General features: G+C 40.4%; 1 protein-coding gene across 5 annotated transcripts; it reads left to right on the forward strand.

The window, feature by feature from the left end:
• Nucleotides 1-6,446: 6,446 nt before the first annotated feature.
• On the forward strand, nt 6,447-38,964 carry TPM1 (tropomyosin 1). 5 transcript variants are annotated; one of them, XM_043981476.1, is made up of 10 exons: nt 6,447-6,796; nt 7,804-7,933; nt 8,143-8,264; nt 23,377-23,510; nt 24,983-25,100; nt 26,532-26,602; nt 27,418-27,493; nt 27,935-27,997; nt 28,309-28,378; nt 38,737-38,964. In XM_043981476.1, exons 1-10 carry the CDS (start codon nt 6,683-6,685, stop codon nt 38,817-38,819), a joined length of 981 nt encoding a protein of 326 aa, XP_043837411.1. In that variant the 5' UTR covers nt 6,447-6,682; the 3' UTR covers nt 38,820-38,964. The 5 variants fall into 5 exon arrangements, with proteins under 5 accessions (XP_043837411.1, XP_043837412.1, XP_043837409.1 ...); XM_043981477.1 differs by lacking the exons at nt 7,804-7,933; nt 38,737-38,964 and adding an exon at nt 29,594-29,676 and having other exon boundaries at nt 6,453-6,803; nt 8,146-8,264; XM_043981473.1 differs by lacking the exons at nt 6,447-6,796; nt 7,804-7,933; nt 8,143-8,264; nt 38,737-38,964 and adding exons at nt 12,532-12,844; nt 29,594-29,672; nt 31,902-32,126.
• The last annotated feature ends 33,125 nt before the right edge of the window (nt 38,965-72,089 follow it).

The raw sequence follows: 72,089 nt of genomic DNA on the forward strand, positions 1-72,089 counted from the left end.
CAAAAAATGCAAGAAAAATAAAGAAAGATGAAAAAATATACTTTAATCTGCATTCAGAGTTCATCAGTTCTCTCTCTTGAAGTGGATATCATTTTCATCATGAGTCCTTCATTGTCTTAGACAATTATATTGATCAGAGTAGCTAAGTATTTCACAATTGATCATCATTACAATATTGCTGTTCCTATGTACAATGTTCTCCTGGTTCTGCTCACTTCACTTTTTATCAGTTCATATATGTATTCCCAGGTTTTTCTGAAACCATCCTGCTCATCATTTCTTATAGCAAAATAGTATTCCATCACAATCATATACCACAACTTATGCAACCATTCCCCAGTGGATGGGCAACTCCTCAATTTCCAATTCCTTGCTACTACAAAAGAACTGCTACAAATATTTTTGTACATATAGGTCCTTTTCCTTTTTCTTTTATCTCTTTGGGATACAGACCTAGTGGTGGTTGCTGAGTCAAAGGGTAGGTACAGTTTTATGCTATTTTGAGCATAGTTCCAAATTGTTGTCCAGAATGGTTGGAACAGTTCACAACTCCACCAATGGTGTGTGTTCCTATTTTTCCATGACTGAGAGGGGAAAGACTTTAATCAAGGAGACCACTTATGAGATTATTGCAAAGAACAAGGCAAGAGCTGAGGAGAGCCTAGCTTGGTGGGGTAATATGTATGTGGGTAGAAAAAATAAGAATAGAATGAATATTGTAAAGGTAAAATTGGCCTTACTTGTCAGCTGATAGGATATGGAGGAGGGGGTACTAAGGGAAGCAAGGGAGAGTGAAGAGTTGAGGATGACTCTGAAGTTGTAAACCTGATTAACTCTAAGCATGGTGGTGTCCTTAACAGAAATGGAGATGGATGGGAGGAAGACAATGAATTTTGTTTTGAATATGATAAGTTTATAAAGTCTATTAGAAATAGGCATTACAAATTTGCCATATAGTGCTAGGTTGAAATGTCCAATTATAACCAACTGAGCTGACTAGCTTCTTAATATGAAGATAGTATGGAAAAGGCAATTGGTCACCCACTGGTCTTTGAACCTCACCTGTTACTGTGGATAATTTTTTTTTCTAGTGAGGCAATTGGGGTTAAGTGACTTGCCCAGGGTCACACAGCTACTAAGTGTTAAGTGTCTGAGGCCAGATTTGAACTCAGGTACTCCTGATTCCAGGGCCGCTGCTTTATCCACTGTGCCACCTAGCTGCCCCTACTGTGGATAACTTTATAGTCAGTAATGTCACTTTTACATGTGCAGGAAAATGTGACTTAATTATGTGCATATTTGCTGCCACTTGACCTCTCGATCAACAAGTATGTATTAATTGCCTACTGTGTGCCAGGCATTGTTCAAGGACCTGAGGATACAAAGAAAGGCAGAAAATGGTTCCTGCTCTCAAGGAGTTCACAATCTAATGGGAGAGACAATATTCAAACAACTGTGTACAGATAAAATATACGCAGGACAAATTGGAGATAATCCACAAAGGGAAGGTACCTGAATTTAAGGGGAATCAGGAAAGGCTCTTGTAGAAGGTAGGATTTACACAAGAATTGAAATGCTTTTTTTGACTCAGAGAAACAATTTGAGATTCATATCATAAGGACAGTCATAAATGGTATTGTGAAAATGTCTGAATGGCTTTGACAAGCTTTAGAGACAATCATAAAGTTCAAAACAACTATATATATTTCTCCCACTATCCTGGAGTCTAAAGTTCATTCTCCAGATCCCCCTTCAGAGACAGAAACTAATTTCCATCAGCTCCAGTTCACAGATTTGTAAAGCACAGGAGAAAGAAGACTCCATTGTTGTTGCCAGATCGTGTTTTAGCTTGTCCTGAGAAACAATGAACCATAAGTATTGTTTTATTTCACATTCCAAAGAAACAGTGGACGATCAACTGTGTCTCAGTTTAATTATATATCCATCCCTGTTCCTTATTTACTTAAATCTCAGGACTGTTTACTCCAAAGGGTCATTCACTACAGGGCTACTGAGACGTTTCAGATCCTAATTTAAATGAACTCAAGAAAAGGCAGTTTTGGAGAGCACACACTGATACACTCATATCTACTCTTCCAGAGTAGTTACTTATCAGGGTAAAAACTTCCACATATTGGAATCAAAACAAGATCTCTTGGACCCTTTTTCACTCACCAGCTCTCCCTTACCTGGCTGTACCTCTTCCCACCTATTTACATTACCAAAGAAATCGTGGAGACATTCCTAGAAAGTTAGTGGTTTTCACACAGAAAATCCAAACCGTCTACAGAGCCAAGGAAGGGCACCAGAGCATTTGGGATTGTACCTTGTAGTTTGAGCTCCTTGACTAATGGTTTTTTATCGACAGAGAATTCGTTGTTTGATTCCACAGATCTTTGTCGCTCTCCTTATAGCCTAGGATGTAAATGAGAGAGAACCTCACCGGTGTTAAGAAAGAAAATGACTGACTCTGGGAACCCTGCTCGGGGTACTGTTAACTCATCTGTCTGATGATCAATGATTTATGACTATGTGATCCTGAGACTGTATTCCCTTCCCCCTCCCCATTACCTCCATTTCCAGCTTTGGATATAACAGACCTCAGATCCTAAATGTGCTGTATGCAAGACATTCCAAAAGTTCCAATAGCTTAAAACCAAGACTTTGAGAATACTTTGTATAAATCCTTCATTTGTTTGGAGGGAGCAAGGGGATAGGCTAGAAAGAAAAGTATGCCTGCCAACTTCAAGATAAAATCCAAACTCCTTAATATGGCTTTCAAAGTCATCATAAATTGAGCTAATTCTATCTTTCCAGCCTCATCTCCCATCACCCCCTCAAAGAACCCCCTCTGCAGAAGGCAAGGCAAGTCCACAGGCATTTATTAAGCACCTACTATGTGCCAGGAGCAGGTAGGTGGTGCAGTAGAGTGCCAGTCTGAAGTCATCTTCCTGAGTTCAAATCTAGCTTCAGGTGCTAGTTGTGTGACTCTGGGCAAGTCATTTAACCCAGTTTGCCTCAATTTCCTCATCTGTAAAATGAGCTGGAGAAGGAAATAGCAAACCATTCCAGTATCTCTGCCAAGAAAACCCCAAATGGGGTCACAAAGAGTAAAGCACAACTGAAAAAAGACTTTAGAACAACAATAATATGCCAGGGACTCTGCCAAGTGCTGGAAATACAAAGAGGACAAACCCAGTCCCTGCTCTTAAAGATCTCACAGTCTAAAGGGAAACATGCAAAAATATTTTCTTTATATATAGGATAAATTGAAAGTAATCTCAGAGGAAAGGTACTAGAATTAAGGCTGAAAGAAAAAAGCTTCTTTGAGAATGGGGACTTTTATCTGAGACTTGAAGGAAGCTGGGAGGCAGACATAAGGGAGAGAATTCCAGGCTGGTGAAAATGTGCAGAGATGGAAGATAGGGTGTCCTGTGTAAAAAAAATTAAAAGACCTATTCATTGTTTTTTCAATGTTTCTTGTTCGTTTCCACTTCTGGCATTTGTTTTTCCCATTCCCCCTGCTCAGAATTCTCCTCACCCATCATCTCCACCTAATTTTTCCTTTTCCTTCAAGGCAAGTTCAAACATATCACCTCTGGGAAGTTTTTTTCTTCTTTTTTGTTTGCTCCCCAGGCCATAACGATAACAGCTAGCATTGATAGATCTCTTTGGCATAGAGGTTTTTTTTTTTTATTTTACATTGATATATCTCATTAAAAAATTGCAAGCAGTTCTATATGAAACTCTACTACTGTCTACTTATTCAGTCATTGTTTTATTCACCAAACATGTGTTGGTTTGTCTGTGTATTTACTGTATACAACGATTATGTGCAAAGTGTAGAAAAAAATAGAAAACTGTTTCCCTGCCTTCAAGAAGGTTATAGTCTGGTAGGGAGGAACTTATACTTTGTATTGTTAAATATTTTTCAGATATGCACTTTTTACATGAAATTCTGTAACATCAAGCATTCCTCATCTTGTACATGTGCACTGATTTTTAAAAATTTTGAATGTAGGGCTTTGCATTTGTGTCTGTTATGTTTTGTTTTATTAATTTTGTTCTGTTTTATGCACTTATGATCTATTCTTATTATAATTTTTATGTAAATGGTATATCTTCCTATAAGGTTATAAATCTTACAAAAGTAGGATGAGGGGAGGGTGTCTTATTTTTTATATCCCCCAGATCTTAGAAAAGTGCTCTGCACAAAGTAAGCATTCATTGCAAGTTTGTTTGAATAAATTAGATTGAACCAAATTTTCCAAATAAACTGTAAATTCTTTCAGGACAGGAACCATATTTTTATTTCTTTGTATCTCTAACAGGTCAGAGTTTCTTGTACATAGTAGATACTCAAAAAAGAGTTTATTGGTTGACTGATGGCAGTAAGAAGGCATTCCTAGATTCAGTGTTAGAAGGGGTCTTAGGGATCATTTAATTCAACCCTCTAATTTTATAAGTAAGAAAATTAAGATCCAGAGATTTGTTCAAGGTCCCCTTGATCACACATTTCAAAATTAATTTGAGATCATCTAAGTCCAACAGAGCCAGCTAGGTGGCTAAGTGGATAGTACACTGGGCCTGGAGTCAGAAAGACCTGAGTTCAAATCCTGCCTCAAGCACTTTTAGCTCTGTGACCTTGGGCAAGTCACTTAACCTTTGTTTGACTCAATCCACTGTGGAAAAAAATGGCAGACCACTCCAGTATCTTTGCCAAGATAATCCCAATGTGGTCAAGAGTTCCACTAGATTGAACAATAATCCAACACCTTAATTTTATAGATAAGGAAACTGAGTCCCAATGAAGTGAAGGGATTTGCCCAAGGCCACACAAATAGTAAATGGCAGAGTTGGTATTCAAACATGATAGTAATGTATAACCTACATCTGGCCTTGGGAGAGGGGAAGCAAGGGAGAGGGGGGGAATAATTTGGAACTCAAAAATATCTTTACGTGTAATTGAGAAAAATTAAAACAAACCAAAGTCCCCTGGTGCCAAACTCAACACTTTTTGCTATACCAGCACAGCATCATCTGGTAAATATTTCCCATAAAGCCCCCATTAAAGTATAGTATAATGTTTTGGTCATTGGCAGTTTTCTATTGGGCAGTCAGGTTAATGAAAAGAAACCTGATAAAATCCTGGCCAGGGAACCTGATCATACTCTAAAGGACTTACAAGTTGTTTGGCATTCCTGATCTACTCAGATACTGTCCAGGGAATATTCAGTATCTCGTGTAGTACAGGTTGTGAATTATTCTATAGGGACTTCTAAACAAGACCCTTCTCTAATTTAGCTACAACCACTTCCAGACTCTCAGCCAGGGCCTCCAGGGCAACCCCCATTTCCTCCTCTTACACTGAAGCTTAAGAAAGAACTGGACTCTTGCCCCTTGGGGGAAATAGAGTTAAGAATAATGAATGAAGATGGGGAAATACCCATGCTTACTAACAATATTGCTCTGCTTTGACACAGATCTCACTATATTTATCTTCTCCACGTTATACCTTGTGGACAAAATGAGTTATCTTGGATTACATTTATCTCATCTTTTAAGACAAGAGGCTCCTGAATGCTTATACCCCTATAGTCATACCCTACTTCCTTCCCCTTGCTTTGCTGGTAAAATTAGGCAAATCTAACCATAGTCTCCTAATCCTATAGGTTTCCAAATATCATTTGAATTTGAAGCTCAGCAAAAAGACAGGCTGCAATCCATCCTAGCTTCGGTTAACCATTTTCCTCCGAGGACATAAATCGGGAGAAAATAAGTATTTAGGGACTCAAAGATCCTCAACGCTCAGAGTTGGGGTGTGGGTAGACAGCAAATTTGGTTTCCAGAAAGTGACATTTCCCTGTGCAAAGCAGACAGACCAAAGAGCCCCAGTCCTGAGGCTAATATGGGTGTGGAGAGAAAGTAATGCCAGGAGCCCCAGCTAAACAAAGTCAGGACTGGAAAAGTGTGTACGCCTAATGCCTAAACTTCAGCAATTCCTAACTTCTTTTCTCACCCCGAACCCCATTCGCCCCAGTTTCTTCAGCCAGAGAAAAACTGCTTGGGAAAAGGTTAGGGAGGATGAGTTAGATCCGATAGGACTCATCCGGATTCCCACTCAAGCTCCCCCCGGGGCCGGGATCAGAGAAGCCCAGGATCCTCTCTCCTGGGTCCCTTCTTCCTTAGCCCGGGAGAGCGCAGGTTTGGAAATAGGCACACCAACCAAAGCCCCGCCGCCTCCGCTCCTCCGGGCCCCATATATAGTCATATCCACAGTCAAATGGCATGCGGCAGCGAATGGGCGAGCAGCCCCTGAGGGCGGAGAGGGGAGGGGGAAGGGGAAGGGATCAGGCGGAGGGAGGGGAAGGGGAAAGGGGGAAGGGGAAAAGAAAACTTTTCCAAAAAAGTATTGGCTGTCTTGAGGAATGCGGTCGCCCCCTTGGGAAAGTACATATCTGAGAGCAGCTGCCGGCTCAGCGCTCCCACTCTAGCTCGGCTGCCTGTCCCAGCACAGACCTACCTCCTCCTCCTCCTCGTCCTCCTCCTCCTCCTTCAGCCCCGGCCCCCTTGGTGCTGCCGCACCTCCTCCTTCTCCGCTGCTCCCCAGCTCCGACTCAGTTCTCGGCTCCGGTTCCTTCCGTGCACTGTCCCTGCCCCAGGCCCTCACTCCACCGCCACCATGGATGCCATCAAGAAGAAGATGCAGATGCTGAAGCTGGACAAGGAGAATGCCTTGGACCGGGCTGAGCAGGCGGAGGCCGATAAGAAGGCGGCGGAGGACCGCAGCAAACAGGTCTGCAGTTATCCTCCTTCGTTCCCCCTCCTCCCCATCATCGCCTCGTCCCCTCCCCTCTGCCCGGGCCCTCGGTGGCATCGGTGCCCACCTATGCCGGGACCCGAGTGCTACTGGCCCCTCTACCCCTCCCTCCTCCCCCCCCCCGCCCGCGCCCCAATCTCAGGGAGGCATCCCAGGACAGTTAGACTTCGAATGGGGAGACAAAAAGCGAGCCCGGCTCATTGGAGTGTGAACTCTTTGGTTCCCTACTTGAACCTTTCCCTCCTGGCCTTCAACTCTCGTGGTCAAGCGAGAACAGTCCAAGTGCTGAAGGAAATTGATGTTCGGTCTTGGAAACACCTTTTCATTTTAAACTGAGGCACTAGGGATGGTGTAGGGGTGAACCAACCCTAGGGAAAGGGGGTGTCAAGACGAGAAAAAACTAGGGGTCTGGACTTTTTAAAAGTTCTACTGAACTTAGGATGTAGATGTTAAGCTGGAATGAGGTAGTTGCATTTTGTTTACTCCTATAGTTTATTTTTTACTCCAGCAGTGAGAAGTGGCGGAGAGGGGGGGGGCGAAATTGTTTCTAAAGGTAAAAAACTGGATAGAATGGCGGAGAGCGTCTAATGCCTAGCGAGAAGGGAGTATTGGGACTGCGAGAGAATTCTCTAGCCATTGCGGGGGGGGGGGGGGCAGTCCCAGTGCCTGGAATGTGATTCTTGAGAACACATGTGTGACCCTACTCCCTCAGACCAGAGACCCCTCTAAGCCGGGAAAGAATAGAAAATAAGAGAAAACTACCTCCCCTCACTTTGTCCCGTCTCACACATTCACACTCTCACACACACGTTCTCATCCGTCTGACCTCAAAATACTCAGTCTCCCAGCCCATCCCCATCTCGGGCAGTGGCAACTTCAGCCTAGGAGCTGAAGCCAATCCTGTCGCCTGTGTGTGTGTCTTTGTGTATTTCTACACCACCACCACCACCCCCAACTGCGCTCCCCGCGCCCGGCGCCCCCAGCTCGAGGAAGACATTTCGGCTAAAGAGAAGCTGCTGCGCGTGGCGGAGGATGAGCGGGACCGGGTGCTGGAGGAGCTGCATAAGGCAGAGGACAGCCTCCTCACCGCAGATGAAACCGCCGCCAAGGTACCGGAGGCCGGGCACCCAGAGCAGAAGTGTCTAACTCTCTCTCTCTTTCTCTCTCCCCTTCCCTGTCCCTCTTCCTCTCTTTCTGTCTTTGGCCTTCCTCTGTTTCTGTGCACCCACACCCCTCCCGTGCGCGATCACGCTGCCTGCTGCACTCCCCCCCCTCCGTCCCCCGGCCCTCTCCCCCTCCCCCGCGGGCCCATCTCCCAGCTGGAGACGAGCTGGTCTCCCTGCAAAAGAAGCTGAAGGGCACTGAGGATGAGCTGGACAAGTATTCTGAGGCCCTCAAAGACGCCCAAGAGAAATTGGAGCTGGCGGAGAAAAAGGCGACAGATGTAAGTGTCACACACATACCACCACCACCCCTCCAGCTGCTGTCCCCTTCTCTCAGAGCTCCAGGTCACACCCCTGTGCCCAGCTGTCCAGCACCCCCAGGGTGCCACTGGGGTTTGGGGGGAAATGAAAAACACTTTACCTACTCTTGGCTGGGTATCTTCACACCCACCTCACCACTGGCAAAGCTCACTGGATGCTGCCTCCTACTTGCTAGTGCACATGTTCATTTTATTTCATCATTCTTATCTCTGTCTCTGTTTCTGCCTTTTGGGGGGAAGGGGAAAAAACGAGTGGAAAACAGGACAGCTGGAGGCTGATTCTGAGACATATACAGCCCTACTGGTGGTAATTACCATGGTGTACAAACTCAGAAAGGTTTGTGTATAGAAGGTTGTGCTTTCCTGGACTTTCTGCCCTTTTATTTTGAGGGTCACGGGCACAGATCTTTGAATGTAGGCTGAGAAAGCCTAAGGCCAGTGCTTTACTTTGAAAAGACCAAATGACTGCAATTTTGGATTAGGAAGTCCTCCTTCTAGACTTTCCAGCCCAGAGACACTTGATGCCAATGAATCCAGCCTTGGGAAAGCTATAGCCTTCCACCCAAGGAGGCAGCTAGGAAGATGATATTTGCTTGGGTCTGCAGTCTGTAGGAGTTAGATCCAGAAAGTAAGCTGGAGGTTATATATAGCTCAGTGCTTTATATGGTATAGTGTGTGATCTGCACCCTTGCTCCCCTCCTTACCCCAACCCCCCCCCAGCCCCACCTGTCAGCCTTCTGACAAGCATCACATAGTTTTATATGTGTAATGAACAGTTAGCATCTCTACAGCTCAGACAAATTTGCATTCAGATCCCTCCAGACATTACTGTCCATCACAATTCCACATACGTGATGCCTCTTCTTCCTTGTGAAATCAAGTTCAGCACTGGACTTTCGAAAGATTGATTTTTTTTTTTGCTTTCATTTAGCTCATTCCCAAGAGAGATACCCAATTAGGAAAATACTTTTTAGGTTGTTAATTAAGAAAGTACTTAGAATGTTAATAATTTCATATTTTCATGATTGAGGAAAAAGGCTATTCTAAGTTGACTATTGACTACAAAAGCAGATTTTTGTGTCCCAGAGAACGCAAATATGAGATGATAAATCAGAGTTAAAGACCACTCTAAAATGAAAAGCCTATATATATTTTTTTTAATTTCAGGACTATGCTTTTGTAAATGGGAAATCTTTCTTGGACAAAAGTAAAGTTCTCAACTATGAAATTGAGGTTCTTGTGGGAGGACAGGACTGACTGTCCCAGCTGGATCATAGAATTAAGTTCTATACTAGCCAGTTTTAGAAAGAGAACCTGAAAAAAGTATGTCTCTGTGACTGTATGTATGTAATGCAGATCAGATGTCTTTCTCTGTATATGGCTAAAGGGATGGAGGCATGTCTACCCCCAAATTCTCCAGCAGGACGTTTATTTAGCTTGTTCAAAAGAGCCGCTGATAGATCATGGGGAGATATTCCTTATAAGGAAAAGAATGTGGAGTATTTGGAAACTGCTCAGTGAGAGTGAAGGCAGGAGAGGGAGAAAAATGCTACTTGAGTTCTTAAGAGGAAAAAAGATAATTGTTGTAACTGCAGTGTGCTGACTGTTATGGCCCTTTATTAAAAAGCCTCATTTAAAGGAACTGTGGAATGGGGTGGGGCAGGAGAGGAGCAGATGATATTTGAAGTCATCTGGGGAGTGGGGGAAGGAGACAAGAGGGGAAAAGACACAGGGATGGATCCTGAGACCCCTTATTTTATCCCAGGAGAAACTACTGTTAAAATGCATTGATTTATATCCCGAAATCTTTTAGTGTTGTTTGTAAACTAAAATAGAGGAGAGGGGAAAGAGATTAAAATAGTTTTTCAATAAATGATAGAATTTTAGAACTGGAAAGGACCTTGGAAAATCACCCAGCTGAACACCTCAAACTCCCCTCCCCCATTTTCAGATGAGATTGAGGTCCATATAATGCTTTTGCAAATCCTACATATATTATCTCAATTTTTCCTCTCAACCCTAAGAGTTAGGTGCCATTGTTCCAATTTACAGATGGGTGTACTAAGGGTGAGAGGTTAAGTGATTTGAAACAATGTTACAGAGCTAATTAGTGGTAGTGTTCAATTTAATGGGATTTACCCACTAGAGAAAAATCATTCTTAAGATTCAGAAGGAAGAGACAAATGTCCTTAGAGAAATGACTATTTAAGTGACATATAGCACTTAGAAATCTTCAAAGGGTTCCTTCTTTTCTGTATTAACTAGACTCCCCTTCCATCCCCCAATCTCCCAAAGAATTCACAATGAAGGAGGTCAGAGAACTCTGTGTGAGTTTAGGGGAGGAGCTGGAGTCTTTACAAACAGAGCTGATGAATGGTATGGAACAAAGTGAGAAATGAGGCCTACATGGTGTGAAATTCCACAGCCCTGTTTCCTTTGTCAGGTCTGCAGAATCTCTCAGAAGCTTTGCTGAAAATGATTTAGGAAAGCAGTGGAGTTGTCTTTCCACCTCCATCATGTTTTTTGGTCGTTGGTTTTTTTCCCAAAAAATTTTTCTTTCCCTTCCATTACCACACTGCACTCCCCCAAAATAGGATTTAATTTTTTTTGTGTGGGGGGCAATGAGAGCTAAGTGACTTGTCCCGGGTCACACACTAGTAAGTGTCCAGTGTCTGAGTCTGGATTGAACTCAGGTCCTCCTGAGTCCAAGGCTGGTGCGTTTATCCACTGCGCCACCTAGCTGCCCCTAAAACAGAGTGTTTTAAAGGGCATCCTAGGAGAGAAGCTTGGAATAAAATGTGGTTCACCCCCCCCACCCAGACGTTGGTGGGGTATTTCGACCCCCAAAATGGGGAAGACTGTAATGTATTATTATGTAACCTGAAATGTATTCACGTTCAGCCCTTTTTTCCTGTCAGGGTCCCTGGGGTGTAGTGTCCGCTAGTGCTATTCATCGTACAGATAGGGTAGGATTGGGACTGAATGTGTGATTTAATTGAATGAGGAAGTCTACCGATGAGGAGCAACACTTTTCCTACAATGTATAGTGTAAAAGAGTTGTCCAGGGTCAGACAGCCAGTGTATGCCACAGAAGGAACTCGAATTAGTGTTCTTGTGAGAAGGATTTGAACCAGGATCTCAGATCCAGTGTTTTTTGCTTTCAGTGGTATTTCTGTAGAATTAGGTAACGAGAAGTCCTGGAAAGTTCCACCCTTATACCTTCGGCTTCCGTGTTTAAAGTAGTTACTATTATCAGCTCTGGGAGCAATCACTTGCTGGCAAATGCCCGCAGATTAAGGTCTGGCAAGACAGTGGGATCAAGGGCAGCCTCGGACCCTTACTAGTTGTATACTCCTCTCTCTGAGCCTCAGTTTCCTCATCTGTAAAACGAAAAGGATTGAATTAGATGGTCTCTAAGGTCTCTTTCAACTGTAATCCTCTATTTCTCATCATGGTAGGTGAAGTTACCAAAAGCCTAGTCGACCTGGAGGACCGGAGCGAGGGGAGAGGGGAGAGGGACGCTAGACCTGACTTGGCTTAGATTCTCCCTCCCCCCCCCTTTTTTTTTTAAGGAGAGCTCTTTACCTAATTTCCCGACTAAACATTTCACCTTTACCTTCAAACCGAATGCCTTATAGCTAGCCCATCCCCTTGGACGATGCGCTTAAAGTGGCTCTTCTACCCATGACCACGAGGGGGCACCCCAGCTCTTCGCAGCCAGGTCCCGTTATCCTTCCCACTCCCCCCTCCTCCCAGCTTTGACGGGGGTGGGGAGGAAAGGTTAGGCTGCAACAAAACTTAATTACGGGGGAGGGGGGAGCGGGGGAGAGAAAGGTGTGTTTTTGGAAGGGGAGGCGATCACCCCCCACCCCCACCCCGCCCCCGCCATGTGTAGCCACTGGCCGCACCCGAGCTAAGCTGGGCAGTCCAGGTATCCTTTCCCACCCCACCCCAGCGTTTTAGGAAGCGCCCCCCGCCCACGCCCCCCGGACTTTGAGTAGCCCTGAAAAGATCTGCATTGTATTCCAGTGCATCGCGCCCTCCCGGGGCTCAGCCCTTGCCTCCAGGCTCCACCCGCCCCCAGCCCCGCATCCTGCTGCGCTCCGCGCACCCTCCTGCGGTTGGTTTGTTTGCTCTACGAACCGCGGCTACTCAGCCTAGCCTGGAGAGGCGGGGGGGACTTCCGGGGCTGAGCCAGGGGGAGGAGAGGGAGAAGGAGAAAGAGAAAAGGGAGAGGAGAGAAGGCGGCGGCGGCTCAGGCCAGTGCAAAGCCAAGCCCGGGGAGGGACCGCGGGAGCAGCCGCGCCCGTGCCCGGAGGGTTGCGGCCAGACCCTTGGAGTGTCCTCCCATTGCAGCCTCTTCCCGGTCTCTTCCTCCTCCTCCTCCTCCCTCCGCGCTGCTGGTAACGATGGCGGGTATGAGCTCCCTGGAGGCGGTAAGAAGGAAGATCAGGAGCTTGCAGGAGCAGGCTGACTCCGCCGAGGAGCGAGCGGGGAGCCTGCAGCGGGAGCTGGACCAGGAGAGGAAACTGAGGGAAACTGTAAGGGAGCTTGCGTCCTTTCCCCTCCCCTGCCCCCAACCCCGCGTCGGCTCTCCTTCACCTCTGCCTGCACTGGCTCCTGCTGCTCCCTCTGTCTCTCTGGGGGGCTTCTGGGGGCCCCCACCTGTTCCTGTCCCCTTCTCTACCCGTGCTGCATATCTGGACTTACGTTGCTGTCAGAAGGAGCAGAGTAAGAAAGGCCTAAAAGTAGGGAGCCGTCCCCCCCCCCCCCCCGCCCTTTCCTCTTCACCCGTCATTCCTCCTATCTTGAGGGTGGAAAGGAAAAAATGGAATGTCTTTTGCAGGGGAGGCAAAAGAGGGGTGTTCAGAGTGTTCTGGAAAGAATTCTTTCAGGGAGCTATCCATTTTGTCAGGGGCGGCCTTCATCCCTACCCAAATGCAGAGCCTCAGTGTCCCCGATCCTCTTCTCTCAGTGCTATCTTCTGTGGGTTTTGGGGGGAGGGGGTTTGGGGGAAGCTAACCTCTTCTTTTGGGTAGAGAAGAAAGCAACAAGCCTTTGGTCTTTAAGTGGGGGGATATCTTTTTAGAAGGCCTAAATGATGCTAAACCTGTCATCCCTATTGACCCAGAAGTTCTTAGAACCATGTTTCTTTGTGGTGTTCGATTAAAGATGTGCAGCACCCAGTATTTGGTGGGGAAATTACCATATGCAGTCCTTTTTCCTCCTCCCTTGTGCCCCTTTCTTTTCCTCCTCCCCCCACCCCCATGTAGTCTTCTTATACAGATATCCCATTGTTACCGAGGCTTGGTGTGTTGGGTAACTTTAGATGAGTGCCAACATTTATTAGGTGCATTTACTCCACCACCACCCACTTGAATGTAATACCAGGCCTCATTCCTTTCTCCCAAGGCAAACACCTCTGGCAAATATGAATAAGATTTCTTAGAGGCACTTAAGGTTGATTGCGGCTTGTTGGTTCTGTATGTTTTGTGGATGAGGAAATTTTTTAAGTACTTTAGAAATTATTTTGATGAAAGTGAATGTGACAGCTGATGTGTAGGACTAGTCTGTATCAAGTTCCTATTAAATAACTGTGACTATAAAAAGAATTTTTTGTGGACTAAGTTAACAGAAAAGTACAGCTTGAGGAATTTTTTGCATTAAAAAGTTAATAATAGGAAAAGCCTAAAAGAATTTATTCTGGTTTCTCAAAAAAAAATTCTCTAACAGAAGTTATGCTGGGTTCTCAAAAGGACATGCCTCTGAAGACTAAGCTCTATCTGGTAGGTACTACCAAGCTAGAAAAGTTTTAAGTTCAGAACTGGCATTCATGAGAAGACCAGCCCAGCTGAATTTAAAGAGGATCATTAACTGGTTGCATGTTCACCAGGTGACAGAATTTTTTGGCCACAGCAACTCATGAAGTGGTCTTCTAAGATATGGAACAAGTACCCACATAATGAAATTGAGGAATCTGTTGAAGTATTGATGTAAGAGAAATCAGACAGGTGGATTTTTTTTCTTCATTTGGTTAAAAAGATAAGACAACATAGATCTTTCCGCTATCGTCAAGCTGTCACCCAAGACCTTGCTACTAGCTGGTCCTTTTCCTATCAGAGCATTACAATTTTAAACTTTATGGTACTTTGCAGACCAGGTTTCCTTTCCTTCTTACATCTCATACTCATGCAAAAAGAACTATCCATTTTGCCAATAAATTTGTCTTTAAAGATCCTTCTTAAATCTTTTTTCACCCATGGATAAATCTTTAAAACTTGATGCAGAGAGAAAATGAATAAACTAACACAGATTGGCATGTGGGGGTGGAAGTCTGATCTGCAAACATTACCAGTAGATGTGGAAACCCCTTTCACACCCCAGAGGGCATTCACAATACTATAAGGGAGGACTCTGATTGCTCAGTTGGCATAGTGATGCTTTTCCATGCCATTGGAGAAAGAAGCGTATTTTATGAAATGCTATGTCACCTTGATCTTTATTTTCCCATGTTTTGTGCATTTTATTCCTAATGATTGCCCTGTGCTATTTGTATATAGGTACCACCAACATACTTTTCACAGATAAATGTGTTTTGAAAAATGCACACATAGATCAATATATTTGGGGGGGCGGGGCTATGGGGGTTAAGTGACTTGCCCAGGGTCACACAGCTAGTGTCAAGCGTCTGAGGCCGAATTTGAACTCAGGTACTCCTGAATCCAGGGCCGGTGCTTTATCCACTGCGCCACCTAGCTGCCCCAATGTATTTTTAAAATAGTTTCAAATCTCTTAAAATCAATAAGACATACAATATACTTTTTGGTTTTGTTTTCATACAATATACTTTTTTTTTTTTTTTGGTGAGGCAATTGGGGTTAAGTGACTTGCCTAGGGTCACACAGCTAGTAAGTGTAAAGTGTCTGAGGCCGGATTTGAACTCAGGTCCTCCTGAGTCCAGGGCTGGTGCTCTATCCACTGTGCCACCTAGCTGCCCCTACAATATACTTTTAAGAAAGATTATACTTTAAGAATACTATATTTTAAGAAAGGTCTATGCAGATGTTGTACTCAGGGCTGTGAAAATCATAAGATTTAGAACTAGAAAGAAGCTTTAGGTGTTATTCAGTCCAGCCTGTTTTATAAATAAAGAAAACTGAGGCTCAGAGGGCAAATGAATTGCCCCCAAGGTCATTGACACAAGTAACAGGGCCTAGACCTAGTTCCTTTTGACTCTAAAGCCACAGTTCCCTTGCACTATATATCTAGAGCTGGTAGGTCATTCAATGACTGCGAGATCATTTTACAGATGAGGAACTGAGGAACCCAGAGCAGTCCTTCCATCCTACTATGTGGTATAGTGCAAAGAACAGACTGTGGAGTCATCGGGTCAGAATTTGAATTCTACCTCAGCCACTTATTGATATATGATCTTGTTCAGGTCACCCTTAAGTGATTACCCGGACCTCAGTTTCCTCATCTGTAAAAGAGTAGGATTAGATGAACTCTAAGGTTCCTTGGCAGACTTAACATTTATGATCTATGTTACATGCTGCTTTCCCCACACCAGTAACAATAGGACTTAGATCAACAGAATAGAATTTTGGAGACTGAGATTATCCAAATAGCGCTTAATTTTGGTTGTCCCTAAAGTTGAAACTTGGGTAGACAGTTGGAGGTTTTTCCTTAATGTACTACTAGTCAGGTGCAATATATCTTAAACCATGCATTAATTAGACTTTAGGTAACAGGTGTTTCTCTGGCAACAAAGGTAGTGATATAAAATGTTTCCTCAATTATGAGCCATTACAGAAAATGGTTATTAACTGGAATTAACTCCAAAGGAGTTGGGGGGGGGGGAAGGGTCTACTTCTAGTGTGACTTTTTCATCCTCTCCTGCTTTGAGAGAGACTTGGTTCTTCCTCCCCTTCCCCTCCCCCCTTCCATGTGCAGCTCATCCAAAAGCTTAAGGAAGACAGCTTTACTTGGCATGGTGGTTAACTAGATCTGGGGTTCTTAATCTCTTTTGTGCCATGAACTTCTGTAGTTGTCCTACATACTCCTCAGAATGTTTTTAAATGATTGAAGGAAATGTTAAATTTCAGTTAGAGGTTAGTGAAAATAAAGAAAAAAAAACTCCATACAACCTCCTTCCAGAAAACATTCTGCTGATGAGTGTCCATACAGTCAAATAGCTTATTAATCAATAATCTTGTAACCCAGAGAAGATACTGCTTCCCTATTTTAGATCGTGGGAAGTAGGCAGTTTACTCACATTCCAAGCTGTTTCCCCCCTTGGAGTTGGTAAATATTTTTGGTACTCAAATTCTGAGGGTGAACTTTGTTGGAGCATTTTGCATTCTCAGTATGGCTCTAAATGGAATGTATAATCTTAATTTCCTTTTTTCATAAATAAGTGGGGCAAAGGCATTACAATGCCTTGTTCTTGTCGCTCCCTAATTATACAAATATGTCTCATAAATTAGAGGCTTTGGCACAGTTGGGGAAGGTTGTGTTTATCTGTTATCCATGGGAGTGCCCCTTAATGTCATCAGTGTTTTTTCCCCTTTCCTTACCATATAAGGACAGACGTTTTGCTTGGCTGCCGAGTCACTTGGGCTTTATACAGCAAGTTGGGTGAAACTCTTCTGGTGTAACTAACTACACAGAAAGTGACAAAACCCGACCTTTGGTCATCCTGTGCTCTTACCTTCTCACTCAAGTTAAGGGCTTTCTAGAAGGACTTCAGTCTTATTAGAGGGATAAATTCAGTTACAATACTATCTTTCTACCAGTACATTTTTATATTTGCCTATTACTAGGATTTTTTAAGTGAATGGTTTTTCCCCCTATTTTTAGTTGTTGTTCCTATCTTAAAACCTAGGTCTTGGTCAATTTTCTTCCTCTTTCCCTTACAGGATAGATCTGATTTGGAGTGACCTCTAGATATTTAGGGTGTTTTATATATTGAGCCACATGCCCACCCTTTAGCTCCTACCAGGGAGCTTTGGAGCAATGCCACAAGTGCCCAATGTTGGGCACACGATTTTTAATAACAGCTATAGTAGGATGCTAATCAATGCAGCTGCACCTTTTTCAAAGTCACTCATTACAAGGTGATACCCAATGAAACTTCTGAAATAAAAGAAACTTGTAGCTCTAAGTTAAAGACTTAAGCTGGCGCAATGAACACACACCAACATCCTATGCCAATGTTAGAAGGAAGTTAACCCATTAAACTAAAGGTGATTTACATGACTGGAAATCATTTGTTTGGGGTTGGGACGAAACACTTGACCTTGCTTTGCTTTCTCTGTTTAAATAACAGATAGGCACAGAACTAGGTGTTTTGCTGACAGAGATAATACTTAGATATTTCTAAAGTTCATTTTACCACAATACCTAAGTGAACCTCAGACTTTAGAAAAGCATCAGAAATAAGGTTTCTTGTCAGACTGTGACAGGTATAATAGGCTTTCAATAATGAGAAGTTAAATGCCAAAGTTCCAGCAGATTTGGAGGGGGGGGGGCAAGGAATGGAATGAGGGAGAAAGTATCCTTAAACAGTGGAATAAAAATGTGTGATCCATTTCATTAACATCACCGGACGGAAACTGGGTTTATGTCAATTAGGCAACCTCTGGGACCTGAGATAACTGTGGTGCCAGGCCTCTCCCAACTGAAGAGGTGTAACCTCTCTGTATTTTGCCCTCAGGGTGAGTTCTAACTTCATTCCCTTCCCCCAGTCCTAGGTCTGACCTTGTAATACCCTATACTTGCCTTGCTCTTATATTTTCCTCCTCTGTGTATCTAATCCCTAAGTTGCTTCACTGTTTGCTCAATACAAGGCTCCTACTTAGACTGCTTTATTTCTACCATTGTCCCCCAAACCAAAAGGCATTCATATCCCAAAGGATCCCTCCATTTGCTTCTTGGTTACAAGTGGGTCTGCTAAGTAAGATCGTAAGCTCCTTGAAGGCAGGGACTGTCTTTTGCCTCTTTTTGTATTGTCAGTGTTTAACAAAGTACCTGGCATATAGCGGGCGCTTAATAAATGTTTATTGAGTGATTGGTGCCTGGAGAGAACCTCTGGAATTAATGTTGACTATGGTAGAAATGCCTGGAAAAAACAAAGCCAGAAGTTCCTTCTTCAAGGCTACTTGGGTTTTTTGGGGTTTTTTTGGTTTTTTAATCAAAGTCCTTTTAATGTCTGTCTTACATTTAAATATGGAAACATACTGTACCTTGAGTCTGCTCTGTTTAATGCCTAGCATTTCTACTATTAAAGGTTAAGTAATTAGTTATCTAAATATTTTAGTTCAGGCTCTAATGGTCTGGCTAAAAGACCAGACTGTTAGTTCAGTATATAAGGATTCTACGTTCTCTTTACTAGGCACCATTGGACGATGCTAATAGGGGTCATCTTGAATTTTTTTGTCTTGGATTCAGGAAGCTATGAATTCAGATTCTCCTTCCAAAACCTACTACTTATAGGGGCATGAGCAAATCACTTAATAGCACTGAGCCTCATTTCCCTCATTTGTATCAAGGAGATAGATATTAATACCTACAGTGTCTTCCTTGTAGGGTTTTCCTAAGGCTCAAATTAGATAATGATTTAAAAGTACTTTGCAAGCTTTAAAGCATTATGTAAATGTCAGTTATTATTAGAAGATTCAGTGTCTTGTCCTGGATGGAGAAGGATGCCTAGAATAATACATTGGGGGTGGGGTGTGGGGGGAGATGGGAATTAGTTAATAACACTTATAAAAATAAATGTGAATAGTTTCTAAGTGCTGAACAGGGAGAAAGAATGTTTAGTGATTAAGGTAGGCTTCAAGCAAAGCTTCCTGGAAGAACTCACTTTAGCTAGATCTTTAAAGAAAAGTAAAGTTGTTGGGAGGACCTATCTGCAAGGACAATAGTATGTGCCAAGACCCACATACAGAGGGGAGTAAGTAACAAATAAAAGACACTCATCAAGTGTTCCAGGTAATAAAGCTAGTGTCTGGAATGTCACCCCCTGGATCTCTTACATCAGTTTAATGTAAATCATCTTCCTACAGCAAATAAAAGAGGCTTCCTCTCCTATACTTTGCCCTTGGCTCAAAGCTTTTGGTGACTGCAACTAGGATTGAAAATCCTTGTTGACACTTTGCTTTTAACTTGCTATAGGGCTTTTAACTAAGATATTGACCTCCTGCAGTACAAGGAGATTTGAGGGCCAGAGTGCACAGCTGAACTATAAAGAGTTCAATTTTAAAAGAGACAATTACCAATCTTAAGGAATTTGTTCTCTCTGGCTCCCCCCTTATGCCCTAAAAAAAGAACTGAAGTAAAACCAGGGTCTTTTATCCACTATTGGGTTCACAGTTCTATTTTAAACTACTCTACTCCTTTTGACCTATGTTGTATAGAGATCATTTGTTAGTTTTTTGGTGTCTTCATTTCTTTGGGGTTTTTTTTTTTTTTGCAAACTCCTTCTCCATCATCCAAAAATGACTGTATGGAACATTTGTGTTTTAAGTTAATTTTAAATTGTCTAGAGATTTTTAAAGATTTTCTCCCCCCAACTTTGAATAATTGGAAACACCTTGAGGTTCAGCAGAACTGGGGCAGAGAATCCTAATTGTAACCATATTCCCTTATGAGAGTCTAACATCATTTTTGACATCTATTTGTTTGTTTGTTTATTTATTTATTTATTTATTTATTTATTTATTTATTTGGTGGGGCAATGAGGGTTAAGTGACTTGCCATGGGTCACACAGCTAGTAAGTGTTAAGTGTCTGAGTCTGGATTTGAACTCAGGTCCTCCTGAATCCAGGGTCAGTGCTTTATCTACTGCACCACCCAGCTGTCCCTAACATCACTTTTAGAATACATATATTTTATTTTTTACCCAATTACATGTTAAAATAATCTTTAACATTTTTTTAAAGTTTTGAGCTCCAAATTCTATACCTCTTTGCCCCCCTCCCTGATATAGTAAGCAATCCAATATAGTTTATGCATCTACCATAACATATATTTTTTTGGTTTTGGTTTTTTTTTTTTTTAGTGAGGCAATTGGGGTTAAGTGACTTGCCCAGGGTCACACAGCTAGTAAGTGTTAAGTGTCTGAGGCCGGATTTGAACTCAGGTACTCCTGAATCCAGGGCCAGTGCTCTATCCACTGCGCCACCTAGCTGCCCCATAACATATATTTTTAAATTTTTTTCTTTTTTTTTTTTTTTTGTGGGGCAGTGAGGGTTAAGTGACTTGCCCAGAGTCACACAGCTAGTAAGTGTCAAGTGTCAGAGGCTGGATTGGAACCCAGGTCCTCCTGAATCCAGGGCCCTTACTTTATCCACTGCACAACCCAGCTGCTCCTAGTCTTAATCTTTGTGTCATGAATGTCTTTGACAGTTGGTGAAGCCTATGGACCTTATCTTAGAATAGTTATTGTATTTCATTGTATGAAATAAAATACAGTTATCAAAATCATTTTTTAAAATGCACAGACTCTGGGTTATGTCCTTTTGATCTAGTCCAACCCCTTTGTTTTATAGCAAGTAGCAGCACAGTGTCTTTGCACATAGTAAGCACTTAGTAAATTGCTTGTTGATCGATTCATAGATGCTAGTCAAGAAAACAGCTCCTTATACAAAGATGAATTCAAATTTTTCAAAATGTCCTGTGATTTTTAAAATAAGAATTCATGCTCCCAAATCCCACATCACCTCATAAGATACAGTATATGTAAAACAGATACACTAGGGAAATGCTTTGATTTCCATTTCTTCTGGTTCATGAATATTAAAATAGCCACAAACCAAAACATTCACCCCCCAGCTAAATGCCTGAATTTCAGAATCCTAGACAGCAATAGTTTAAGTGCCAGGAAAGCTACATTTTATATCTGAGATATAATACAGAAAAACATAGTATTTGAGAAAATTACTTTCTCCTTAGTCGTCCTTTGAAACTTTACTGGCATTTTTCCAAAACAGCCTTTACTTGCAAGTACTTTTCTATGAGCTTTTAGGAAAAACTGATTGTTTCAGTGATCCAAAAAGTTTATAAAATATAGTTCTGCCCATGCCAAATCCTTCTCTCTCCAAAGTGAATCTCTTCAGTCAAATGAAAGCTGATCAATTCATGTTGATTTACATTTTTATAACATATGATATTGAACACCAATCGGGCTTAAGTGACTTGCCTAGAGTCCCATAGCTAGTACTGTTCAAGTGTCTTTGAGTCTAGATTTGAACTCGAGTCCTCCTGACTCCGGGACCAGTGCTCTATCCACTGCACTACCTAGCTGCACCCACATTAACTTCTCCTAAGCTTTATAGAAAAGCATTCTGTTGATGCTGGGAAGGAGTGTCTTGTAGTAGAATACTGAAGACCTGTATTAAAAACCCAGCCCTTTATAGTTTGCTACTTGCTAGCTGTTTGACCACTTAAACATTGCAGCTCCAGAGCTAAGAGGGAATTTTCAGAGGCCTTCTGGACCAGCGGTTTTTAACCTTTTTTGTGTCATTGCATCCCTTAGGCAGTCTGAAATCTATGGATGCTTTCTCATAATGTTTTTTAAGTGCTTAAAATGAAATGTAGCATTTAAAAGGAAACTAATTTTATTGGAATTTGAGTTCCCAGACCCAAAGTTTAAGAACCTGATCTAATACAATTCTAGAATTTTTTTTTTTTTGAAACTGAGTTTTGCGAAGCAGCCAGCCACTCTTGGCATGATTTCCCTCTCAATAGGCAAGGAAGATTTGACTGGCTCTGTCTCTTTTCCTTAGGCACCCTGGTGGACCATCCTCTCTTGTCCACTTCCTGGGGGTTAACCAAATGGGTGCCAGGCTTAGTAGCCTTTCTGCAGCTCAGAATTCCCAAGCTCTTGTGACACGCACCCCTCCCCCAGCCTCTGTCTCCCCAGTAGCAGGGAGTATAGGAATGCAACATGATGCCCAGCAAACTCCCCTCATTTTGCAAGTGAAAAGAGGGCCCAGGTAGGTTATATGACTTACCCAAAGTCTCAAAGGTAGCATTTAAACCCAGGTCCAGTAACTTGAAAGAGCTAGTGTTCTTTCCACCTGACTATTCTTTTCTTTTTTTAAATTTTGGTGAGGCAATTGGGGTTAAGTGACTTGCCCAGGGTCACACAGCTAGTGTTAAGTGTCTTGAGGCCGGATCTGAATCCAGGGCCAGTGCTCTACACTGCGCCACCTAGCTGCCCCCAGACTATACTTTTCTTTATCCCTAAAATCAGGCATTGGACTAGATCTCCCCTGTGGTCCTAAATCCTATGATCTTATGCCTAGTCATTTCAAAAGGTATGTGCTTGCCAGAACCTGAGGAGAGTTAAAGATGTAATTTATAAGACACGAGTGTCTTATTTGCCTTTTTTTCTTACTAAACTTGTTCTTGGTTCAAAGAATAATTTTCTTTTTAAAAAAGCAGTTAGCTTCCTAGATTTTGGTTGCCTGGAGTTGGGTAGCATAGCTATTTGCATTTGAATATAAAGATTAATTCCGGTCCTTGAAAAGGTAACAGCTCTTTTTCCAGAGGCTAACCAGGAGAAGGGAGGATTGTCACTCCTAGGTGCTATTCCTGATGTTTTATAGGTTTAAATCTGGGTAAGTTATTTTTCCTCTTTCCAGATAGTGAAATAGGGAGATAGGTTAGTTTTGGTAGCAGTGACATCATGAATTTGAGCTCTTTGAATGGAAGTAGCCAAGAACTTGTGTTTCTTAATTATATCCTTCTACCCCCAACTAGTTTACCAAACTCCTCTTTTATTTTAAATTAGCCTAGTTAGATGTAAATGAGGCAATGGGCATTTAATTAAAATTACATTTCTAGGTTTAGGCATACACTCATCTTGTACCTCATTTTAGTTATAAATACATTCTAGAAACCTAATAGTTATTTACTGAAGTTAACAAGAGTTTGTAATGTTGCTAAATATCAACCACTTGGTTAGCTTACAAATTCAGTTCTAAAATTAGTTTCAATGTAGATCGTCTTTTAAATGTTTTCTCCACCTTTGTAGCAGTACATTTCATTCTCTTCTTCCCCCGCCTAGGCTGAAGCTGATGTAGCTTCTTTGAACAGACGTATCCAACTGGTTGAGGAAGAGTTGGACAGAGCTCAGGAGCGGCTGGCAACTGCCCTGCAGAAATTGGAGGAGGCTGAAAAGGCAGCAGATGAGAGTGAGAGGTAGGAACATCTAATGTTAACATCTAAGGTGCTTTTACCACAAGCTCTAATAGGGCAGCATGGTCTGGGTATTGATTAGGTAGGGGATAGATGGAGAATTGTCTTTTAAATTGGGTCATCTTTAGATTCCAGCTATAGTTACTGCCCCTCAGTGGGATTACTTAACTTACATTTCTACATAAATTTCAAGGTTATTTCTCATTCTTTGGGTTCCTAAAGTGATCACACACACACATATATACATATATGCATATATGTATGAATATGAAATTTGTCTTTATATATTACATATTTGTTATGTATTTATGTATTTTAAATTTTTTATTTAATTTTTCTCCAAAGGAGGGGGTGACATTTCATAGTTTTAGCTCTTGAATAGCTATGCTAATGTCTGAGAAGAAACAAAGATGAAATAGCCATTCTTTTAGGGATTGTATATCATTTTATTTGGGTCTTTAGAAAACAGAGATGAATTAGTAGAATTCTTTTATTTTATAAGGGCTCCAGGATGCAAAATAACTTACCTGAGGTAAAACCGAAACCTGAAAGAACGCTGGGGTTTTTTTTCCCAGTTTTTTGTATACTAGGACTCAGAAACTCTAGGTTCAAGTCCTGACTCCAACATATACTGACTGCGTGACCCTAGACCACTGACTGTAACTTTCTCCGTGTCCTCAGGCAATTTTGCAAAATTATAAATTGTAGAATAGGTGCTAATCTCTACACAGATGAAATTACTAGTCAGATCAAACATTTTAAAAGGATCTCCTACTTTAGTATGGCTTATGATGACATCGATTTGTATATACTGTAAGTCACATAAACAACTACATGGAGCAAACACCTGTTGTATACATAGTATATAAAAACTAGTGTTTGTCTTCTCTTTTTACACCATTATAAAGAGGTTCTGCTGCATAGTGATCTACCTAGTAGAATGACTTTGTTTGTTTTTCAGGGCAGTGACTTGCCCAGGGTCACACAGCTAGTAAGTGTCAAGTGCGTGAGATTGGACTTGAACTCAGGTCCTCCTGAATCCAGGGCTGTTGCTTTATCCACTGCACCACCTAGCTCTGCCCCCCCCCCCCAGCATACATTTAAGAAGCAAAACATACCTTCCCATAATTTTCCTGTATAGTTTGGATTTAGGCATGGTGGCCCTGAAACATTAATTCTAATTTACTATGAGATGCTTGGCCAATTTGGTCTCTCCACCTAAAGTGTAAGATTTTAATTCACAGTGAACTAAAAGCATTTTGTATCATTTTTCTGTTTTTTCCTTTATTTTTCCTGTCATCCTTCTTCCCATACCTGAGTTCCCCAAACTCCCAACAGCTTTTAAGTCCTAGAAAGTCATGCTTCATAGTTTGGGAAGGAAGATAGTAGTCCAGAACTCTGCTTTAGACTACTAGTTATTATACTAAGCATAACAAATCTAAATTTGGGGTTTCCTTGCTTGTCTTTTCTCTTAGAGGAATGAAGGTCATTGAAAGCAGAGCCCAAAAGGATGAGGAGAAAATGGAAATTCAGGAGATTCAGCTGAAAGAAGCTAAGCACATTGCTGAGGATGCCGACCGCAAGTATGAAGAGGTCAGTGTCCATTGGGACAGATTGCAGGATTGATGCTCCTTAATCTCCTAACTATGGCCTCCAAACTTCCTGACAATGACAAAGAGCCTTGAAATAGTCAGGGAACTGGTTTGCTTCTCTTGAAGGAATGACATGAGAACACCATCCCTTGGAACTCTTGAAAAGCCCAAATCATTTGTTCCACATCAATGTCTGGTGATTTTTTTTTTCATCCTACTAGGTGATCAGGAAATTTTTTAGCCCTTCTTAAAAAAAACTCCACCCTGTGTATTATCTGAGAAATCTTTCTTTGCTCTAAAGAAAAACATTTTGGGAATCCTAAGTCCTATGGAAGAAATCACCTTGATGGAAGGACTGAGGACAGCAACTTCTCTCCCAAGTCATCTGTGCCTTGACCAAAGTCTAGTCATAAAACAGCATGAAGATCCTGTGGGCAGATGACAACCAGACGATCCCTTTGTGACCTATCCTCCTCTCTCCTCCACAACCCCCAATTCCTTAATGTACAAATTTAGCCTACTTACACGATAAAGCTTTATTGTCAAAAAACGATGAGACATTTATAATGTGGATTCAGATGTATGGGCCAAATCATGTCCCATAAAAGATAAGCACATACAATTAAAAAGCCCAAGTTAGTCAACATTTTGAAAAGCGATTCTACTTGGCATTTACCTTATTTAAAAATTGCTTGCTGTTGTTATCATGAAGAATCTGAACAGTGAGCCTAATTTTTCTGTTCAACACCAGTTCCCAGAGTACATTACTTGGCTATTTCTATTCCCTTCAAAGTATCACCTGTCTTTTAGATTCCTATCTTCCAGCACACAGAGATGTGACTTCTTAATTACCTTGTACATTAAGGTATCCAAATGATCCCTCTTGTTATCTTCTCTTCATTCTTGACCGGCTCTGGAAAGCCAAGAAACAAAGCCCTTTGCGACGAGCATATTATGTATAGCTGAGAATTGTGTGTGGCTCTCTTTAGGTGTGTTCAACATTTTTGTCTCCTAGACAAAACTCTTTCATCCTTTACATGGTAATTTGTTGAAAATGCTTAGCTTATAGCTTCCCTACTGTCTGTTTCAGTATTCTGAATTTGGTGTCCCTCTTGCCCATCCTATATTGCACTGTCTGCTTTTTAATTACCCAAGTTTCACCCGTGCCAGACACTTCAAATTCTAGAGCATTTAATCATAAGAAATAGTTCTATGCTCCTGAAAGCAGAAAGAAGCCTCTGGTGGCTTTCTTTTTCATCAGGAATGCCAGGTGGAGATTCATTGCTTCTTTCTGAATGAATTATCCTTGACCTCCACTCATTATGAAACACAGGGCATTAGGGGCATAAGAGAATCCCAAACCTCTGCTACCTGGTTTTGTCTATAGTCTGATGTATGTGTGGGTGTGGGTGTTGGGTTTGTCTTGCCACAGGTGGCCCGGAAACTGGTCATCATTGAGAGCGACCTGGAGCGTGCAGAAGAGCGTGCCGAGCTCTCAGAAGGGTAAGTGACCCCAGTGCCACCAGGATATGTGTGGGGTGCTGCCCAGCAGTGACTAAACAGCATGACCTACTGGCAGCTACACGTTTACTTATTTTCAGCTCGAAGCTCCCTGTTTGCTCATTTGACTGGGATGAACCATGAGCGTGGAACCCAGGAGGACATGTGTGTGGGGTGTCTGTGTGACTGCATAGATCACTGCATGCATTTACTTGCACACTGATTTTGTGAATGGCCTTGTGCATTTCATGTGTCCACTAACAGCCAAGTCCGACAGCTGGAAGAACAATTAAGAATTATGGATCAGACTTTGAAAGCATTAATGGCTGCAGAGGATAAGGTACTGACGGCTATTGTATGGTTCTTAGGTTTAACTGCCACCCAACAATCTTTCAGCTTCCATCGCCTACTGGTTCATTTGGTAGTAATGACTGCACTTCCACTACACCCTTTGCTGTCTCTCATATCTTGCTTTAAAGTGCTTTCTTTTTGGTCCTTTTTTGATTCTTTATTTTCCTTCATAAACAATCTTTGGTGCAGCATAAAAGAAGCCGAGTCCTCACACTTAAAAGCTATTTTAATTATTTCACACTAAGCCCCACCTTGCTTTTGTTGCCAGCATGGGGGTCAATGAATGACTTTGAAGAATTTGAGCATTTTATTTTGTGATGGTTTCGGCTACTTTAAGGCTGCTCTTTGTCTCTAGAACTCAATTTTCATTATTCTCCATCTCTCTCCTTTTTTCCTCCCTCTATCCTTTCTTTGGCTTGATTTGATCTGCCCTCCCCACCCTTCCTGCCTCTGTTCCGAAATAATAGCAAATGTGCCGAGCTTGAAGAAGAATTGAAAACTGTGACGAACAACCTGAAGTCACTGGAGGCTCAGGCTGAGAAGGTAGGCCAGAAGCATGATGTGGGGGGAAAGCATTTTTTAAAAACAGCCAAACAACAGCCCCACATTTCTCTTTATAATGTCCCCAACCATTCAGCAGGTGTTTTAGGAAATAGTGAAATTCTGAATCTACCACTAAGGGGACTATAAGAAACTTGATTCTTCTTTCTGATGAAAATATGATGTTAGGTTTGTGAGTTATATTCAGTGATGAATTTTTTTAAAGTTCCACGTAGTTAAACGATCAGTTGCTGGTTTTCCATGTAAACAGCAATTCAAGGAAAGCTTTACTGCAGTCTGCTATTAGTATCTGAAGTTCAATTTTACATATATCTGAGTGATAACAGCTTTGAAGAAGGGGAGGGGTTTGATTCTACGTATGGGGAAAACACACGTCCGTAGTGAACTTTGGCCTGACATATGGAATAATCTTTCGAATTACAGTATTCACAAAAGGAAGACAAATATGAAGAGGAAATCAAGGTCCTTTCCGACAAACTGAAAGAGGTAAAAATAATAGGAATAAAATTTATTTCCTGAGCTTTAAATGGAGATGTGCGGGCATCAAATATTCATTTTAAGGTTATAAGGCCCCAAAGCATGTGCTAATGAGCTAGTGCTCATCTTTATTCATGTTCATAGGGCACCCATAGGAGTTCCTGTGCTATCCTGCCATCAGTGAACAGCCCTGACTGTACATGATACTAACAGCTTATTCCCAACATTATGGTGCTTGAGGTTCATATTCTAGTTGTCCCCATGTTTGCAAATACATGAAAGTTAAGCTTTGTTAACTTACACAAACTAAATCATTCTAGGCTGAGACACGGGCTGAATTTGCTGAGAGGTCAGTAACCAAATTGGAAAAGAGCATTGATGACCTAGAAGGTAAGACTTTTTTAGGGTTTTTTACTTCATGCTTGAGTGTAAAGTGGCCAGGGTGGGAGGGGGCACGGGTTGTTCATCTTTTCGGCTGAAAGTTGACCTGGTAAAAATTTCTTTTTCAACCCAAATTTATTAACCTTAATTCATTGTTTAGGTGGGCAGTTATTTTGCTCTTGCTATTCTTTTCCTCCTGATATTTTCAGACTGTTACCTTTAAACTTTTAGATCTGCTTACTTTGAGGTCATTTAGAACTGTTTGGTCTCTGTGTGTGGAAAGTTGATGCTGAGATCTGAAAGATGATGGGTCACCTTTAGATCTGTTACATACATTAGTGTGTGCATAAGTTTGTGTGTATGTATGTGGACAGGAGAGGAAAAGAGGGGGAAGACACTGGTCGTGGGGCTAGGGAAGATAAAGGCAGGCATTTGAAACAGAGGATAAGGCAGATAGCAGGAAGCATAGCAAGGCACTTAAGCAGAAAAAGTGACAATTGCAAAATGATCTAGTCCCAAACTTTAAAGAAGCTTCATCTAGGCAAAAGGTAGACTGAAAGTTTGAGTCACCAAAGAGTACACTGCTATAAAATGAATGAGCAGGAATGATGCCCATTGGGTTTGTTTTTTGTTTGGTTGGGGTTTTTTTGTTTTGTTTTGTTTTCATTGGGTTTGGACAGACAGCAGAATGGGTAGAGAGATGGGTAGCTTACAATGATACTTCAAGAAATCCATTACCACCACCACCCCCATGACCCTAGTTCAGTCAGGAAGTTGGTGATTTTAAGGTAGGGCAAGATAATGATGACAGCCTGTAATTACAAAGAGTTCCTCCTAGCTTTGGCCTTGGAAATCTCTCTACTAGTGTTTCTGGCTACAGATTGGCAGCTGTTACAGCTCTATAAAAGAATGTTCCATGATCCACCTGGTATATTTTTTTCTTTTGCTTTTGTTTAAGTTTTCATATGGCTTGCTGACACCATATGTGATTATGATTTATCACTCAAGCCATTCTCATTCCATTTTCTAATGGTTATTTGTTGTTATTTGTTGTTTTTATTTTAAATCCTCCTACTTCCGGCTACCTGCTGCCACTACTTCCTTCATGCATTGCCCTTTTCTTGCTGCTGTTTCTGGATGGTCTCCATGCTACTCCTTCACCCTCCATCTGGTCACCTTCCACCTTCCACGCCCTTGTATATGCCCTCCACTTCATGGTCATAGATGAGCTGTATGCTCAGAAGCTGAAGTACAAAGCAATCAGTGAAGAGCTGGACCACGCTCTCAACGACATGACTTCAATGTAAATTACCTTCCCTGCCTGCCTGCTTCTGTGAACTTCTGTTGGTGAAAAAATTCACTGCTAGTCCCCTTTCCCCTTTGCTATGATCTCCACAAATCCCCGTTTCATCTGCAAGCCTCGAATTATTTTGCTTTAACTGCTTGTTGCTTCTGTTTGTTTAGGTATCACCCTTATGTTTACATAAATTTAGAAGTCCAATATCAGTAGCATTGTTTAAAGGCAAAGGTAAATTTAATTAGGTCTTTCATAGGGCATTTTCTTCCAGTTATGGGTTTTACTTTAAGAATTTTAACCTTGCTTTTTGCTTCTCAGCAACAAACTGTTACCATCTTTTAAAAGTGAGGTACAACGAGGTTTATCTCAAAAATTGAACTATGAAAAAAATTCTTTTTATGGGTGATTTACCCAGAATAGAAGAAAAATAAAAAGTGTACTAAGAGCTGCATTAAACAAGATAATACTTTTTTTTTTAGAATGATGACACATTAGGGGAAAAAGGAGGAAAATTATTAACAGTGGGGTCATAGGAATTAGAGCTAGGAAGCAGCCTTAGCCATAATTTATTTTAAAGCCCTTCATTTTACAGATGGATGAATTGAGGCCAAGAAATGGGCAGTGACTTGCCTAAGGTCACACATGTAATCAAGTAACTCAGTCAGGATTCCAAGCAAGGTCCTCTAACTTTAAATCTAGTTCTCTTTCCACTCTACTGCATTTCATGAGATGCTATTAACTCACAAATTGATTTGATTCTTTGTATACTGAGATTTACAGTTATAACTTGATCCTCTTGGTCTGATAGAACTGAAGTTTCCAAGTTGAATCATGTTTTTTAAAAGGTTGAAATCACCTCCATTACATTAATGTATCAAAATTACCACCCTTCAAAGAGGAAGAGGAAACAACAGAGACTACCGTTTAAATCCTGAATTTAGTGACCCAGTTTTTATATTACTTTTCAGTGTTGGTCAAGACCCCACCATCAACATGTATAGCCTTCTAAAAGGCATTTGTGTGCAGTGAAAAGAATAATGGGACTTATAATCAAAATAAATAGGTTCTGGGCCTAGCTCTGCCACCAACTGGTGGCACCATGTCATTAGACAGGTCACTTCACTTTTCTTGGCTTGGTTAAAGGGTTGGGCTAGAGAGAGACCCCTGATGCTCTCACATTCTTGTTTTGTTGCTTTGGTTTGGTTTTGCATGGAGCAATGAGGGTCAAGTGACTTGCCCAGGGTCACACAGCTAGTAAGTGTCATGTGTCTGAGGCCAGATTTGAACTCAGGTCCTCCTGAATCCAGGGCCAGTGCTTTATCCACTGCACCACCTAGCTGCCCCGTGCTCTCACATTCTAAGAGCCTATTTTGTCTCATGAAAGGGGAGACAGCAAGATATAGTGACAAAGGTCTAGATTCAAACCACTGCTTATTAGCTAGTTATATGACATTAAGAATATCAGTAACATCTCTAAGTCTCCGTTTCCTCCTGTAAAATGAAGGTGGTTGATTTCTTAAGGACCCTTTTAGCTTTGACATTCTATGATTCAATGAATGACCTAGATATTACCGAACCAATTTACACATTATGGCAGCATCAAATTCAAGCCTTCAAGGAAGGGTTTGTCATTCTAAGAATATCCTGTTCTATGACCTTCCCTCCCATATCCCATTCAGAAAACATGGTTGACTTCAAGTGTGTACTTCAGTTTTTGACTTTCATGTTTATAGAACTTTCACATTCAAGGAAGAGTTAAAGACTTTATTATTGATTTGGAAGACTGAAACCAATTGATCAACTCTCTGAACATCTGTAAAATGAAGGGGTTGGATTAGATAAATCTCTCCCAACTCCAATCAATCAACAAACACTCATCAAGAACATAATATATGCCAGGCACTAGGCTAAAGCTCTAATATTCTGTGATCCTGAGAAGAACAAAAGCCTTGTAGCAATTAGTAAATAATCTGTACGGTGGCCATTTATCTTAAGACTCATTTTGATAGTCCTAAGTATGTTATCTTTGGAGATTTAACAATCGAACGATCAGCAGGCTCCCTAGAATGGCTTTGAATCTGTGCTAGAACGCTACTGCTGTAAATTCTGCCAAACGTGTGGCTGGCATTGCATGCTGAGTTCTGTCATGTTGTTATTGCTATTTTTTTGGTTGTTTTCTTTTTTTCCATTGTGCCACTTTTCTTTCCCCCCTCCCGCCTTTTTATCTTCATGCAGATAAATTTCTTTGCTTCACCTCTTTCAAGACTCCTTCATCAAGCTGGATGTGTTCCACCTGTCTGAGCTCTGCAGTTTTTCTCAGGTTTATTGTCGTGTCCTCCAGCTGACCTTGACTCTGTCTTCCTTTAGCATCCTGCCTCAGGGCAAGGCTCTGGCTGTGCCTTCTATTGTACAGAAGTTCTTTCTCTCATGTAAAATAAACACCCCCGTGTGTAAGCTGTATCTGTTTTGCTATTCCTTTTGCACCTCCTGTTTATTGGCTGAGCAGCAGTCTGAACACTGAATAAAACTGGAAATCAGCTTCATGCCACGAGGGACTGATTTGGGGGGGACTCCGAATTTTCCTCCTCTCAGTATTGGACAGAAATGTTAGTAGTCCTTTTGGAACACATAAATACTTAAATTAGCCTACAGACCTTAGTTCATGTTGTGAGAGCTAGATTGTCCTACTGTTAAAATCTCAGTCTCTTTTCATTTAATCTAAGTATTTGTGACTATGATTCTCTAATGAAAGATCTGTTTCCATCAACCATCAAGCATTTTTAAAGTACCTACTATGTGCCAGACACTTTGCAGTTTGGTATTCATTCCAAATGTTAGGAACCCATGTTTGACCTGAATAAATAGAATTTCAAAGGAATATGTGTTCCAAAATGAGAGGCTGAGTATTCTTGCACTACAGGAAGAGTTGAAGCCATTTATTTAAAATGTATTCATCATGCCCAGTTGCCTTTCTTCATTTGATCCTGAAAATGTCCTCTTGAGTTTTCTGAATAATGTGATACTGAGTCAGAAGTGAAAATCCACGATGATACTTCATGTATTTAGGTAGAAAGGCTCCACATTTCCTATTATTGAGTTGAGATGTCTTTGTCTTTTTTAAGGTATGACCATTAAAAGTTGATTTTGTTTTTCCTACTTAAAATTGTGGTAAGGGGTGGAGATGAGGAGGACATTAGATATCACAATCTCAAGAGCAGCTACTTTTTTTAAATCTTAAAAGGTAGGAAACAATTTGAAATTTTCTCTTTTTTTCTGACACTTTCCCACCATCAACAAGCTGGCTGTGTCTCTCCCTTTGTTTTTTAAGTCCCAAGCTGTTTTGTACATATTAGATTTTTTTCACTGATCCAAAATAGTAGATATGCTGCTCTTTCTTGGGTTAAGAATTTGTCTCCCAGTTGCCCCTTGCTCATGGGATGAGCCTCTCCATATTTAGAGGGGCTATTCTTTGGACAGTAGTCATGGTCTGTTCCTGGGGCCATATTTGAAACCTTTCCCATCTGTTAGAACTGACCAGAGCTTGTTCTCCACTGATTCAGCCTAAGAGAACATAATCACCTCCCTGCACTGATGAGGTATTGAAAGGAAGAAATTTATGGATGTTGCTATAATCTATTAATAAAAAAATAACTCCAGAAATAGTGTCAGCTGCCCTTTAGCCTGCAGAAAGGATATAAAATTATATCTATATGTAGACATAGATATATATGGCCTGTGGATTAAGGTATGTCTTTGGGATGTTTTGTTTTGTTTTTCTTCAATGGTATTAAAAGTTTCTTTTATCTGGAATCCGGGCAAATTCTCCCTCCAGAAAATAAATTTTATGGTTTGAGTTAATGTTTTGCTTTGTTTGTCCCCTAAAGGTTTATGGCTCTTCTTCTGACCAGAGGCCCTTCCTTTCTCATTTTAATTTTTAAAAAAGTGATAAAAGTATACCCCTTGGGGTGTCCTGCATTAAACAGAATGGTTCCTGCTCTAGTTAATGTCCAGATAATCCCCAAATACTTTCCAATATTTAAAGCTACACTTGAGGTGCATCTATTTTTGGAAGACTTTCCAAGACTTGAAAGTGTTCTTTAATAGCAATTATCAGAGGAAAGGAGGGGAGAGACTAAAAGATTGGAAAGGTAGCCCAAGATAGAACCAGGTATATAACGTAAGACTTGGTAGAAGGGGGAGCAGAAGAAGAATGATGTAATATATGAAGCTATTTGGCAAATAGGACCAAATCACAGCTCCTGTTTATACATAGGTCCTCATAGACCTCTTAGAATAAACTTGGCACTGCCCCTAAAGGTACCAAAGGCAAACTAGGTTTTGGTTGGCAGGCAAGTTGGCATCAGGTTGATAACTATTCCCAAACACCTCCTTGAAAACTGGGAGAAGGCTGTTTTCTGTTATAGAATATGATCTTCCTATGGTCTTGTTAACAAATATATCATTTGATTCCTAGGCAGGTACCACTCAGGCAATCACTCTTCCACTGGAATTCAGAAGTTAGGAGAAGGTTCAGAGATATCAGGAGTGTATTATACAACCAACTCACAAGCGCATGCACACTCGAACGAACACACACACACACACACACAGGTCAATAAAGGTCTAACCCACTTACTTGCTGTTACTACCATTATGTAACTACCACAAGGTGGTGGTCACTTTAAACATAAAAAATTCATTTTCCTCCCCTCCCAACATAGATTTCATAGATTACATGGACCATTATTGAAAAATGTGCATGTTGGGGCAGCTAGATGGCAGTGGTCCTGGATTCAGGAGGACCTGAGTTCAAATCCGGCCTCAGACACTTGAAGCTTACTAGCTGTGTGACCCAAGGCAAGTCACTTAACCCTCATCACCCTGGCGCCCCCCCCCCAAAAAAAGAAAGGAAATTAAAATGTGCATGCCCATTAGACTTTAGGGGGGGAGGTTGTTGTTTGTTTGTTTGTTTGTTTGTTTGTTTTTGTAAGTGATCATTTTCCCTGATTGGCAGGACTTCCATTTATTTATTTTGCATGGGGCAATGAGGGCTAAGTGACTTGCCCAAGGTCACACAGCAAATAAGTTTTTGAACTCAGGTCCTCCTGAATCCAGGGCAGGTGCTTTATTCACTGCACCACCTAGCTGCCCCTGCCATCTTTTTAAAGATTATGTAGGATATCTGCTCCTTGGCTGTCACCTTCAAACTTTTCCTTTGTTAAAAATAGGTTCATTAATCAACTTTTCCTGGGCTGAGTACAATCACTTTACCATTTTGGTGTATATTCTCATACATGCTGATGGTCTTCGTAATGTCATGTCATACTTCAATTCTAGCAGCTATTATTTTATTATTTATTTTATTAATTATAACAAATATTAATTATGTATTTAAAATATTGTTATTAATAAGTGCATTTATATAGCATTTTAAGATTTGCAAAGTGCTATACATATAATCCTCATAACAACTCTATGAGGCACGTGAGGCACATTTTATATTATTAGTCACATTTTACAGATTAGGTAACTGAGGCACAGAGAGGTCAAGTGATTTGCCCACAGTCACATAGCTAGTAAGCATCTGAGGCAGGATTTTAACTCAGACCTTCCTGCTTCCAAGTCCATCACTCTTACCCACTGTGCCACCTAGCTGCTTGTAGCACTGGCAGCAGGTATATTATGTTGCAGTATAAAACTTTATTTCACCACCATCTGTTCAGGTGTTGCAGAGCAAATGTCATTGAGATATTGGTAATTGTCCACTGTCCATACATATTTGACAATGTATCAATTAGCCAATGAATATGAAGCCCATGTTTAGGATAGAAATGTTTTTGATTCTGGTCTGATGTTAGTATAAAATGTCTTCTACCTTCCAACTTCCAACAGTAACATACCCAAACCTCCCTCCCCTCATTTTTTTTCTTTTTTTTTTAAAGTGAGGCAATTGGGATTAAGTGACTTGCCCAGGGTCACACAGCTAATAAGTGTTAAGTGTCTGAGGCCGGATTTGAACTCAGGTACTCCTGACTCCAGGGCCGGTGCTCTATCCACTGCGCCACCTAGCTGCCCCCCCATTTAAAAAAAAATTTCTCTTAGTGTTAAATAGAACTCCTTCAACATATATCCTCTAAAAAAGGCATCATGACATACCAAAATACAATGAGTGGAAGGGAACCAGAGAATCAGAAGGGTAAAGGAAGGGTGATAAAACTTAGTTGTCTTCTTTCTGCCTGTTCTGAAGATATTGATGCTGTGGGCAATTAACATTCCTAAGTTGTTCCCTAAAACCAGTTAGTTTATCCTCACAATCCCAATATAGGGGGACAGATATCAAGGACTTGAGGTAGTTAACATATGACATAAATATTAAATTTGGTGGTTGTTTGCCACAGTTATTTATAATCTCCCTTTCATTTAGCTCTAGACTTAAAACTCAACACACACACACACACACACACACACACACACCATAGTGGGGAGAGGAGGGAAAATTGGAACAGATTTATCTGGAATTTCACTTGTCTATCTTATATTGGAAAAGAAATTTCCATTTTTAAATGAAACAATTGAGAATAATTTGTCATTCCAACCTCTTGTCAATGTTTTTACATCCTCAGTGTGGCATGGTAAGATCTGATATTGGAATCCTGCAGCCTCCCACATCCTCCTTAATCCTCATAATGGAATTACATGACATTTCCCAAGAGCCTTAGTTGAGGGCACTCAAGACTAACCCTTTAAAACTGCTCTGAATTCATGCAGAGGGGGCTGGATTTGAATTGCTAGGATGTAGGTTCCAAACCTCACTCTGCCTCTTCCTATTATGTGTATGAATTGGGTAAGACCTGTAATCTCTTCAAGGCTTCAGTTTCCTCACATGTAAAATAAAAAGGTGGAATAGATGACCTCTCTAAGGTTCCTTCCAGCTCTAATATTCTGTAATTCTGAGATCTTTGGGGAAGAAATCTATTTGCAGTCACTTTCCTGCAGTAGGAGATGGCACTAGTGGTGATTTATCATTATTTCAGCTAACAAGGGCTGCATTCTTCCACCTCCTCTATTTCTCAACCACAATGTTTACATCATATCTCCTTTTAGTAGAAAAAGGTGAGTCGTGTGGGTTGTTTTTGTTTATATTTGCTGGTTTTCTTTTGAAGAAAAAAGCAAACACTCGAATTCTTTTATTTCCTGAATGGAGAGTCTGTCCTATGGGCTTGGAGGGGGTGGAGGGTCAATGTAGGTAATGAGGGAAAGGGTAAGTATTGCACTATAAAGTGGACAGGTCCTCACAAAACATTATGGGTAGAAATGATCAACTAGATTTTCCTGTTCTGTTGCTAGACTTATGGCTGATGAGCATAGTCCCCATGCCTACTTTGGTGCTGAACCTGTTTTCAGCAGCTATATATGATTTTTATCTTGTGTAGTAAGACAAAGTGTATGAGTGTTCATCCTTTGTATGCGTGGTCATTCTTTTTCCTCCTGGTATCCTGTTCTCCCTCAACCAAGAGTTGGCCCTCTGACATTTCTAGTCTTGTCAAAGGTGTCCTTCTTCAGGACTTTGTATGGGGCTTTAATCATCAGCCATACTGGTGTACAAGACTGATGGTGAGGCTGAAGGTAAAGTGTTCTAAAGAAGTAACCAGTTACCAAACTTCCTGGGGTGTGATCATTTTCTCTCTGTTAACTCCTGCTCTCATTATTTCTCTGACTAACCCCCTATTCATTCTGCCTCTCTTTTTCTCTTCTAACCTGCTTGCTGACTTATACAGACCAACTCTACCAGCAACTTGAGCAAAACCGCCGCCTAACTAATGAACTAAAGCTGGCCCTGAATGAGGATTAACCTTGAGTGCGAAACACGTCAGTCTTTAGAGCTTAAACTGTAACATTTCATTAAGGTTGAATTCTAGAAATGTAGTGCTTATGCAAGAAATCTATGGTTTACAATACCCACCATTATGAGGGGTTGAAAATGGTTAGTTCTGGAGACATTCAAGTGAGAGAAATCTAGCTCAGAAGCTGGTGTTGCCTGCCCTTTCTTCTAACTAGAATAATTCACTTGTCTCTTGGCTTCAATTCCAGTTCAATATTTTACTAAAATACGTTAAAAATCTATATAATTACATGTATATGTTACAATCAATTCAGCATTCCTCCATGGCCCCCTGGTTTGAATAATGTAATGTGGTTCTGAATTGTTCTACTGTTAACAAGAGAGCAAGTGTAAGCCTACCTCTCACCCTCAAAGCCAAAGCCGACCATATCTATCTGTTTCATATACTGTGCCCTGTTTGAATTGCGATTAAATATATCCATGTTCAGGCAACCCAGGCTTTGAAAAGAGAGCCCAGGTAAAGGTCCCAGGTTGGCTAAAAAGGCATGCTGATTTCAGTCTCATAATGTAGGTGGAATCTGGAAGTCTGTCAAACAAAGAATTTTGTGCTAATATTCAGTGTCCTCAAGAGTATTATGACTATGTCCTAATGAAGTGTGCATGCAACATAACTCTTTAATTGTTGATAATCTTTTAGCAGGAGAATGGTTCATTTGATTTTGCATTACCAACCCTCATTATTTCCTTCTCACTTTCTGAAAGGTTGAGTTACAGTGTCATTTCCAAAACTCTTAGGTGCACCAAATCAGAGGACCTGGGTTCAGATCCCAATTTAGCCACTTACTGGCAACTAGGTGACAAATGACTTTGTGAAATCTCCATTTTACCTGGCAAAGTCAGTTTTGTTTTTTTCCCCTCACTGTGTATTGATTCCCATGGTAAATAGTGACCCTTTACCAAGTCTGACCTACATTTATTCAAAGCAGTTTGCAAATGTAGGAGCACCCTGGGGAATTTATAATACCTCTAATTCATTTTCCCTAAGCCACCACCCCTCTTTTCAGGTCCTTGTCAATTTGGAAACCAGTGACTAGTGTATTATGAGCATGCCTGGTTTGAATAATCTAAATCTGTTCTTAACAATTGACTATTGCATGCATTACTGTATGAGCATCAGTGTATCCAAAGAGCTACTATTGATATCTCAATTTTCTAATCCCACAACAGAGAAAGTGGCACATGCCAAGGAAGAAAACCTTAGTATGCATCAGATGCTGGATCAGACTTTACTGGAGTTAAACAACATGTGAAAACCTCCTTAACGACGACCACATTCTTACCTTTTTTTTTTTTTATAAACACCTGCTTGCCATGAAACCCCTTTTCATTTGTGTTTTGTTTTTGTTTTGTTTTTTTATTTTGTTTTACCACTGTCACAGGAACATCTGCAAAATACCGGCCAGACATTAGGGGAACAACCAGAAAAGGGCAAGCCTTAGGTCAGGGTGATGATGGTTTAAATGTGCCATTTCCCAGTATAATGTTGCCTACACTTTGTAGAGAATATAGCAACACAATATGTGCAGTCCAGGAATCCTCACGAAAGCGGAAAGGTTTCCACTTAAAGTGCCAACTCTCTATTTAACAAGATTAATGTTGGAAATACAATCAGGTGTGGACTGGTGCTACTTTGAGCAAAAGGTACTTCTGTGGTCTTTTGTTTGATATGATATAATTTACAATTCTGTCCAGTATGGTAATTTATTTTGTCTGAGTTTTATGAAGAGATGAGAATTTGGACATTCTATGCCTGAATTCTATTAAAAACATCAACAAAAATTTGTAAACCACACAGCTATTTTAAGACTTCAGTCTTTTTCTAACTTGTACACTTGCAGCTCATTACAAATTGTAGGGCAGCATTTCAAAATGAATTTCCACTTTTTTTTCTTTCAGTTTTTCATGTTAAAATGAAAGATTAATTTAGGCACTACATAAAATTGGTAGATAAAAATGTTGTTTCTTATTTGTGTTGGGGGGATTAAAAATCGGTATTTGCCTCACTTTATTTTACACACTTGAGCAGTTTTTAAAAGTTATAACTATGTAAACATTGTATAATGATATGGAATAAAAAATGCACATTTTAGGACATTTTCTAAATTTGGCGGTCTTGTCATTTGTATTCCACCTTGTGAATCTGGTTTGTGTCATTTAATTTTTCTGTACCCATTGCTTCCCTAAAACCAGGGTAAAGCTCAACTGAAAATAGGGTTCAGGTTTATTTTCTTTGGTGAATTGTGTTCAAGGCAGCATAAATGCAATGGTTTCTTGAAATGGCAGAAGAGGAAAAAAATTTTTTAAGTCATATTCATTGTATGATACTGTTGGCATGGTTGCCATTTAATCATATGTGTATATATTAAGACATAAATGACAGTCCTTCATGCAGATTTCCAGAATTTTCTGATTGTTTTTCTTCCCTATAAATAGCCAACATTAAAGTCTTTCGCTCCTGTAATAGATGCATTATATCTGCAAATGCAGCACATTTCCTCTTGCATTCCAAATGACTAGAATCTTGAGTTTCATTTTACTAGGTCTGACTTTCTTTTTGGAGCTGAAATTCCTAAAAATGACTTAACCTTCCTGGGCCTCATTTTCCTTATTTGTAAAAGGAAGGGGTGGGACTAGAATGTTCTTTGGGGTCCTTTCCAGCTCTAGATTTACAATTTTTTCTGGGCCTCAGTTGACTCATCTATAAAACAACCATAATATAATACTTTACTTACCCAAAGCTAGAGCAAGAGGAGGAAAAGGAATAATATGGTTTCATGAGAGTGCTTCTAGTTCTTAAATCTAGAATTCTGTCATCATTCAATATTGATGAATTTTCTACAGACAAAGGAAGACCCAGAGCAGGAGGCATTTCAGATGCCACTAAGGAGGAATTAGTTTTAGGATTAGTCATAGTATCCCATGTGATCATGCATATGAAACTGGAAGAGGTCATGTCATCTAGTCCAACTTTGATTCTACAAATGAGAAAACTGAGCTCCACTTCCTCAAGTGACTTGCCTGAGGTAACAAAGGGAGTAATAATAGTTTTTCAGCCCATTCGAGGTATTCTTGGCAAAGCTATGGAGTGGCTTGCACCTTCCTTCTACTCTCATTGGACAGATGAGGAAACTGAGGCAAATGGTGTTAAGTGACTTGCCCAGAGTCACACAGCTAGTAAGTGTCTGAGGCCAGATTTGAACTCAGGAAGATGAATCTAGGCCTGGCACTCTATCCAGCAGCATTTATGCAATGCTTTAAGATTTGTGAAGCACTTTACATACATAATCCTCTTTGATCCTTAACAACAACCCTGAGAAGTAGGTGCTATTGTTTAGCCCCCTTTCATAGATGAGGCAACTGAGGGACAGTGGGAAGTGACTTGCCATGGACACAAAGTTGAAGTCAGGTCTTCCTGCCTCCAATTCCAACGCTATTGACTATTGTCACCCCAGCTGCCAGTAAGTGGCTGAATGGGATTTGAACCCAGGTCATCTGATGCCTATTCCATTGCTTTTTCCATAGTAGCATAGGAACTGCCATCCAAGTTGCTAGAAATGCCCTAGATCTCCCAAGCTAGTTGCAACGACAACTGCTCATATCTTAACTTCCAAAACTCTCCTTCATCCTTAGAATGGCTCCTGAGATCTCCCTGGGTTACTGACTTTTCCCTGTAGCTACAGGAAGTGGTTGCAGCTGGCTGGGAGAGACTTTGGAATGTCCCAATGAAAACAAAAAGGGCCAGAGTATTAAGTGAGTTAAACAAGCTTTGTGCCATTGCTTCCAAAATTAGAGACTTGGGTTTTGAAAGAAATCAGAAATGTGTTGAGCAGTGTGAAGAGCATTCCTTCCATTCTGCATACTTTTTGACAGTGAGGCTTTTCAGAGCTGCATTCCTAAGACAGATGTCATAAATTTTGTGTGTCATACTGTATGAGTGAAGCTTTGTTGAGTGTTCACCAAAGTGAATGGAATTTATGCCAGAATTGTGACAAAGGGAAATCATTCTTCAAGAACGAAGCCAGCTCCTGATGGCAGTTGGTAGGTAACATGTGCATTTAGCAGAGAATAAAATAAAGGAAAATTTCTTCTTCTTACCTGGACATTGCCATGGTTGATGTCCTAATTCAATATATCTTTTCTCCACCAGGGCTTTGGGAAAACTTGATGTTTTCCCCATGATTTGGGTTTTCCCTTTGCAACACAGACTTCATTGGTACCTCTTCCCCCAAGAAACCCTTCATTGCAAAGCCCCCCAACCTAATGACTAAGGTAGCGATCAAGTGATTTTACATAAAATTCTGTTTATGAAACCATTGCATTTGAGGTGGAGAACATTTAAATTAGTTTTCAGGTTTGAACAATAGGAATTTCTGTAGAGGGGAATAAAAAACAAGGCTCAGAGATAAAGATCAGTACTATGGCCCCACCTCTGAGCCCCTTGTTTGGATTTTTTTGTGAGAGCCATCTGGGGAAAGAAGTATGTTGGCCCTGAAGCAGAAATTAAGGAAGCTGGGTCTTGCTGAGAGGGTCACACAGTTTCTGGGAGTTACTTATGGAATTGCTGTCAGATCTTCATTGCTCAAGAGGAAATGATAACCAAAAAGGTGAAATGTCACTGTATTTTGTGGCCGGGTGAGATGGTTCCCCAGTGATACTGAGTGGGCATTCTGCCTGGAGGGGGCTAAGGCATTGCATAAGATTGACAGAAACTGCTCAGCATTCTTGAATGGGGAGGTTCCACTTAAAGTGTAACAAGAGACTCTTCTTTTTTTTCAGCCAAGGAGAAAGGAAGTCTCCAAAATGGTGATTCTTGAGTCTGGCAAAATAATCAGTTGTGTTTGTGTTTACTTCTTTGCTTCTTACTTCCAGGCTCACGTTGGGAATTTGTTTAGTTAATATCTTTTGGCTGTTTTACTAACTATAGTTGCAGACATTCAGAAAAGTTGTTTTTCAATCAGCATAGGTGAAACTACATTGCTTAGGCTCATAAAAAAATAAATCGGGGGCAGCTAGGTGGCGCAGTGGATAGAGCACCGGCCCTGGATTCAGGAGGACCTGAGTTCAAATTCGGCCTCAGACACTTAACACTTACTAGCTGTGTGACCCTGGGCAGGTCACTTAACCCCAATTGCCCAGCAATAAATAAATAAATCTAAAGTCTTCAGAAATAGGGACCTCACCTATGAATTCCCAGGTGAGGAAACTCCCTCTAGTAATATTGGTTGTCACCTTCTCTGCAATTTTGCAAAAAATGCAAAAAGTCTTAGAGCTTAGAGAGTTGCCTGGAACCTTGAGAGCTTGTGTCTTTCCCAGAGTCCCATGACCCCTATGTGCCACAGGTGAGATTTTAACCTAGGTCATCCTGGCTTCAAAGTCCTCTGTGCACTATGACACTTCCAGATGCATGCCCTGAAGCAGAGCCAGTAATACTTTTTTGCCCCAGTTTTCCTGCCCGTGCTAAGGAACATTTCACCTGACACAGTCCATATCAATGTTTTATCTATGAAAATAATTCCCAAGCAATAATAGAAAACTGCATAGCTGAATTAATATTGAGTATAATGAGTTAATGTAATATCAAGATGAGCCAATATTGTTAGTGATGCTTTTATGTGTGGATTATCCAATGTGATGGAAGTTTTGCAGTACCTATATGGTACAGATGTGGCTCTGACAGTAATTTGGTAAGGCTGTGCCCAGTATTGATGCTTTGGATTTCAACCTGAGAGTCTATTTTAATTGATGTACTTTGACTTTTTTTAGGGCAACCACCTTTTTCCCTTGTGGGAAGAAGAGGGAATGGTAAACAGAAAGAACCTGTGTGGTCATGATTGATGTATTCAAAGTCTGAGACCTACTTACCCAGGATTCCTGCATTTTTAAAGGTCCCAACACCCTTTGTTTACTCCTAGACATAAATAGTTTAATCCTCCCTGTTTGGGGCTTTCAGGTCACCCACAGCAGCCTGGGAAAAGCTCTGCTGTTCCTGCATAGACCAGCACTGCACAGCATGTTCTTCTATATCAATACCAAAGGGACTGTGTTGCAGACTGACAGGTGACCTTGCTCTAGCCTTTTTTTTAAATCAGTAAATTGGAGCTATGTAAGTTGCCCATGAGCTAGAACTGTGTTTCTCTCCCTTTAATCCAGAAATGCACGTCAAATTCTATATGTTGGGAGTTAGGACTGTGAGTCCTACAAAGTAATCAGGGTGGTGTATACTTCTTTGTTCGCCAGCAAATTGGTGGGGTTTGGGGTTTAATACCCTTTTGGTATGTAAATCCCTGATGAGGACAGTTTAACCACAAGGCTGATGGATTTTAGACTGATAATGAAAATGATAAACTAACATTTATAGAGTGCTTTGCACTTTGTATGTTAGCTCATCTGAATTTCACATCAACTGAGTGAGGTAGATGCTATTATTATCCACATCTTACAGATGAGGAAACTGAGGCAAGGTGACCTGGCCTGCCCAGGATCACACAACTAAGGAACTGCTCAGCAGGGCTCAAACTCCAGTCTTCCTGACTCCAGATCCAAGGCACTATCTACCACACCAGGTTAAATGAAAAAATATTGCTAATAATACTATACTCTCTATTTCTTGGCACAGATCTATCACAAACAATTTTATTGAATTTAAGCAAGCATTTTTAGATTGGAGAGAGATGTCCATATTAGCATAGCTACTTCCCTCCCCCTATATACACACTAGGATATGACTGCCACAAGACAATTTTAGGTACCATTTATTAAAATCTTGGAACAAGGAAAAGATATATTAAAACTCAGGTACTCCTGACTCCAGGGCCGGTGCTCTATTCACTGTGCCACCTAGCTGCCCACCCCACAAAAAAATTAAAAATTAAAAAAAATTTTTTTAAGTCTAGGTTAATATTCGAGAATACCAAGTCACTATCCCATTCCCTCACCTTCATTCTCTGTAGTAAATTTAGAGATTTCCTTCCATTGAAACCTTAATCCTCTCTCAATGCAGAAGGGTGGATCCTAGCATCTGCTGGTACGTGGGAGAGGCTGTGCTGTGAACTGTTACTTAAGAAGTCTTTTTTGTCCTATCAGCCCTTTTCAGTATTTTTTTTTTTTTTGCTGAGGGAATTGGGGTTTAAGTGACTTGCCCAGGGTCACACAGCTAGAAGTATCAAGGGTCTGAGGCCAGATTTGAACTCAGGTACTCCTGAATCCAGGGCTGGTGCTCTATCCACTGTGCCACCTAGCTGCCCCTCCAGTGATTTTTAAAAGAGCTATTTTTAGAACAGAGAAATATTATTTCTTAAGCAGTGAAGTAAAGAGTGGATAAAGCTCTGTGTCTGGAGTTAGGAAGACCTGAGTTCAAATCCATTCTTAGACACTAACTGTGTGAACCTGAGGCAACTGGATTACCCTGTCTGCTTCAGTTTCTTTTGCTGTAAAATTGGAATAATAGCACCCAGTTTCTCAGGGTTATTGTGAGGGCAGAATGAGATAATATTTGTAAAATGCTTTGCAAACTTGAAAGAAATAAATACTACCTATTACTAGAAAACCAAAAAAAGTTTTAAATATGCTTCCATACCACTTAACTTTTGTATATATAAAACATTTATTTTATATTTGTATAGTATTTATATATCCTATATTTAAATATACTTTATATAATGTATAATGTAGACACATGTATAGAATACAAACATATTTACATACATGTGCACACTGTGTATATGTGTGTGCATGTATATAGACACATACATATATTATGGTTTTGGTTTTGGTTTTACTACAACAAAACTGGCTGTTGAGCTTCAATCTATAGCTGATCTTCCCCAACTCATCATAAGATTGTTAGCTTTCCCCCTCCCCTCCAGGCTCACACAAAGTCCTACTAACACTGTAAATTGCCCTGTACCTTTCAGTGAGATCCACTGGGGACAAGAACTGAATAATTCCTTAAAGGCAAGGGGAGAAATGTATTCATGTAAATGAACTGTGACACTAAGACCATCCAAAGGTGATTAATTTCTCAGAACCTGAGAAATTGCCAACCTATCCCTTCCTAATAACACAGACTTTGGTCTCATTGATGTGGCTGCTCTGTCCACCAGTACAAATTTCATCCTCCCTGAAGGCCTTTTTGTTGTCTGCCATCATTGTCAATGTCTCCCCATAAATGTGACATAGAAACTACCCAAAGCATGAGAGGCCTTCCCCTGGTTCTTTTTAATATTTCACAGATACCAAATCCAGACCTTAGGTTGTCTATTTGTTCCCTCATTTTCCTATGATTATAAAGTTAGATCTGGAAGAGACTTTGAAGGTCACTGAATCCACCCTCAAAATCCACCAAAAAAGGGGGTGGGGAGACTGAAGCACAGAGACGGTAAGTGATTTTAAAGTCTTATTTCTCCAGCTCTATCTCTCTGACTTCCAGTCAAGTCTCTGGCTGACTGCTGGATATCATATGGATCTCCCAGTGACCCAGGGTTCAAAACCTTGGAATCCACCCCCATCCAATCATATTCAAACTCTATTACCTCCACAATATCCTGAACATCAATCCTTTTTTTCTCAACTCACATGGCCCTTACCCTTCTAGATTCAGGCCCTTATCACTTCTCACCTAGTCTATTATAATAGCCTACTGAGGCTCCTGATCTCTAGCCTCACCTCCGATCCTTCCATCATGTAGCTACCAAAATAATTTCTTGGAACCTGACCATCTCACTCCTGAGCTCAAAACCCCTTTTACCTCTAGATTAACATGCAGCCAAACCAAGCTGGGCCTTTTTCCTCATGGGGAGTAAGAAACAGGTAAATAGAAACATGTAGTGTACACACACACACACACACACACACTCCTCTATTAATTCCAGGAAACATCCATATATTTGAAATTAGTGTATTCAGCGTATTCAAAAGTTGCCTGGGATCTGTGATTTCAAAAACACTTGAATTGCCTTTACCCTGTAAAGAATAAAATTATGCTACCCCTGACAGCTGCAGGTTCTCAGATCTGGTTGTAATTCTGGGCATCCTAAACTTTATGTGCTGCTTTCTTCTCAAGGACCAGAACAGACAGCCGAGAAATTGCTGTGGCTGGTGGAACTGATTGGCTCACTTGTATATTATCTGTATCTTTTTCCTATCCACTACTCATGGTTTAAAGATTGCTAATAAACTCTATAGAGTTCAATTTGAATTGCGTATCTTTTTTCCTTGAGATTCAGACTTGAATTAATTGACTTGAGATTCAAGGCTTTCCACATTTGGCCCCTCAACCTACTACTCCCTCTTCATTTCATAGTCTCTCCTTTCAAGTACTCTACATTCCAGACAAACTGGACTGTTAGCTATTCTTCAGACTCAACAAGTTATCTCTTACCTGTGTCCCATGCCTGTATCCCTTCTGGCAAAATTGTTCCCTTCCCTTGACATTCAGCTCATTTGCTGTCTGTTTTTGTAAAGCTTTTCTTTTTTTCTTTTTTTCTTTTTTTTCTTTTAGTGAGGCAATTGGGGTTAAGTGACTTGCCCAGGGTCACACAGCTAGTAAGTGTCAAGTGTCTGAGGTCGGATTTGAACTCAGGTTCTCCTGACTCCAGGGCCAGTGCGCTATCCACTGCGCCACCTAGCTGCCCCTTGTAAAGCTTTTCTTAATCCAAACTACCCAACTAAAACTCTTTTCCTTTATCAAATTTTCCTAGAGTACTTGTATTAGTAAAGGGTAAGCTCTTTGAGGGACATAACTGTATGGCTTCTTGACTTTATATCCCCAGCACTGTAGCACAGTATTGGGGGACGGGGGGAGGGAGGGTTAAGTGACTTGCCCAGGGTCACACCGTAAGTGTCAAGTGTCGGAGACTGAATTTGAACTCAGGTCTTCCTGAATCTGGGGCTAGTGCTTTATCCACTGCGCCACCTAGCTGCCCCGGCACAGTATTTTTTTTTTTTGCATGTAGTAGGCACCTAATAAATACAGTTATCCTTTGTACATTATGAAGGTTAGGAATGGGCACCCTAACCATTTAGAAAATCCAAGAAGTTTACAATCTTATTGAAGTTGACACAACCTACACATGTGACACAAATAATAATGCAAAAAGTATCTAATTAGTCACTAAAATACAAACAGTAAGTCCTATATAGATTTATAGAAGAGAGACTTCAGTAAGTAAGGATTTTTGGAAGATGGAACCAACTAATTAGACATGGTTGTCCATGACCACTAGTTCCTAAGATTTCAGAGGTAGGAGCTGCATCAGTTTAAAAACAGAAAGACTGAATGAGGCACACAGGATATTTGATGCATATGAGTTTCACATCTTTTCAACCCTATCTATATTGCTCTCTTTCTGTCCCTTCTCTCCACACTCTCAAAATCTCTACCTTAGTTTAGGTCTTCATCATCTCTCACCTGAATTATTATAATAATTATCTAATCAGTCGCCTTGCCTCTAGCTTCTACCTCCAGTTCATCCTTCATGTAAATGTCAAATTGATATTACCTAACATCTATCACCCCTTGGCTCAAAAATTTTCAGTGGCTATTTATTGCCTCTAGAATAAAGTACATAGCTGTGTGACCCTGGGCAAGTCACTTAATCCTCATTGCCCCACAAAACCAAACAACAACAACAACAAAAAACTGATCTTGCTACAAATCACAACCACTTTGAAGGGTAAGGATTTCTGAGAATGTAGAATAAAATACAAAATTCTCAGCCTGACCTTTAAAGTGTTCCACAGTGACTCCCACCTATATTTTCTGCCTCATTTCATGTTACTCTCCCTTCCTGAATTCCCCATCCAGTCAAACTGCTAGCTATTCCTCACAAATAATATTTCATAACCTGGAAAGATTTACATGAACTGATACAAAATGAAATGAGCAGAACCAGGAGAACATTGTACATAGTAACAGAAATAATGTATGATGTTCTACTGTGAATAACTTAGCTATTCCCAACAATATAATGATACAAGACAATTCTGAACAACTTATGATGAAGAGTGCCATCCATCTCCGGAGAAAGAACTGGTAGAGTCTGAATGTAGAATGAAGATACTTTTTCTTTACTTTTTTTTTTATTTTGGGGGGTTTTTTGTATGTGTTTTCTTTCACAGCATGACTTACATGGAAATGTATTTTCCATGACTACACATGTATAACCTATGTCAAATTGCCTTCTCAATGAGGTGGGGAGAGGTGAGAGGGAGAGAATTTGAAACTCAAAATTTGAAGAAATAAAGGAATGTTAAAATTGTCTTTACATGTATTAGGGGGAGTAAAATGTTAAATGAAAATAAAAGAAAATACAAAATAAACAAATGAATAGATTAAAAATCTAGTAAATAAATGGATGAATGGATAAATGAATGAATGAATGAATGCTGTTTTATCTCTTCTGACTTTTTGTCTATGCACATATCTCTAATGCATTCTTTCTCAACCTCTACCTCATTGAATCCCTAGTTTTGTCACAGTTTGATGCCACCAACTACATAAGGACTTTCCTGTTTCCTCCATGTTATTAGTATTTCCTCTAAAAATGATTTTGCATTCAATGACATTGTAAAGGAAAACAACTTTGAAAGATTTGAGAACTCTGATAAACTCATGGCCTATAACAACTCCTGAAGAACAAGGTATCTTGACAGAGAGGTGACCAACTAGAGGTATAGAATAAGACATTTTCTGATAAGGCCATTATGTGGGTTTGTTTTGCTTGACTATGCTTATTGGTTACAAGGGAGGATTTTTTTTTTAATTTGGTGGGAAGACATGGGAAGTCATAATGACAATGTAAAAAAAAAAAGATAAAATAATGATAGGATCATCAATGATTCATCATTTTAAAAATGCCTAGAAGAGAATAAAAAGATTCACAGGTAACATGGCGAATTTATTATATATTTTACAAGAAAAACAAGTTGTTTGTGATATAGATTTGTGGTTTCATGTACAATCCTCTTACTCTGTTCTCTGTATATGTAAATGCTTATTTTGTTGGTGTTTGTCAACAACAATTTAAAATTAATTTTTAAATATAAAATTATCTTGTAAAAGCTCTTTATTTCATATATACAATGTGTCTACATATGTATATATACATATATAGGTATATTTATATACATACATACATACACACATACATAGCACCCCTCCTCAATATATGCCCTTGTTGAGGGTACGAACTATTATTTCATTTTTCTCTTTGTAAGTGCAAAGCCTTGCATAGGGCATAAGTTCTTGTTTGTTTTGGGGGTTTTTTCAGGGCAATGAGGGTTAAGTGACTTGCCCAGGGTCACCCAGCTAGTTAAATGTCAAGTGTCTGAGGCTATATTTGAACTCAGGTCCTCCTGAATCCAAGGCCAGTGCTTTATCCACTGTGCCACCTAGCTGCCCCATAAGTTCTTGACAAATGTTTGTTGTGTTGATTGAATCAACTTTCTGAAGGGATCTGAGAAGCAGTTTCTATAGTCATTAGTGAAGATAATGACCTTGTCTATGCAGGTTCCCACAACCTCATAACCTGCCTTTGAAAAACCCCATCAGGGGACAGCTAGATGGCACAGTGGATAAAGCACTGGCCCTCGATTCAGGAGGACCTGAGTTCAAATCCAGCCTCAGACACTTGACACTTAGTAGCTGTGTGACCCTGGGCAAGTCACTTAACCCCAATTGCCTCACCAAAAAAAATCCCAAACAAACAAAACCCCATCAACTCAAAATTTTTGATAGGTGATCTTAAAAGCCAATAGAATTCACTATGCTGCCGATACATCATTCTTTATCACATGTTGTCCAGGCAGAACTGGTACAGTGTATGAGGGAGTGAGAAGATGGGTTTTCATAGCATCCCTAAGGATTTCCTAGGGTATCATCCCCACCTTTGTTTTTTTCCTTTGGGTCCCATTAAATATTTATGGGAGATAGAACATTGAAGAATAAAGAACATGAAATTATTTTAGACATTGGTGGAAGCAATGCCCAGGCCCCAGAGTACTGATGGCCAACAGCAACCTACAGCTGCAAATATAAAAGATGTAAATTTCTTACAGCAATTTGCAAGACTGAATGAAAACCTGCTTGCCACATTTGGATGTAGGATCACAAGGCAAATAAGAGACAGAAATATCAAGGAAAATATATAGGGTGAGGCAAACTAAGCAGTTATATACTTACTAATATGAAGAGAACTTCCAACTCTTAGATATGAAGTCCTGTCTGCATCTTCACCACTAGACAAATCAGCCTTGAGAAAGTCAACATGTCTCTCTGAGACTGTTGCCTTATCCAAAAAATGAAGATGATAAAACGTACACTATCATACTTCACAGATTTGTTGTGAGAACCAAATGAAGGTGGTGGTAGTGGTGTTCAGTCATGTCTGATTCCCCGTGACCCCATTTGGAATTTTCTTGGCAAAAATATAGGAGTGGTTTGTCATTTCCTTCTCCAGCTCATTTTACAGAGGAAGAACTGAGGTAAACAAGGGTTAAATGATTTTCCCAGGGTAGCACAGCTAGCAAGTATCAGAGGACAGATTTGAATTCAGGAAGATGAGTTCCAGATTCCTGGCCCAGTGTTCCACTGTGCCACCTAGCTGCTCTAAATAAAAGTGAATCAAGCACTTTACAAATGTTTACTATTTGTTATTATTATTGTCAATTATTATTATTATTATTAGGCAATGAGGATTAAGTGATTTGCCCAGGGTCACACAGCTAGTAAGTGGCAAGTTTCTGAGGCTGGATTTGAACTCAGGTCCTCCTGAATCCAGGGTCGGTGCTTTATCCACTACACCACCTAGCTGCCCTCAACTATTTCTTATTATTGATGCTGTACCACCCAGGATATCCAATTGTTTTCTCTCATTCTAACTTTATGGACTTACTTCCCTTTCCAGTTGGGTTCAGTGATGTCTTTTTTATTTCTCTCAAGCAAACTGTCAGTAATCTGCTGTGGTTTGTTATGCCTCTGATGGTTTTTTTTTCCATTATTATTTTTGGAATTTCAAGTTATATACGATGGTATGCTGCTAAGTATTTTAACACTGCCTCTCTGGATAAAAAAAAGTATATGTGTGAAATACTTTTAAGTTTCATTTACATTATTAACATTTCTTGAAAGTCCTAATTGTGTAGCATTTGGGGATTTTCAAGGCATTAAATGCTCACGCTGAAAACTTAACAATTGACTCTTTTTAAAAGAATTTTATTCATTTTGAACTTAAATACAGAAAAAAGGACATTTCCATGTATACAGTAGAACATAAGAGAATTCAATAAAAAACCATGAATTTCCATTTCACAGTTTACTTTTTTAAAAAATTGTAATAAACACTTGACATCATTTTCAAAGCTGCCCTGATTTTCTGTGCTTCTTTCTAAGTTTTCTCTTATTCTCTGCTGTGTGCTTTTTATTTTTTTTCTCTCTTCCCACCCCACCCTAGAGAAAACTACCATTAGACATACACACACATATGTAAAACTATGCTATACATACTTCTTTTTATCAGTTCCTTCTCTGGATGTGGATAGCATCATCCATAGATCTTTTGTAGCCAATTTCAGTATTTATAATACTCAAAATGACTTAATTGTTCAGAGTTATTCTAGAACAATATTCCTGTTACTGTGTACAACATTTTCTTGGTTCTGTTCATCTCACTCTTCATTTTTTCATGCAAATCTTTCCATGTTTTCTTAAAATCAACCTACTCTTCATTTCTTATAGCACAGTAGTATTCCATCACAATTGTATGCCACAATTCATGATTGATTTTTTTTTTTTTAAAGTGAGGCAGTTGGGGTTAAGTGACTTGCCCAGGGTCACACAGCTAGTAAGTGTTAAGTGTCTAAGGCCGGATTTGAACTCAGGTACTCCTGACTCCAGGGCCGGTGCTTTATCCACTGCGCCACCTAGCTGCCCCTCATGATTGATTTTTGAAAGCCTGTTAAAACTGACTCTGGCTCACCTCTGATGGTATGCTTTCTTCCTCCCCCTCCCCCTCGCCCCACATACCCTCCCAGATGATCATTTATGATTTCTTTTCCACTATGTGGTACAGCAGATTGAGTGAAGCACTTGTAGTCAAGAAGACCTGAATTTAAATCCTTCCTCGGACATTTATTAGCTGCGAGGCCCTGGGCAAGTCATGTAACCTCTCTGTGCCACAGTTTTCTTATCTGTAAATGTGAATAATAATAGCACCTACCTCACAGGGTTGTCCTGAAGATCAAATGAGACAATATATGGAAAGTACTTTGCAAACCTTAAAATAGTATATAAATGCTAGCTATAATGATGATGGTGGTGAAGATGATGTCATAACTGCCCTTGATGTTCCTCTTATTCTTATTTCTCTCCTTTTAAAAATTTTTGGTCAAGGGCACATAATGGAGATTATTCCATTACCCCTTCCCATACACCCACAAATAATGACTCTGTGATCACTGGTAAACTCTCAGGTTCTCCCTTGAGACAACAAACAAACAGTGGTTTAACCTGCTATCTGGTCCAGAGATTTGGCTATGAAAAGTAATCATAGTCACAAAAAGAGTTGGTGGGAGTTGGATGGAAAAGTTGTGTAGGAACCCAGGAGATCCTGACTGGGCAACATTCAAAAATTGTCCTACCCCTTGATGTGCACAAAAGTGTATCCAGGCTACTGCCCCTCCTAAGTCAACAGGGTCCAGGTGACGTACAGCCCCAGAAACAGCCTGACTTCTCTATTTATTTTTTTTTTTTTTTGGTGAGGCAATTGGGGTTAAGTGACTTGCCCAGGGTCACACAGCTAGCAAGTGTCAAGTGCCTGAGGCTGGATTTGAACTCAGGTCCTCCTGAGTTCAGGTCCGGTGCTCTATCCACTATGCCACCTAGCTGCCTCGACTTCTCTATTTCTTGATGGAGATGATAAAGACTAGCTCACCTCAGTCTTGTTCTAACCAGCCTAAGGTTGATTCCTATAATACGCAAGGAGATTATTTGGTGCATATTAGTAAGAGATAGGTGGGGCCCATGGCAGTTGTCTGTATTCAATCACTTTATCTTTCTCCAGGGAAATCATTTCTGCCTATGGTGTTGATGTATCACTTTCTCTGATGTGTGTGTGCAGTATGTTACTATATTTTGAGCCTTTGTGCAAGTTAAGAAGGTGGAAACGAGAATGCTGTCCTCTGCTCCAGCAGAGTCCTAGATATATTAAAGCGGGAGTGCTTAACCTGGTGTCCATGAACATTTGTTAAAAAATATTTTCCTTTGTCATCTTGGGTATTTTACATATTTTATTGTATGCATTTAAAACCATGATTATTAGAAGTCCGTAGACCTCACTAGACTGTCAAAGGCGTCCATGACACAAAATACGTTAAGGACTCCTGCTTTTCGGAAAGCACAACTCACAGAAACCTTAGGAATCTTTCTCACGGAGGGATATCTGGGATGTGGGGAAGCAGGTAAGGCCTGGACCTGCCACTTAGGAATGAAAGCCAACTTTCTGTTTTGCCCTGCCTTTAAACAGTCACTTGGGCTCAGAATGGCCTGAGGTCTGTGACATAAGAGAAGAGACTTCCTTTCACTCTGTATTGTCCTAGGGCTTAATTTGCATTCTTGAAAATGTGCCCAGGAATGATAATAGCAGATGCTCTAAAAATACAGAGAACACTGGCTCTAAGACTCTTTCATCCCCAAGCTTTCCCTTGCACCTGTGTTACAGATTGTCCCTTCACAAAACAAGAAATCCCACAGCTGGCTTAATGGTGTTTCAAGTTCCACCCCACCAAACAGCTGTTTCACACCCTTTCCATCACAGATGATTTTAAAGGCTTAAATAGAAACCAATCATTCCTATACACAATGTGGACTTATTTCTCTCCTTTTAAAAATAGTTCTCTGGAATTACAATTTCTTCTAGAATCACAAGGAATGATTTTGTGGGTCTCAGTGGTCTGTACTTGGGAACTCCAATTTTCTCTTCTGAATTAAAGCCCTAGATTGGGAACTGGAAGATCTGGGTTCTAGTCCCAGATTTTGCCATTAACTGTGTGATATGTGGTGATTCATTTTAACCTCTCTCAGCTTCCGTTTACTCATGATAGAAGAAAGTTCAACAACATGAACTCTCAAGTTACTTCCAGTTGTAAGATTTTAGAGCAATGGTTTTTAGCTTTCAGGTCGGGGGGTGTTATAAATTTATGTGGGAAAAATTACATCTTCAATATAATTGGTTTTCTTTGTTATCATCTGTAATTTTTGCATTCATTTAAAAATATCATTCTGAGGAGTCCATAGGCTTTACCAGGTTGCCAAAAGGGTCCATGACACAACAAAAAGTTAAGAACCCTGCCTAGAGCTTCAATAATTCCACAGTTAAACACCATCGAATAGCTTTGCAACCCCTTTATAACTATCCTGTGACTTCCCATCTTCTGCAGAAAGCCTTTCCCAACTCCTCTTAATTCTGGTGCCTTCCTTCTCTTATTTCCTGTTTATTCTGTACATAACTTGTTAGTACATAGTTGTTAGCTTGTCATCTTCCCCTTCAGATTGTAAACTCCTTAAGGGCAGGAACTATCTTTTGCCTCTTAGTGTAATCCCAGGATTTAGCACAGTACCTGGCACATAGTAGGCACTTAATAAATATTGATTGAGGGGCAGCTAGTTGGCGCAGTGGATAAGACATTGGCCCTGGATTCAGGAGGACCTGAGTTCAAATCCAGCCTCAGATACTTGACACTAGCTGTGTAACCCTGGGCAAGTCACTTAACCCCCATTGCCCTGCCATAAATAAATAAATAGGTAGATAAATAAACAAACAAACAAATAAATAAATAAATGTTGATTGACTTCCCTGGGGAGGACCCAACCCTCCCAAGTTGGAGAAACAATGAACTAGGGACACAGATGTACTTTTTCTGGTCTTCCATGATGACTATTAGGTTTAATATGTTTTGTAAATGGCATGTCCATTTGGCTGAGTGCTGCTAGCACTTCCCACTTGTTCATTCTCCAGTGGTCCTTCCTTATAGTGGAGACAAAGTCATTCTCTTTCATGTTAATCACACGCTGCTTCCCACTACTTCTCATGTTCAGTCATAGGCCTGAAGATGCTGTATTCCAAAGAATGGTGGGACAAACTTTCCTTTTTGAAGTAGCCCCTGTTCCACTCTCTGCCAGCTGAAACCTTTGAGAAGAGGGCATCCTATGTATGATTTATTTCTAAATGCTAAAGTGGAATTTCAGCCGTATCAATCTTCCTTTAAACCAATAATCACCAATCATCATTTTCTTTTATTTGGAACTATCACCACCACTACCACCCAATTGGGATTGGCCTACTTGGTTGCTCTGAACCAACTATTGTCATTTGACAATGTATAGGTCCAACCTCATTCAACTATTCAGGAAGCTTTCTGGTTACTGGTGGGCTTTGGCATTCTACCTACCTCCCAACGTGACATTGAATAACCATTTCTTCTTCCAAGGAAGGAGGAGGAAATATTCACCAAGGACATCATATTTGCACCTTTGAAAAAAGAAGAAATTCAATCCAAAACCTGGCTCCCCTCCCCTACCCCCAACAAGTTCACAAAAGCCATATCAGAAACACTCCAAGAAGAAGCAGAGCCCTTCAAAAACCAGCTTCTCTTACTTCACTGTTTTGCCTGAAACCAGTCCTGAATAGAAAGATTACCTCCCTAGATCTACTTGTCCAAGGGGGTTGTTTGAGTTTTCTTTAACCTTAGGAAGAAAAACTGGTTTTGTCTTGTAAAAGAAGGGTGGAGGATGGGGAAGTTTCCTAGAAATGTATGTATGAATTGTATTTTAAACAAACTTGAGAGTTTCCCTCCTTAAATCAATTTTATTATTTATAAAGTAAATAACCATGGTTTAATTTAGGGTATTTAAAACTTAAATTTCAAGAATTGTGTTTACTTAAAGTAGGGTTCATTTGTATGGGAAAGTGACTGCATCTTTCACATTTCTTTTCACTGTTCATAACTTTCCATGCTAAAGCCCCTTGGGTTTACCTTTTATACTTAGTCTCTAAGAGTAAACTCAGCTCAATCAGACTTCCTTGGATTATAATTTAGAAGTGACAGACTCATTCCCAGGGAGTAGAAAAGGAAACAATTGCGTCTAGTTCTCCTGCCCCCCACTCCATAAGAGTAGAGAAATCCACATAATTTCTCTGCCAACTTTATCAGTAAGTTAATAGGGTTGTTCTTTTTTGGACACTGATATCCAAAAACTTACCATATAGCTCAACTTTTTAGATTTATAGCTGGTCAATTTCAAAGAAAGACTAGGGGGAGAAGGGATAGTTACTGAGAAGGGAGGTTCTAAAATCTCAGTGTCACTTCGGAGTTGTAAAAGTTGATGAAGTCTGCCCTTGTGTAATTATCTTTGGCTTTCTGGAATTCCACATTGTCCTAGTATCAGCAGGAGTGATTTTGTGGGTCTCAGTGGTCTGTGCTTTGAAACTCCTATTTCTCCTTCTATATTAGGCAAAAGCATAGACTTAGAGGTTCATGTCATGCCAATGTTATGTATGTAAACACTCTTGAGACCCATAAGATATAATTCTGATAGTACCATTTATTCATTCTTCTTTTGCTCAAATGTTGTGCTCTGGATTTCTAATCAAGCGATTTTTTTTTTTAAATCAAGCAATTTCAATGGATAATTCATCATACAGGGTAGGAACTGTGGGGAAGTTAATGTAAATTAAAGAACCTCCAGGTTGACTTTCTCTGACCTGGATGAGTTGAAGTTTTTAGTCTCTGTGTTTTAATAATACAATGTGTTGGTGGCATCTAGGTGGCACAGTGGATTAAGTACTGGCCCTGGATTCAGGAGGACCTGAGTTCAAATCCAGCCTCAGACATTTGACACTTACTAGCTGTGTGACCCCGGGAAAGTCACTTAACCCTCATTGCCCTGCAAAAAAAAAAAAGAATACAAAGTGTTGAAGTATAATTATAAATATATTTTAAACTGGGGACCCCCAACATTTTTCTAAAGTTCCTTAGAATAACAATCATAGGAATTAAGATCATAGCCCTCAGGGGCAGCTAGATGGCACAGTGGTTAAAGCACTGGCCCTGGATTCAGGAGGACCTGAGTTCAAATCCGGCCTCTGACACTTGACACTTACTAGCTGTGTGACCCTGGGCAAGTCGCTTAACCCCCATTGCCTGCAAAAAAACAAAAACAAAAAACAAAAAAAAGATCATAGCCCTCATTATCCTTGATTGGAATAAGAATGAGTTGGGGGCAGCGAGGTGGTGCAATGGATAAAGTACCAGTCCTGGATTCAGGAGGACCTGAGTTCAAATCCTGCTTCAAACAATTGACACTTACTAGCTATGTGACCCTGGGCAAGTCACTTAACCCTCATTGTCCTGCCCCCACCCCAAAAAGAATGGGGTAGTAGATTTGAGGTCAGAGGATTTGGATTTGAATTCTAATTCTGCAACCTACCTTTTTGTCTTTGGGCAAGACATTTAACCTTACCGGGCCTCAGGTTCCTCAATGGAAAATTTAAAGGCTTAGATGATGAAATTTACAATCCTTTCCCCATCTAAACCTCATGGTGCTATTATGCCAATTCTCTCATTTTACAGATGAGAAAATTGAGGGTTAGATGGTGAAGTGACTTATTCAAGGTTATAGAATTAATTGGCAACCACATGGCACAGTAGATAAGAGCATTGGCTTTTGGGTCTTAAAGACCTGAGCTCAAATCCTGCATAAATCATTTATTTACTGTGTGATCCTGGGCAAGTCACTTAACATCTCTAAGATTCAGTTTCCTCATCTGTAAAATGGGGATAATAATTGTACTTATCTCACAGGGTTTTGGGGATGGTCATTTATACCTGTGTGATTTCAGGAAAGTCACTCATCCTCTCTTGGCTTCAGTTTCATCATTTATAAAAATCTAAAAAGGTGACCTCTTCTAGCTCTAGCTCTACAATCCTACCATACTGTCTTATAAAATCTTGGGGGAAATTGCTGATGGACTGTGAATCTGGTTGGGGGAATCCTATGTCAGATAGTAATTGGCATTAAAGCAATGGAAGAGAAAATAACAGGCCCATAACCAAGGAAAAAAAGAACCTAATGCCAAAATGTAAGTTCTTTATTGCTAAGGGCTCCTATAGCTCTCAGCAATTAGAAGAGAACCAGGGGGTAGTTAGGTGGCACAGTGGATAGAGCACTGGGCCTGGATTCAGGAGTACCTGGGTTCAAATCCGGCCTCAGACACTTGACGGCTGTGTGACCCTGGACGAGTCACTTGGCCCCCATTGGCCCGCCAAAAAAAAAAAGAGAGAGAATCAAATATTTGTTGATTTAATTTGGCTTATTAAAGGAACACGATTTTAAGTGAAGACATTTAAAATTTGTTCATATTTTCTCCTCCATAGAGAAAAATATGATTGTAAAGACTCTCTGTCTATCTCTGTGTCTCTCTTTCTGTGTGTCTCTGTCTTTCTCTCTCTCTGTCTCTCTGTCTCTCTGTCTCTCTCTCTCTCTCTGTCTCTCTGTCTCTCTCTCTCTCTCTCTCTCTCTCTCTATATATATATATATATATATATATATATATGTTTCTGCTAATGGAAATGTTTTTCTTGAAAAAACATTTGGTTATAAGACTGAATGTATATTCATTATGTGGACAAGACTGGACATTCTGATTAGCCTGACTGGGGAATTTGTACTAGGTGAGCCAGAGGTTCCATCATTTACCTCCAAAGCAACTGTCACATCAAGCTGACACAAGGCAGAAAAGTTCCCTTGTCTAGGAAAAGCAAAAGAAACAGTCAAGAGTTCCCCCAGAGGCACTGACTGACTAAACCCACACAGAGCTTTCCTTTGGTTAAGAAAAACAACTAGATCAAGCATAGTTCTTCCATGAGCAAAAGCCCAATGATAAAAGTCAACCTGGAGGCAGAAAAGAGACAGGTCGACCCTCATGTCTTGGCGGGGAAAGGCATGGGAGTAAAAGTCATGAGCTATATAGGTTGTAATATAAATAGCCCATAACTTGCTCTGTGATCTGAATTCAGCAAGCCAACTTCACTTTTCATCACAAATATCTGAAAGTCTTCTTTTTCATTAAAGTCCCATTTTTTCCACTGAAAGATAATGCTGAGTTTTGCTGAGTAGGTGATTCTTGGTTGTAATCCCATTTCCTTTGCCCTTTGGAATATCATATTCCATGCCCTCCAGTCCTTTAATGTAGAAGCTGCTAGATCTTGTGCTATCCTGACTGGGGCTCCACAGTACTTGAATTCTTTCTTTTTGGCAGCTTGCAATATTTTCTCCTTGACCTGAGAGCTCTGGAATTTGGCTATAATATTCCTAGGAGTTTTCTTTTTGGGATCTCTTTCTGGAGGTGATCGGTGGATTCTTTCAATTTCTATTTTAGCTGCTTCTTCTAGAATTTCAGGGCAATTTTCCCTGAGAATATCTTGGAAGATGGTGTCTAAGCTCATTTCTTGATCATGGTTTTCAGGTAGACCAATAATTTTCAAGTTATCTCTCCTGGACCTATTTTCCAGGTCAGCAGTTTTTCCCAGAAGATATTTCACATTGCCCTCTATTTTTTTATTCATTTGGATTTGCTTTATTGTGTCTTGGTTTCTCATAAAGTCACTGGCTTCCATTCATTCAATCCTAATTCTTAGGCAATTATTTTCATCAGAGAGCTTTTGTACCTCCTTTTCCATTTGACTTTTCAAGCTATTGACTTTTTTTGTCATGTCTTTCCTGCATCACCCTCATTTCTCTTTCCATTTTTTCCTCTACCTCTCTAATTTTATCTTCAACGTCCTTTTTGAGCACCTCTATGGCCTGAGACCAATTCGTATTTTTCTTGGAAGCTTTAGATATAGGGGCCCTGATGTTGACATCTTCCTCTGAGGGTGCCCCTTGGTCTTCCTTGTTACTAAAGAAACTTTCTATGGTCTTCACCTTTCTCTGTCAGCTCATCTTGCCTGTCTTTTACTAGACTTTTAGCCTCTTAAAGTGGGGCACTGTTTCCAGGCTGCAGTATCCCAAGCTTAAGAAGTCCCAGGTGGTATGATTTAAGGAGAATCAGGTTCTTCCCTCGCCCGGCCTGTTTCCTGGTCCTTAGATGACCCCAGACCAACTTGCCAATCAACCAGCTTTGTGTGTTGTGGTTGTTAGCTCTGACAAGCCTGTGCCCCTCCCCCACCTGGGCTACTTCTACTCGAGCCTACCACCTGGTTCTCAGTAGGAGTATAAAATCCAAGTTCTGCCTTAGCACCAGTATAGACCCCTGTAGTCTCTCCCCTGCCCAGGGCTCAGCCCACTCACCAAACTGTGAGCTTAGTTCCAGACGACACTGGTACTTCAGCTGATTCAGAGGCTCTGGGGGTCTCCTTCTCTGGTGAGGACTTCCTGAGACTGGATCTGTGTCAGGATGACTGTGGGGTTGGGCCCGACTCCTGTATCAGCACAGCAGCTCCCTTCTTCTGACCTTCCAAGCCGTTCTTGGTTAGAAGATGATTTCAGCACATTCTTCTGTGAGTTTTGCTGCTCCGGGAATTTTCCTATGACCTTATTTGTATGTTTTTTGGCACGATCATGTCATGAGTTCAGGAGCTCCCAACTTTACTTCTCTATGTCTCAGTTTCCTCATATGTTCAGTGGAAATGTTATGACCTTCCTCACTTAATTAAAGGGTCAAATTTAGTGAGATTCAAGTGAAATAATAACTGAAATATTCAAATCACTGTACATTATAATTTATTATAATAATTCATATTTATATTATTAGGCCAATTTTATTTATGAGGAGATAATTCAAGTTAAAATAATGAGTCTATTTTTTTTTTGGCAAGGCAATTGGGGTTAAGTGACTTGCCCAGGGTCACACAACTAGTAAGTGTCAAGGGTCTTAGGCTGGATTTGAACTCAGGTCCTCCTGACTTCAAGGCAGGTACTCTATCCATTGCACCACCTAGCTGCCCCATCAAGTAAAAATAAGTGGGGTGAGGGCACCTAGGTGGCACAGTAGATAAAGCACTGGCCCTGGATTCAGTGCTGTGTGACCCTGGGCAAGTCACTTAATTCCCATTGCCCTACAAAAAAAGAAAAAAAAATGAAGGGAATGTGAAATAGTAGTTCCAACTATTTCAGCAGTTTCATAGAGTTGCCTTAACTTCCTATAAAAATAATGGCGAGAATAGCAATAAAAAAATAGCTAACATTTGTATAGTTAATGTTTTTATGTGCCAGACACTGTACTTTATAATTATTATCTCATATGATCCTCACAACAATCCTGGGAAGTAGGTGCTATTATTATCCCCATTTTACAGATGAGGAAACTGAGGCAAACAGAGATTAAGTAACTTGTCTAAGCTAGTAAACACAGCTAGTAAGTGTTTGAGGCTGGATTTGAACTCAGTTCTTCCTGACTTCAGGACTGTTGCTCTATCATCTGTGCCACCTAGCTATCCCAGGAGTATAATGAATGTGATAGATTATTGTTTTACATATGTATTCATGCATACCTGAGAGTCTTTTAAAGCTTAAGTATTTTTTGTGGTAGAGGAAATAAGTGGCTGTTCTATACCTGATACTCACATTGTACATAGAGTATGTTTTCTAGACAGGACCTTGTTAATTCACCCTAGATAGAACTGTACTTAAGCTTTGTTTTAGAGATTTCTCTGGAGTTACTACAGGGGAACAGGAGCCAATAAACTAGAGAGTAAGAGGAAGTCTGACTCCATCCCTCCCCCGCCCCCATACACACACACACACTCACAACTTTGACCTATAATCTGTAGATTTTTCTCTCTTTTTTTTTTGGACAATGAAACAACATTTGTCCTTCTCCAGTCCTGCTGTTTTCCATAATCTTGTCAATGTCCCTTACAGTTTCTTAGCACTCATTCTTTCTAGGTTATCACGTAGGATGCAGCTCATCTGGAATAGGTGACTTGACTTCGTCAAAGGCAGCTAAGGGCTCTCTAACTATCTCCTTATTTATATGAGATATCAACCTCTTTCTCATTCAGACATATAATCCTTCTTTCTTTGCCAAAATCAGCTAAGCCAATAATTCCTGAGTTTGGCTTAATTTCATCCTTCAAAAGATGAATAAAGAGAAGTACTGTTCTGGATCAAATCCCTACCAACAAGGAGGAACCAGTTCCTGAAATAGAAATGATAAAAAAGCTTGAAGTTGATGAGATCCTTCCATATTAAACTTTATGATAGAAGAGGAGAAATAAGCTGAGTAGAGTCTAACACGAACCCTAGATTTTTAGAGAACAAATTTCAAAGAGTTCAGAGAAAGGATAAGTAGGATTCTATGACATAGTCTAATAAAATATGAGTTGAAAAGAATAAAACATAGTAGTCTTCCATTTAAGTTCAAAAACATAAGATGGAACTACATAGCTAAGTAAATAACAGTTGTACTGAGAAACATATGGGACAGTTAACCAACTCAATAAGAGTCAACAATGTGTGATGGCAGCCAGGGAATAATGATGATGATGATTAGCATTTATGTAGCACTTTTAAGATTTGCAAAGCACTTTACAAATATCTCATTTGAGTCTCACAACCACCCCTTGATCAGGAAAGGGGGAGTGGTTTCATGACAGTTGAATCAACCTCCCTACCTTACAAATAAGGAAACTGAGGCAAACATAGGTTAAGTCATTTGCCCAGGGTCACACAGCTAGTAAATGTCATTTGAACTCAGATCTCCCTAACTCCAAGTTCAGCACTCTATTCACTTCGCTAACCTCCCAAAGCTAATGCAATCTCAGGCTCCATTAAAAGAGGCATAGTTTCCAGGACTAGAAAAGTGGAAATCCTGTTATTCTTTGCCCTGCCTAGTCCACATCTGGAATATTGTTCTCAGTTACGGGTCCCACAATTTAGGAAGGACATTGATAAGTTGGGAAGCATCCAGAATGGTGAAGGATATCACAATCCTGCCATTTACTAATGCTTAGCCTGGAAAAAAATCAGATTTTGCCTTTAAATATCAGAAGGGCTGTCATACAGAAGGTATATTCAATTTATCCTGTTTGGCTCTTTCAGGAGGAACTAAGAGTAGAAGGTACAAAGAGGCAGATTTAGACCTAATATAAGGAAAAATTTCTTAATAGTTTGTTATTATTGTTATTCAGTTGGGTCCAGTTGTTCATGACCCCATTTGGAATTTTACTGGCAAAGATACAGGAGTGGTTTGCCATTGCCTTCTAAATGAGGTAACTGAGGCAAACAGGGTAAAGTGACTTGCCCAGAGTCACACAGCTAGGAAGTATCTAGGCTGTACTGGAACTCAGGAAGAAGAGTCTTCCTGACTCCATATCCACTGTGCCACCTAGCTGTCCATGAGAGCTCTCCCAAAGTGGCATGTGCAGCCTGGAAGGAAATTCTTGTTCAGATACAGCAGGTTGGACTAGATGACTTCCAAATCTGGGATTCCATGATTCTTTTCTCAGGGTAGTGCCATTGTCCACTCTTGCTCGTCACACCCAAGGTTCTCTCCTTCCCACTTCAGCAACATTTTTCTAACTGGGGGTTCCTGATTTACCCCTGACCCTCCTTTACGTGGAAGCAGAGACTGCCAACCCCTTTCTGGGCTTGATTCAACTGTCATGAAACCACTCCCCCTTTCCTGATCAAGAAGGCGTGGCCGAGAAGAACAGACTATGCTATAATTAAATTCATTTCCCAAAGGGCAAGTTCCTGTGAGGCCAAGTTTAAAAGGTGGGAAGAATAGGGCTTTCTCTTCTCACCTCTGCAGTGCTTTCTAGGGTGGCTTCTGAAGGGGTGAACCTGTCATTAAAATGTTAAGTTTGGAGGCAGTTGGCCTTTTAAAGCCAGCTGGTCTTGGGTGTTTGGCCTTGAGTAGTTGGCAGGGTGTTTTGTGAACAGGCTGTTCCATGTGAACACGTGCCTCTGTTTCATGTGTACATTGACACTGGTTTCAGTGTACCTAAAATAGAGGCCAAAGAGCAAAGGTAAATAAAACCTGCAGCAGGATAAAATGGGCTCTGCATTTACAAATCTAAACTACCTTTTACTCTCCACTCCTCAAGGTGCCTCCATTTTTCCCGGTGCCACCAAAGAGAAAGTCCTACCATTGGGGGCAAAATGGGGAATAACAGGTTTGGGAAGGACTAATGACCTCCATGAAAATCTGTGTTTTACTTTCACACAGGTAGCCCGACATAGAAAACACACCTCCCAGAAAATCATGTGGAGCTTGTGTGTGCCTGTGTGTACATATGTGTATTGGAATTCAATAGGACTCCTTTGCCTATTTTCCCAAATTATTTATATAGTATTGAAATTAATTGTTTTGTACAATTCACTTTTTTTTTGTGGGGCAATGAGGGTTAAGTGACTTTCCCAGGGTCACACAGCTATAAGTGTCAAGTGTCTGAGTTCAGATTTGAACTCAGGTCCTCCTGAATCCAGGGCCAGTGCTTTATCCACTGCACCATCTAGCTGCCCCTACATATGTGTATTTGAACCTTGACCCAGAATTTCCACATCAGCACATTCATTTTTGAGTCCTTTAGATTTTGTACACTATCCAAGGTCGTTGATTTCTTAAGGGAAAGATCACGTAAGTTAAGGCAATATCTGAATCATTCATTCAAGCGTAGTCCATGGACCCCAAAATTATGGTGTTCCTTATCCCAACTCACAGTGGCAAGAGAGGCCCACAGCAAGCAGCTACATCTTCCCCGTCAGGCCTATTGGGATACCCTTGAGAAGTAGTGGTGTTCCAATATTATTGACCCATATCCCCATTTTATTATTGACCCAATATTAATTGGCAGTTACAGTTAATATCTCCCTTATATCATCGATTAAATGATTAACACTATCAATTTAACCAGTTTTCTCCTTTATATCCTTGTTAAGCAGTTAACGCAATTAGCTTTTTTAAAAATTTAAATAAAAGTATTTTATTATTTTCCAGTTACATGTAGAAATAGTTTTCAAGATTTGTTTATATAAGATTTCAAATTTCAAATTTTTCTCCCTCCCCCCCCCCAGACAGCAGGCAATCTGATATAGGTTAAATATACGTAATAACATTAAACATATTTCTGCATTAGTCATGTTACATGAGAAGGATCAGAGCACAAAGGAAAAACCTGAAATCAGAAAACCAACAGCATCAAAAACAAAAGAAAGAGTATGGTCCAATCAGCATCCATATTCCACAGTTCCTTTTTTCTTCCCCCTGGATTTGGAGAGCCTTTTCCATCATGAGTCCTTTGGAACATTCTTGTTCTGTTGGATTGGTGAGAAGAATCTAATCTATCACAGTTGATCAACACATAGTGTTGATGATACTGTGGATAATGTTCTGGTTCTGCTCATCTCACTCACCATCAGTTCATGCAAGTCCTTCCAGGTTTCTCTGAATTCCACCTGCTCATCATTTCTTACAGCACAATAGTATTCCATTACATTCATATATCACAACTTGTTCAGCCATTCCCCAATTGATGGACATCCCCTCAATTTCCAGTTCCTTGCCATGACAAAAAAAGCAGCTATAAATATTTTTGTACATGTGGGTCCTTTTCCCTTTTTTATTATATCTTTAGGAAAAAGACCCAAGAGTGGTATTGCTGGGTCAAAGGGGCAATTAGCTTTTACAAAGGGATATTTACTGAGAAGATATAGCAAATACAGAAATATAAACACATCCATATTTCAGTCTCTTGGGAGAGCAGGTTCAAACTTAAAGCTGTTGCTAGGGCAGCTGGGTGGTGCAGTGGATAGAGCACTGGGCTGGGAATCAGTAAGACTCATCTTGAGTTCAAATCTTGCCTCAGACATTTACTTGCTGCGTGACTCTGAGCAAATCACTTAACCTTGTTTGCCTCAGTTCCTCAACTGTAAAAATGAGTTGGAGAAGGAAATGGCAAACTGCTCTAGTATCTTTGCCAAGAAAACCCCAAATTGGGTCAATGACTCAACAACAACAAAGCATTTGTTCTTCCAAGTTCACTTCTGAATGGGATATAGCTGCTGGGTGAGTTTTCCCTTGCTATAGGACAAGAGTTCCAGCACCCTGGGCAATGCACAGCTTGGCTAAGTCCTAGAAATTCCTCCTCAGGGCTGCACTCCTTACTGGGCTCAGTTGCTGGCCAACTCTGATATGAATTTTTAGTTCCTGGACTTTTTGAGATCTTACAAGGCCTTCAAACAAAGGAGAGATGACACAAACAGGAGGTTTCCCCCTTCTCAGACCCAGGTTTGCCTAAAAGGCTTCATAGAGAGGCTGAAGATTCTCCCACACCTGGTGGCCCACAAAATAGTTTATTCCCTTCACTTGAATGCAGCCAAGGAGAGAAATCATCAATTTGGTTGCTTAATGCCTTTTGTATACTCATTCAGTTCTCACTCACCAACTAGTCAAAAGGCTTCTCTTCACTACATACAGTAAGTGCATAGGGACAAATCACAGAATACCTGTGTGCATTCTGAATCAAGAAGACCCGAGTTCAAATCCTGCCTGAGATACTTAACTAGCTATTTATTCCTGGGCAAGTCACTTAGCCTCTGTTTGCCTCCGTTTTGGTGGAGGAGGAGGTTTGCATTGTTATTTTTTTTATTTTTTATTTTTTGGTGAAGCAATTGGGGTTAAGTGACTTGCCCAGGGTCACACAGCTAGTAAGTGTTAAGTGTCTGAGGCCAGATTTGAACTCAGGTACTCCTGAATCCAGGGCCGGTGCTCTATCCACTGCGCCACCTAGCTGCCCCTGCATTATTTTTTCCAATTACATGTAAAGATAATTTTTTAACATTCCTTTTTTTTTTTTTTTTGCAGGGCAATGAAGGTTAAGTGACTTGCCCAGGTTAACATTCATTTTTTATAAAATTTTGAGTTCCCAATTTTTTTCCTTCCTCCCTTCCCAAGACAGTATGCAATTCAATATAGGTTTTATATGTGTAATCACGTAAAACATATTTCCATATTAGTCATGTTGTTATTTAAAGTTATAAAAATATTTTTAAAAACAAAATCATTACCCCCAAATCTATCCATGGACCCCCTTGGGGATCCTATAGCTCCAGGTCAAGAACCACATTATAACCTACCTATGCTTGACCATACCCTTTGACTCTTGCCCATGCTCTCCCATAAGTTCACTGCAGAGGGTCCACCCAATATGTTGAAGACTATCCTTTTTTGCCAACAAGAGGATACCAATGGAGTGCTTAGGCTGTCAATCAGTATCCATTTAGGTTTTCCTATAGGAATGGCCAAACTCTTTTGAGTAATTAGAGATTTCATCTGGGAAGCTCTGCAGGATTCCAAAACTTAACAGAATTAGAACAATGTCATTTGCAAATGGGAATATCTGAAGAACCTCACCATCAACAAGTAATCCCTCTTTTGTTTGGACTTTACACTGGGTATGACAGTAGCAAATACCTTCTTTAGGGTTTGCAAAACACTTTATAAACATCATTTCACTTAAACCTCACAATCACTTTGTGAGATATGTACCACAGGTATTACTATCTCTGCTTTTATAGGTGAGGAAACTCGGGCTCACAAAAGTTAAGTGACTTGCCCATGGTCATATAGCTAGTACATGACCAGGGCAGAATTTCAATCCAGGCCTTCCTGACTCCAAGTCCAGGGCTCTAACCATTGTCCCATACTATTTCGTTTCTACATACTAGATGGGATACAAGAATTAGAGGATAGGCCAATTCCTTAGAAAGACACCAAGGGGGGCATCTAGGTGGTGCAGTGGATAGAGCACTGGCCCTGGAGTCGGGAGGACCTGAGTTCAAATCCGGCCTCATACACTTAACACTTACTAGCTGTGTGACCCTGGGCAAGTCACTTAACCCCAATTGCCTCACTAAAAAAAAAAAAAAGACACCAAGGAAGAACATGTGTGGTTCCAAATATCTGTAATACATATACATAAATGTGTATATATATATATAATATTTAATATAATATATTTCAAAATAAGTATTTTACATATATATTACATTCTAAAACCATGTGCAATCAGCTAAATCTTGAAAGAGCTAGAACATTTTTTTAAAGTTTAGGTTTTCATATTTACATTGGATTTTCTTCAAGTGGGACTCATCTTTATCAGCCAATTGCTTTTCTCCCCATCCTAGTTAGAGCCTTTCGCCTGATTTACTACGCTATAAATATAATATGCTAGTTTACGTTAGGGTCAGACAATCTCCACCAAGCAAGTTGGATGAATTCCCATGATTTTATATTGTTAGACAAAGTATCCAGAGGAGGTTAGGGGTGATTGCTGCTCCCTCCCCCTTCTGAAAGTATGCTCAAAACACATGTAGCTCATCCTTGGATCTTTTAACCTAACCCTTCTCTCTCCCATTTGAATGACTACAGGAGAATAAAAACATTTTCATCTAAAGGTATGCATGATGATGGTGGGTAGCTGGTAAATGGTGACTGGTAGAGACTTGAAAAGAAAAGGAAGTGGAGGAAAATGGTAGGATCCAACAAAAAGAAGATTCTAAAAATACTGTCTTTGGGAGATGGCATCAAAAGTTTAGGGAACTCTTGAGACTTGCCTTCTTGTTTCTTCTCCTTTTGCTAAGCCAAGACAGGATTGGAGGTGGGAGGCAGGAAGAACATCCACAAGTGAACCCCTTCTATTCAGAATAGCAAGTGATTTTAGAGTTTTAATATATAAATATATATGTGTGTATATATATAATATTTTAGGTTATATATGTATGTATACACAAAAAATCCTAAAATACACAGACATATAACATATATCATATATACATGTGTGTGTTTACATAATTGCACACATTTTTCATTTGGCTATACATATATATGTATGTATTGTGTTATGTATATATACACACACACACACACATATTCACATGCATTCCCTTTCCTCACCCAACTTGTCCAGGAGATGTGTTTTGTATGGATGATATGTATTATTAATATTTAATGACATAATATTTAATTGCGAATATATGCTTTGTGTATTATATATGCATGCATGCATGTATGTAGCTCCCAGACAAGCTGGTTGGAGAAAGGGAAGCCCTGTGCTGTATACTGAATATAAAAGGAGACATAACTCCACCTTGGTGGAGAAAGTGCTGATTCAACAGTTGACCTGCATGAGGGGTCCAGAGTTCTGGGGAGAGAGAATTGTGAGGTTCCCTACACTCTTTGGGAGAGATATATGAAGGGAGAAAGAAAAGAAAGACTTTGGAATCTGCAGACACAGAGGAAACCAACTCCTCAACGTGTCCCTGATTTCCAGCTTGCCTCTTAGAATCTTCAGAGCTTTTCCCCTTGGGTGAGATTAGGGTCTCTCTTTTGACCATGCTGAAATTTCATTTTGCTCCCATATAAAAAGCTCCTTAACTAACTCCTGCATTTTCTGCTATATTCTAATCTATATAACTTCTCTGATTTCTATTTGCTGTTTGCTTGAGTAAATGAAAAGCTGACTTGCTATTTACGATTTGCGGTAGTATTTTGTGTAACCAGCATTTGGTGGAAAAGGGCCAAGGCAGTGAGCATAAATTTGGGTTCCCCTCCCCCCTTTAAGAGCAACCAGAGCAACCAAAAAGTGACCTTTGTTTTGAACCTATATGTACCAGGCAATATTTGAGGGAAGTCAATAGATATAATTCTAGTCGAATGAGATTCTAGCTCAAATGAGATAATGCATGTAAAGCTTTTTTGTAAATCTTAAAGTGCTATATAAATGTCATTATGCTTATCTTGTTCTTCTATTAGAGATAGGGGAGGGAAAAGACTCAGCTCCCCAGCCACAGCCCTTCTCTATCTTCCTTCAATTTTTAAAAAAAATTTTTTTTTGGTGAGGCAATTGGGGTTAAGTGACTTGCCCAGGGTCACACAGCTAGTAAGTGTTAAGTGTCTGAGGCTGGATCCAGGGCCAGTGCTCTATCCACTGTGCCACCTAGCTGCCCCTCTCTATCTTCCTTCAAAGGGAAAACTACTTTCTTCCCTGGAGAATGAACCAGATACCAGAGATAACTATCCTTGCCTCTCTCAAGAAGCATTTAGTCAGGGCAGCTAGGTGCCACAGTGGATAAAACACAGGCCCTGGATTCAGGAGGACCTGAGTTCAAATCTGACCTCAGACACTTGACATTTATTAGCTGTGTGACCCTGGGCAAGTCAATTAATCCTCATTGCCCCACAAAAAAAAAAAGAAGCATTTAGTCATTGCATATGGACATTCATAGCTTACATAGATATACACCTATTTTATTTGGGCAGTTAAGTGACTTGCCCAGGGTCACACAGCTAGTAAGTGTCTGAGGACAGATTTGAACTCAGGTTCTCCTGAATCCAGGGCCAGTGCTTTATCCACTGCACCACCTAACTGCCCCTCACACACCTATTTATGTGTGTGTATCAAAGAACTCTGTTTTCTTTTCCTCCTATCACTAGTTTTCTTCTCCTTGAGAGAAGGAATAATTTCATTCTTTGTATTTGTATCTCTGGTGCTTGATAAATGTTTATTTTTAGATTGATATAAACTGCATACTTACTTGCAAGTGATTGCAAGTAGGAAATCAAACTCAGTACTGGGAGGTCCTAAGCATATATTTGCCCAGGTTTCCAGAGTTGGTGCTAAAAACCAAGAAAATGAGAAAATACCCCTCCCCCATTCACCTGAGCCCTTCTGATCACAAACACCTCTATCCAAGGTTTACACAGTGTTTCCCTTACAGCCAAGCAAACACTCAATCATCCTCTAAGTCTTAGAGTCTAAGACAGTCCCACCCTAGCTGGTTTTGAAACAGCTTATGTGTTCTCTAAAAGCACCGAGCTCATTCCTGTGATTGACTAATGATGGTCTTGTATTTTTTTTTTTTTGGTGAGGCAGTTGGGGTTAAGTGACTTGCCCAGGGTCACACAGCAAGTAAGTGTCAAGGGTCTGAGGCCAGATTTGAACTTAGGTACTCCTGAATCCAAGGCCAGTGCTCTTTCCACTGCATTATCTAGCTGCCCCACGATGGTCTTGTATTTTATCACCAGACCAACAGCTGCCTAAGGTTGCCAACAGTTGACAACTAAACCTCTTTGCACACAAGTCCGTAAAGAGACCTGAGGTGCAGGGAGAGTAGAGAGACTCCAAACTCATAGAATCTCAGAGTTTCAGATGTCATCTAATTAATTCAACCTATACCCGAATAGGGATCCCCCACTTTCAGCATGTGATCCTCCAAATCTACTTGAAGACCTCCATTGGGAGGGAACCTACAACCTTCCAAGACAGCCATACACATCTGGATCAATCTAATTTTTAATTTGTTTATCCTTAAATTGAACTGAACCTACCTTTCTGCAACTTCTTCCCCATTGATCCTAGTTCTGCCCTTTGGCACCAAGCAGTACAAGTCTAACTTCTTCTTCCGTGTGACAGCTCTTCAAATACTTTAAGACAACTATCCTATCCTGCCCCCTTTATGTTTT

The sequence above is a fragment of the Dromiciops gliroides genome, chromosome 2, assembly GCF_019393635.1.
Source record: "Dromiciops gliroides isolate mDroGli1 chromosome 2, mDroGli1.pri, whole genome shotgun sequence".
NCBI classification, from domain to species: Eukaryota; Metazoa; Chordata; class Mammalia; order Microbiotheria; family Microbiotheriidae; genus Dromiciops; species Dromiciops gliroides.

Excerpts from the sequence above, each read along its gene's own strand:
- TPM1 (XM_043981476.1), top strand. The coding sequence starts at position 6,683 with ATGGATGCCATCAAGAAGAAGATGCAGATGCTGAAGCTGGACAAGGAG. Across the intron at positions 7,934-8,142 it reads TGAAACCGCCGCCAAGGTAC|GAGACGAGCTGGTCTCCCTG; the intron begins CGGAGGCCGGGC and ends ATCTCCCAGCTG. Across the intron at positions 26,603-27,417 it reads CGTGCCGAGCTCTCAGAAGG|CAAATGTGCCGAGCTTGAAG; the intron begins GTAAGTGACCCC and ends CCGAAATAATAG.